This window comes from Daucus carota, chromosome 5, assembly GCF_001625215.2.
Source record: "Daucus carota subsp. sativus chromosome 5, DH1 v3.0, whole genome shotgun sequence".
Classification (NCBI taxonomy): Eukaryota; Viridiplantae; Streptophyta; class Magnoliopsida; order Apiales; family Apiaceae; genus Daucus; species Daucus carota.
In genome coordinates, this window is record NC_030385.2 from 31,276,946 (window position 1) to 31,349,034 (window position 72,089).

The following is a 72,089-nucleotide window of genomic DNA, read 5'->3' on the forward strand; positions in this document are numbered from 1 at the left end:
TGAACTTTTGAATTGTTCTCTCAAGATCATCTTTTTCTTTGCTCAAAATATTAATTTTGTTGTTAAGAATCCTTTCTTGATCCATAACTTGAGCTAAGATCTTGGAGTGTTCATCTTTAAGCCTTTGAGTTTCCAACTCGAATAATTCATCTTTTTCACTTAAGGTATGAACCAATTCATCATTATCCTTTTGAACAACCGAATTTGACTTACCTTGAGCCAATGACTCATTTTGAATTTTTAAGTTTAGTAAGTCAACATGAAGCATACGAGTATTTTCATTTAATTGTAACTTCTCGTTTTCTAATTCTTCGGTGTTCAAAACTAAGGATATATTTTCGATTTCTAGCTTTGTAACAACATCCTTATACTTGTTGTTTTCATTTTTCAAGAAATCGTTTTGTTCACATAAAGATGAGACTTCCTCCTCGTGTTTAAGATTTAATTCACTAATCCGAGAGAGGGTATGTTGATTTACACTATTGTTTCTTTCATTCATTTCAACCAACAAATCAATCAAATCACTTTTACTCATATCTAGCAAGTTTAACGAAGATTCATTAAAAAGATGCATATTATGTAAAAGCTTAGTACGAGAGCTTACCTTATCATTTGAAGTGGAGATGTCCGATGACGAAGAATCATCCTCGAGAGCCATTAAGCACAAGTTAACCACTTCTTCCGTAGCTTCCGAAGCTTCTTCATCTTCACTTAAATCCCAACCATTTTCGGCCACGAGAATTCGTCCCTTAGAGAGCTTAGGACATTCCCGTTTGAAGTGACCGGGTTGCTTACACTCAAAACACACATTAGGTGTTTCCTCCGGATTTTGTTCTTTTGGCTTAGGAGGAGTGTAAGTACCATTGTTATTGGCATTATTATAACCATTGGGACTTTGATTGATTTTGCCCTTGTTATAGCCCGTGGTAGGATAATTACTCTTATTGTTAGGAGTATAGTTTTGAGAGTAATTTGGCCTTCCATTAGAGTTAAAAACTCTTTGTTGATTATTTGATTTAAGGAAGCCTTTTCCATACCGTTGAGCTTTACTTTGAAGTACACGACGGAGTTGTCTCGTTAATAGAGCTATCTCACTTTCGTCGAGATTTTGGAGTTCTTCGTTCAACTCTTCGTCGTTTTCATCTTCATCGATTAAGATGGACTTCAAAGCCATATTTTTCTTTTTGTCTTCCACTTTAGGAATGACCTTATCCGGAACATTATCTTCTTCGTAAGCACGAAGGTTCCCGAATAAGTTATCGATGTGGTAATCATTGAGATTGTGCATCTCTTTGATCGTAGTAACTTTAACTTTCCAACTCGGAGGCAAAGATTTAAGAACCCGACGATTCTTTTCATTTTGAGTATAGTTCTTTCCGAGTTGAGTTAATTCATCGATTATACGCGTAAATCTTGTTTCCATATCGATGATATTTTCTCCATCTTGGAGTTTAAAGTTCTCGTATTCTTGGATCAAAGTATCCATTCGAGAATCTTTTATGTCGGTAGTTCCTTCATAGGTAACTACTAACTTGTTCCACATTTCTTGTGCGGACTTGCAATTGTTTACTCGTTTATACTCTTTTTCTGCAAGTGCACTTGTGAGAACCATTTCCGCTTTAGCGGCGATATTCATTCTATCTTCTTCATCGTGAGTATATTCACTTACTTTCTTTTCGATGATAATATCGTCGACAATTTTAGTCGGAAGTATTGTACCATCTTCTATGGCCATCCAAACTTTGACACCTTGACTTCTAGCATAAATGCGAAATCTAGTTTTCCATGTGGCAAAGTTTGTGCCATCAAACAAAGGAGGTCTAGAATTTGAGAGACCTTCACTACAACCGATAGCATTAATAAAGGCCATATCGGATCTACTTTACAGAGTGCTTTTATAACCGTAGCACTTAAAAAAGTAACTGCTCTGATACCAACTGTTAGGTCCCGATAGATGGTTTAATTAAGCTAGAAGGGGGGGTTGAATAGCTTAATCACCAATTAAAAATATTTATGTCGTTTTTAAAAAGTTTTTCACCCCTTCTTTAGAACTCGTATCGAGAGTATTGGCAGTTACGTGCGGAAGTGTAAGAAAAGAAAAGGAAAATATCACACGAGCGATTTTATCCTGGTTCGCGGTGGCTAACTCAACCCTTGGAGTCCACTCACCCCTAGTCCAGTCCCCGAGCTCCTCCCCGGACTCGAGATTTTCTCTACTATAAAGAACTCCTTTACAGTAGGCGGAGAAGCCTTTACAAATATATATCTTGGAGCGTAACTCTTTGTTACCTCCTCACTATAAATGTAAATAACAAGACTTGTCTCGGAACGTAACTATCCTTGTTACTTCCTCAAAGTCGTGGCACCTCCAGTGGTCTTTGTACTTCTAAACCTTTCGCCGGTCTTGGATCTTAGGTATTAGGTCTTGGGTCTTTCCTCTTCTTCACGGTGCGATGACTATCAACTCCCCGTCAATACGTCAAAGACTTGGGTCTTAGAACGAAGATCACCTCACTTCACTTCACCTCACTGCAAAAGTTAGAACACAATATCCACAAACAAATATATCCTTGTTTTATAAAAGTTTTGGTTCCGCAAGTTTTAGTCCAATTTTAACCACGTTGAAATTAGTCGATTATAAAGTTTAAGTATGGTGGTTAAGTCGTTGGTTCAATTTTAACAAATTATATCGCGCGGAGAAATATAAGTTGTTGATTTTAATAAGATCGAGTGATGAGTGAGTTTTGAAAAGACGGAGTCGAAGTCGAGCAAGATATATCACACACACTCTCACGAACGTAATCGAACCAAGTAGCTTGTTCGGATAACACCCCGCGATAGCGAAAAGGCCCAAACGGGGTTTACCACCGAAACAAGTAAAATCACTCACGTCACACACGTTCGGAAAATAAACACGTAATACCACGTATCTTATCTTAATGATATCCCCACCGAGCACAGGGCTGAAAAATGGGTTTCTCACTAAAACAAGAAGGGTATGGGAGTGATGGGAATGGGAGCACAAATATGAGTTAGTGAGCAAATAAAGTTAGTGCACAATATTCCCGATAATAACGAGTGGCCAACTCGAGTATTTTGAAATCAAGAGAGCTTAAGATGAAGAGAAATTTGTTTAAAAAGCCCTTTGAAATGGTCGATTAAGACTCGGATAATTGAAGCTAAAAGAAACCACTTACACGATTATTCCACGAAAGTTCGCCGGAGAAATTCGTCGGAGGTTCGATACGACTTTAAGCACACGAACGAATTTGGGCAGCCCTTCGGGAGGTTGAAAAGAGTGGTTTATGAAAATGCTAAGATGAGCGGAGCTTGGTTGGGTGGAACGAAGCTTCGGGGTTTAAAACCTTGTATATATCGGAATATATGAAGAATCGAAGGTTTTAAAGATGAAGTAGAAGAAGTAGGCACTTGAATAAACTTTGGGAGAGTGTTTGTTCTTCAAAATCTCAGCATATGTTTGGCTATTAGCTTAGGAAAAATGAATGGGTGGAGGGGTGTATTTATAGGAGAGTATGGGTGGGGTAGATGTAAGAAAAGTAGAAGTAAAATGCAAAAGGTAATTTTGCAAACCTTGGCCACCACTCAACTTTGTCCCCTTGTCCCCCACACTCAAAAAGGTGTTTTTGACCAGCATCTTGGACTAAAAATCCAGGGCATTTAATGCACTAGAAGACAGACACGCTTTACGAGATACCAATAAAAACCGTTACATTAAAAACGCGATATTTCGAACGTGCGAAATAAATTACGGAAAAATATGATAAATCTTAGAATATTAGAAAATGGCATTCTGGAAATTTTGGTAATTTTTGGTCAACCCTAGCTTGGTCAAACGTTCAGTCATTGATCGGGTCGGCAGACAGAAAACGCTCCGAAACGAAAGTTCTCGGAAAATTACGAAAATTTAACCATGCACTAAGAATAATATTTAATTGGCTAATCTCAAGTTTCAAGTCATTTAGGCAAGTGGAAGTATTTTATTTGGATTTAAAACGATAAATCATGTTTTCGGGTTTCAAATAAAATACGATAATTCTTTCGAAATTATCAGAGAGGGTTTATGGCCAAACTTAAAACTTGAATAAATACTTAAAATATATTCCCATAAAGATAAAATACTTTCGAGGGACGGGAATAATCTTAAGGTATTTAAGCCGATTTTCTAAGATAAAAGCCGTTTTATGAAAAACCGAAACACTTCGTCTTTTGGAAAACCGAGAAGGATACTTGACGAAGGTTTTGATACCAAAATACTTAGAAAAATATTGTTCATGATAAATCATGAATTTGATACGTTGAAAGAGCTTTCTAAGTATTGCGAATATTTTTCTCCGAAAAATAATGAATTTGAGAGACCGGGAGAAAATATTCCAGAAGAGGTATAAAACTGATATTAATATTTTTAAAGACAAATATTAATATGGAGAAAATAAATCCTTCCTTGGAAAAAATAAATCTTGAGGAATGAAGGATTTAGTAATTTTTGAAAGATTTAAACTAATTTATTCCGAGAGATAATAAATGTTTAAATATGGAATAAATTAATTTAAATATAAATTTTGTAAATAATGTAACATGAGTACTCTAAAGAATACCAAATCTTGATAGTCCTTTTTCAAGCTTCATGTATTTTAATGTTGCAGTAGCAAGAAAGAGGTAATCGTAATCTCACGAAACGCCTCAGCGCCACTATTGCGTAATTAGAAAAATTTCCTTTTAAAATAAATGAATTTTGATGTGAAGGGAAATTTAGAAATTACTTGCCAAAAATAACTTTCCACTTTTAATTAATCAAATAAATTGATGACCTATTTGGGAGGATTACTAGGTGAATTTAATTTTAATGTTTGTCACAAATACCGAAACAAATATATAAATAATTATATATCGAAGATATCCTTTCAGAACCCTCTATCAATACATTGCTCATAAGCACCATAAAGTTCATCTTGAACTGATCATCAACAGCATTGTTTGAGATAATGACTTTGCAAAGTTAAATAGGGGTGACTTGATAATATTGTTTTGTTCGTCCAAAGTCTTCCGCCCAACTTTTTCTCAGATAGATATTTTCATCAATACCAACATCTACTGTCCCAAGAGGAAGCCTCAAAATATCATGTACATCTTCCTCCGCTATCTCAATTTTTTTTTGATTAATCCTTAAAACCGAAGGATTTGGTTCAAAAGATGATAACAGATATTCAGAAAGCTTCACGGGGTACTCGTTAAGTTCAAAACTTATTATAGAATCAAAGCCGGTTGAAGAAATCCATGATTTTTGATCGTCAGAAAGCGACGACAACACACGAACAAGCATACTAGGTTTGATTCTAACAATTGTCTTGTCGTGGCTGAGGAAAAAAACATCAAGAACAAAAAAATTGTTGGTGTTCTACGTCATATTCTTAGAAAAAATAACAACTACATACTTAGTTGATTCTGAAAAGAGTTTAAGAAGCACAACTAACCTTGAGATATGAACTTCAGGATGAATTGACATCGACGTGTTCTGCAACTGTTCGCTATCGTTCCGATTCCTAAACCAGACAGAGAAATCAAGAGTTAGGGTTCTAGAGAGTGTTCCATTAAAAATTCCTGAAAAAATTGTGAATCGATGAGATCAAAAAACAAGAACCAAACCATAGTTCGCCCATTCTAGCTTCAATTGACACTGTTGTTACAAAAACCTCTGAAAAGCTTTTCGATGCTTCTGTTCTTGATTCTGAGTTATATAATTATCATATAATAAGACCTACATAGCTTCCAAATTTATAAAATCCATGATTGAAGCTCTAAATCAATAGCATATTAACGTTGCCTTATAATGGACGTATACAGATCGTATGTTTCCATATTGGATTAGCGTATAAGTTTTTTTTTTCCCAGCGTGCCCCTGTATTGGTTGCTAGAGTACTGATGGAATCAACGGATGTAGATGCGTCTCTCTCATCTCTTGATAAGCTGCGTCTCCACGGAACTTGACCCTATATATATATATATATATATATATATATATATATATATATATATATATATATATATATATATATATATATATATATATATATATATATATATATATATGCCATTGCTCAAAACAAAACACTGTTAAAAAAAGAACAACACAGAACATTTTAGAATCAAATATAGAATCTCATCTAAAACTTGAATTAAATTCAAATTTTAAGCTGAATAACATTTTATTATGAATGATTATAGTATCCACCATGTTTAATAATAAATATTTATTAAAAAATGACATGATTCTATGTAAAATAATCGTGCAAAAAATATATTTATATGATTCTATTTTGGATTCTATTCGGGATTCTGTTCTGGATTCCATAATATTTCATATCAATAATTTGGATGAGTTTGGATGTTAGCTATGTAGTTATAACCTTAACAAATAATTATTTGTGAAAAATGAAGTGTTATGACAGTGTTCTGTGTTGTTTTTTTTTTTAAAGTGTTCTGTGTGGAGTGCAACCCAAACTCATCCAAACTCATCCAAATTATTGATATGAAATATTATAGAATCCAGAATAGAATCCAGAATAGAATCATATAAATATAGAATCATGTTATTTTTAATAAATATTTATTATTAAACATGGTGGATACTGTTATCATTTATAATAAAACGTTAGTCAGCTTAAAATTTGAATTTAATTCAAGTTTTAGTTGAGATTCTATATTTGATTCTAAAATGTTCTGTATTGTTCTTTTTTTTTAACAGTGTTCTGTTTTGAGCAATGGCCTATATATATATGTATATATGTATATATATATATATATATATAATAAATGATTAAAATTAGATAAAAGATTAGTAAAATAGTGAGATTAATTTATATTTTATAATAAATTTGAGACAGTGAAGAAAAATAATAAATTTAAGCATGTTATATTATTATTGATATGATAGAGAAAGTTGAAGACAGTAGTGAGTATAATAGTGTATTATATTACTAAAAAATATTATTTTTAAATTATGTAAAAACAAGAGAGACATCATAAAAATGAATGTGACAGACGTACTACACAGACCCACCTAAGGATGGGATAGACGAGGAGCAGTACATCAACATTATTGCATTCTCCTTCATTTTAAGTAACTCAAGTTTTTTTTTATCAATTGAATAATGTAGGACTCCCCCGTTTTTCAATACTTTTCTTGATTATCTCTGTCTCATGATATTTTTGTCGTTTATCTTTATCACACAATATACATTTTTAATTGTTAATATTTTTAATTTTATATTAAATATTAAAAACTTCATCGTGGTAAAATATTCATGAATACGAATCGAACAAGATCACTCACCACTATATTAGTCTAATTGAACATAAATCATTAATTTGTCTCATGTTATGAACAGTTTCCGTATATCAAACAATAAAAGTAATAAGAGACAGAGAGTATTAAATGCTCGAGTAAGTTTTCAGAATAAAATAAATCAAATATTTAATTAAATAAAAATAAAAAGATAAACTCACACCCGGCAAGGTCAGCCGGACACTCCATGTATGATCCATCGATCTTTACACGGTCTTAAAGACCTAGACCATTGACTATACAGTGCCATGCAGTCTTGCACAAGCACAACCAAACGCGAATTGCACTTTTTTCATTGAACGGCTGAGATCATCCTTTCCTTTCGTCTAATTTCGATTAGGATGGAATCTCATGGTCCCCCGTGCTACATATATACGTACTCCTATGTCCCATTCAATGCTACGTGTATATTTCCTCGGTACGAATGAATTGTATATAGTTTTTTTTTTGGGACGTCCCACCAATTGTATACATTTCAAAAATAGTAAATTTTTATAATATAAAACATCATTACACCAACTATATTCTTCTACTATCTCAATTCTATAATAATATAAACACTATTACACACACTATTTTCTTTTACTATCTCAAATCTATTAATAAATATAAATGAGTCCCACCACTATACCCACTTTTCATCTAACTTTACTCATTTCTTACAGAATTTCTTGGTCTCCGTGTCCCAACCATTTGTATACAAATGGCTGGGACGGAGGGAGTACTCATTTAATTCTATACGGTTTTTAAACTGCTCGACATATATTTCAATGCTCTTATAAAATATAATTACGTAACTTATTTTTAAGATTTTTCATTTTAGAATAAAAATATAACATCCGAACTTTTATTCAGAAAAAAAATTTTAAAAATAAATTATACAACTCTATTTTACAGAAGTATTAAAGCCCTTTCCGCGTACCTGTCCACAATGTATACTTTCCGGGGAGGGAGGAAGTGTGTAGATATTTTTGAAAGACTCGCGCAATATCGGGTGCCCTCCCTATATATATGATTTATTTATGTATCCGAAGCCTCACTCCCCACTTTTCTCCCACAAGAGATTATAGAGGAAGAAGCATATTCTCCTTGCACCTATCATCTCTGTTGCAGGTGTTAGCCTACCTCTCTCCTTTTCTCTCTTCTCACACACACAAACACATAGTTGAGAAATGGAAAGCTTGGAAGAATATAAGCTCTACTGGGAAACCAATCACTATCTTCAAACTCAAGAACTCGACAGGTACACCCGCTTCATTTATCTATACAAGCCTAACTTCCACTATTTTTGTTTGACTTGTCTATAAATCGATGTGCAGTTTGGTACTGGATGAGACATTATCAGCGTACTACGATTCTAGTTCACCAGATGGACCTCACTCCTCCGGGGCTCCTAAAAACATAGTATCCGAGAGAAACAGAAGGAAGAAATTGAACGACAGGCTCTATGCTCTCCGCGCTGTTGTTCCTAACATTACTAAGGTATACACACAATTCATTTTAGCATCTCATAACCCTGACATCGTAAAAGTCCCTCTTAGCAGTAATATCTTATCAGAAGACCAATTAACTGTTCAGTTATGTAACCCTAATTGTTCTTTTAAGTTAATTAATTGTAATTACTTGGTGTCACTACGCCATATTGCAACGCCCTTGTAACAAGCAATAGCTAGGCAGATTTTGACATAATGAGACACTCCTCACGACGTACCCGAAATTAATTGTAACATGTGGTTGTGTATTTTTCACTATTAGATGGACAAGGCATCCATTATAAAGGATGCGATCAGCTATATTCAAGAATTGCAAGAACAAGAGACAAGAATTCAAAGTGAAATAACACAGCTAGAGTCCATGGCTTGCAATAGAAGCAACTCCTTCGATGAATTCAATCAAGCAGGAGCCGATACGACGACGTCTGTTGTATCAAAGAAGAAGAAGAAGAAGAGAAGTGCTCGGCAGCAGGAGCTCTTCTCCAATGATTGTGGAGGTTCCAGATCATCACCATCACCTGTCCAGGTCATTGAGGTGGGTATAAGGTCATTTTCTTTCACTCATTTCCTTTCTTTATATTATCATCACTTCTTCACAAATTATTATATAACTAGTGGCCTTGTGAATGTTTACAATTGTCAAAGATGGTTCGATTAGATATTATATAATCTATTGATTAACAAATTATTTGATCCATGTCTTTGCAGCTAAGGGTGTCTTGTGTGGGAGAAAAGACGGTTGCAGTGAGCATTACATGCAGTAAAGAAAGGGACACCATCGTGAAGCTATGCGAAGCTTTTGAGTCATTGAATCTTAAAGTCATCACAGCCAACATAACCTCATTCTCGGGGACCCTCTTGAAGACATTACTTATTGAGGTACGTATACACACACGTACGATCAAACTAGAACTAGCACCGCAAGTTCAATAATATTATTCCATACGGATATATTGCTATTTTAGTATAAAAAAAATATTTTTGATGTTTAAGTTTAATCAATTTTCAAATATTTCTCATTTTTAAATATAAAATTAACTGATTTTTGAAAAACCCCACACTTTCAATTAATTTTTATCGATTTCTCTCTAATTCTATACTTTAACAATTATAATTCAATTTATCATTTGTTCTAAATAAGGAACACTCTGCACAATTACTTAATTTAATTTAAGACATGATATAAAATGCATATTATTTAAAGTATAAATTTTAGTTTTTATTCTAATATCTACATATATATATCATAATATAGCACACGATTGCATATGAATAAGACCTATAAAATAATATCGCGAATGAATTCAAATTTTGTCCCCACTAATATTTCAGATTCAGATGTATATTTTTCCTAAAATCTCGCTCTTTTTTTTTTTTTACCATTTTTTGTCGGTAAATTTATTCATGAATCTATTAATATGTATACATTTGGAAGCAGATTTTTGTGAAATGTTTCGATATATTATATTGTTTTCTGCTCTTGACACACACACACACAGATATATATATATATATATATATATATATATATATATATATATATATATATATATATATATATATATAATTATGTTTCTTCTTTATATTAAAATTTATGTCTTTAAAATAATATTTAAAATTTTAAATTACTCATTTATTAGGGATCAGTATCTGGGGTCTCGGTAATGTTAACAGGCCAATAGGGTAATTTGATGCTTGTTTATAAAGTTGATAAGGTATAGTCTAAATGAGTGGTCCATTTTGTGGGGTAAGGGATTATTTTTGTAAAAATAAGAAAGCAACTTTGATAAAGCTAAAATAGTAATAAATCTAAATGATATCAATGTATCATGATTCATGAGTGCGTGGTCATGTATTAAGTACTATTACTGGGTGACAGTCTGGAGCGAGATCTAGGGCCATGTGAATGAGCTTTTTAAACGTCCACAATTTTTGTGATTGATAACAACAAAGAAATAGACATGATATTTTTTAGGCGCCTGCCGCCTGCAAACAAATTTACCTGTAACTCGTCAAATAGTGTTAAATAAAGGTCGTCTGAATGTGCTTCTTGTTTTTTATGTACAAACAAATTCCCATTCCAGTTTTTTTTTTCCGACTGTCCCGAAGCTGAGTTCACGTGTTTAAGTATAATTTTGTATGTTTGCAGGCAGATGAGGAGGAGATAGACACGCTGAAGACAAAGATTGAGAGTGCTATTGCAGCTTTTAATTTCCCGACAGTTCAATAAGCTGCTAAATTAACAATGAGACCGGAAAGAATAATTATGTCCTACTGAATTAAGCTTATCCCTTTCTATTAGAATAAATATATATTTATTTTCACTTCATTTATAATCATTTGCCTATTTCAGAGAGTCCTGTGTATGAATATTCCCCATACATATAGATTTTGTATTGTCTGGTCCATGTGTTTTGTCCTAAATATATATAATCATCAATCATCAATCATCAATATATATATGAGTCTCACTCTATGGAGACCCATGTTATATGGAGTAACTTGGAGATTTATAATCTGACCGTTAATATGAAAGTTATTAATCTAACGGCTGTTATTTAATCAAAAAAAAAAAATTACAAATAAAAATATAAAACAGTTAAAAATATGGGAGTTGCGCACAATACACACATACATAGACTGCTGGAGACAGAGAGAGCGAGCAAGCAACCAGAAGGAAGAGGTGAAAGAGGGAGGTTATCGCAAGCATAGATTTTCAGATTTGAACTTCTTTACGTGGATTATCGCGAGCATCGAGTAGCACATCTCGGAAAACGGTACTAATTATCACCATTTCTTTGATTTCAACTTTTGTTTTCCATGAAAAATTGCAGAAGATATAAACGTATGTATGTTTTTTGTAGATTAGGTATGATTCTATATGGATTTGTCTTTGTAAGATTGAATAAATTTCATAGATTTGATTTTATATATGAATTAGCTAATTAATTTGATTTTTATGTGTATTGTTTGGAAAATTAGGATTCTGACAATTTTTTGTTAAATTGTGGTTCTAGAGTAGAAGCATTGATGTAGTGTTGTGAAATTAGTTCTTGTATGAATTTTTTTATCGTTTTTGTTTTTGTTTTGAAATTAATGTTCTATAATAGAATCAAAATTTGTGAAGTTGTACTTCTACAATGGAAGCATATGTATTTCCTGTCTTTATTAACTAGTAATGTTGAAATTAAGGGAGTTGTGCTTCTCTAGTAGTAACACTATTTTTATTTTTCGTTTTTGTCTGTATATTGTAATTCTACTATAGAAGCATATTTTTTGTGTTAGAAACATAGATTTAAGTGTGTAGATTCCGATTCTGCAGTAGATTTATGTGTGTTAGAAACATAGATTTATGTGTGTAAAATTATGGTTCTAGAATAAAATCACATTTGTATTGTTTCTTTCATATGAAAATAATGTTCTGTAATAGAACCAAATTGTATAAAATTTGTGACTCTAGAATAGAAGCATATATGTTTTAGTTAATTAAAGAAGATTCTAGGAAGAGAGTGCTTGTGTGGCTGAGATTCTGGGGAGAGAGTGCTTGTGTGTTTGTGTTTTTAATTTTATAGCATGAATAAAATAAATTATACCGATAAATATATGAATAGGATGGTACCTTTTGATTCCCAATTTGTGCATGAGTGATCAGTAGCCAGCTTGATTTCTTGTCAACCTTATCAGACTGTCCAGATTTTTTAACAGCACCATCACTGCAATAAACGTGGAGGGCGCGGCCTTCAGAAACAGGCGACACACTTGAGCTCCAAACAAACATGTGTAGTTCCTTATCACCATTGCTCCTTTTATTCTGGGACATTATTTGTTGTTGTACTTGAGGCTGCGAATGTGCCTGTGGCATCGCATGAGATTTCAAAATTTTGTTACTACCAGTTGAGCTCATTTCTGGATTTGGAGCCGGGTAAGTAGGCGCTTGCTGTGCAAGATGAAATCCTAACCTCTAAGCAGTTGCCAGTAGAGAACAATTCTCCTCAACATTCGATGGTCTCGGAGTTGGACCTCTGGAAGATTGCACCGAATACACTTCAGCTGCACCAATATTCGAAAGCCTACCACCTGGACAAAACTGCCAAAATCATTGCCCCGTAAAGAGGAAAAACCGCGGTTAAGACCGTGTAAAGATCATGCCCAAAAATCATGGTTAATTAGAAGCTATATAGCCACCAAAGAATTTATATACGATACTATGTAAGTTGATCTAGTCAATCCCGCTGCTACAAGTACTGTTATTACGGCTGCGTGTCTGAGATTCTGGGGAGAGAGTGCTTGTGTGTTTGTGTTTTTAATTTTATACAAGAGGGAGAACAAAGATTCTGTAATAGAACCAAAATTTATGGAGCAGTGGATAAATTATGATTCTGTTGTTTCATAAGTCACTTGTAGAATTGTGGTTTTTATAGTACAAGGTGTTTTAAAACTAAGATTCTATAACAGAACCAAAAATTATGGAGCTTACAAAATCTTTGTAACCTGCTACTAAATAGAAATCTATCAGGAAGTTTAGAACCTGAGCTTGGTCAGCTTTCTCATCTTCATATATTTCAATTATTTAATCGAATAGAATTGTTATAAAGCTCCTTTACATCAATGAAATATTATCTTACATTGTACATGTTCTTGCAGCGGAAGATCTTGAAGCAGGCGCCCGCAAGAAGAGGGTTCAAACAGAGCCGACCTTGCCACTTTAGTTTCTACTTGAACAAGCAAGGATGGAGGTATAGATTATTAATATCTATTAAACAGGAAAGGATGGAGGTGTTTATCTAGCTAGAGATCAACGTACAGACCAAATGACCATGGCTATCATGTCAGGTTCAGTCTTGTATAAAGGCTCACAATCTTACATGTATGGCATTAATGTACAAGATATTTTCCTTCTAACAAGTCGCTAAAATATGACGTTAATGATCTGAAACACCAGCCTAGGAGAAAGAATCAGGTCATGCTGCTGATGCTTTTAAGATCCTCCATCTTAACTAATTACCAAGTTATAATTTATTTCAGTCTTGTCCATGATTTTACTTCAATGCAAGTATATCATAGAATTTAGAAAGTAAGAAAGCAGCTATAGGTGTCATGAAGATTAGACAACTTATCTGTCGACCATCATATCATTATATTAAACACCAAACCTAAGGAACTTCATCATTTGTTTTTAAATTTATATTATGTTAATTTGGTCATTAAACTTATGCAGTTTGCTGAGGTGACATACAAGGTGATTCTCAAAGAGGTAACATATACAGAAGAGAGGAATATTTAACATGGAATAACTGGTTCAGTAAATCTGGGAGAAGTCCTGGCACTCATGGGACCATCAGGAAGTGGAAATACTTCACTTCTGAGCTTGCTAGGGGGCAGGGTGAAAGACCCTACACCAGGTGGTTCAATCACTTACAATGATCAACCATATTCAAAAAACCTGAAAAGCGGGTATGCTAATAGATTTCAGTCTGTCATAAGTTGATTTCTGGATCATAATACTAGAACGTGTTTCAGAAGGAAGGGAATGAATGGGGGAATTATTATATCATGATAAAGTATAAGGAGAACTTGGTTTCTTTTATTTAACAATAGTATCATTAATTCTAGAAATAAGGAAAAAAAAGTAATCTGTATAAGAAACTCAATAGTATATAATAAAGACTTCTTTGACAGGCATATATGCTTTAAAACATATGGGATGTCAGCTACTCTTTTCAGCCGAAACACAATATTTATCAACATTACAAGATGATAACATGTATAGAATCGGGAACTGAAAGTCTTATATCATGAGATTACCAACACACTTCTGCACTAAAGTGCCTCTAACAACTATGCGATCACAGCACCCCTGACTAATAAAATCAATGGAGTCTATATTAAGTATGTTGTTTAATAAAATCAGTGGAGTCTATATTTAATTAATTAAGTATGAAGTTCAACTCACAATGGTACTCTTTTCTTCACACGTTGCATCAGTATGCAATAGCCTAATGGTGAAGCTGCTGAAATGAAGGGGGATTATAAGGGAAAGGATATCTTACTCCAAACTACAGTAGCTATGGATTCAGTAATAGCAAGTGATGCTCTCTGTGTACTGGTTTTGTACACACCTGACAGCTCATAGGAGAAGGAAGAACCAAATTTCCTTGTAAATTTAAGAACCAAATTTAATATTCAGTTCGTCTGTAAAAGCAAATTTTCTTGTAAATATAAGGACCAAAATTTCTTGCAAATTTCATTTAGAATTTTCTTGCAAATTTAGCATATTTTTGATACATGAATTAGCATTTTAGCATCATCAAGAGATATGTAGTATATCAGCTCCTGATAGTATATATATCAACTCCTGATGAGCAAATCAGGAGCTCATTAACAGTTCCTTCCAAATTCCTTATAAAATTTCCTTGCAAATTAAAAAAACTTCTACTATAAAATCGACTAGTTTGGTTCTAAACAAGAATCATTTCTTGAAGTTATAATGTATATCAACTGTAAATTATGATTATGTGGCGTAACATTATATTCAGACAAGAATTAAAAATATTGAAAAAAAAATATTAAGTTTTATTACATATTCAACACTAAAATTAAAAACTAAATACTAATATTGTTCTATAAAAGTATTAAAAATAATAAATTTTGATAAATATTCTACACTAAAATTATCAAACTAAACACTAATATGATTCTACAATAGAACTAATATGGTTTTATACTAGTTTGTATCTACACTAGAATTGATTAAAAAAATAACCCTTAAAATTAACCGTCACGTAATAAAGGAACAAAGCAAAATTATTTTCTCATCCAGCAATCAGGCAGACTTAAAGCAATGTCTTGATTCTACAAATAACAAATTAGCATAATAATCATATTTTAATGATATATTAGAATTATAATTTAAATATTAATCAAGGCAATGTCTTAATTCTGTAACAGAAGCATAAATAGTTATCAACCAGGCGTCCTGATTTCAATTAGATCTCTGTTACAAAAGATTCTACTGTAGAACCAAATCTACAATGTAGAATTAAGCAAAAATTAAAATTAAAATTTTAATAAATTCAATGTCTTGATTCTACAACAGAACCAAAATTCAAGGAATAATTTCAAACTGCATTTTTACAAAACAAGATTCCACTATACAACCAAAGCAATGATACAACTAAAAACTAAAAATTAAAACAAGCTGATATGATTCAAAATACAAGACCATCAAAAACTCCTCAACCATGACTTTCTCCTCTTTATTCTCTTGTTGGATCTCAATCAATGGCTGCCCTGACAGCTTCTGAATCACATACTGATTAAACAAAGAATCCTGAATCTGATCAAAAAACTGAATTTGATCAAAAAATGTGCTCATATGAAATGACGAAGCAAGGACCTTAAGAAGAAGCGTATTGACAAGCCACACAAAAGATCATCACACTTGACTCATCCAAATCTCAAAACAAATGCTCAAAATCTCCTAGAGGGAAGGGTAAAAATGTTGTAGAAAATCAATTGCCAGAATGTAAACTTAAGAACAATAAAGTAAAGAACTAAAAGGCCTGCCATCAGTGTGATATGGTGGTTGGAAGAATTGAAGATGACAGATTGTTTCCACGAAGAGCCCTGGAGTTTAAGAACAAAGAGTTTGAGTGATAGACACTACCTAACAATAAAATGCAAGTATAATAATATGGCAAGCAAAAATGGTGAACATACCCAGGAGACCCCGTGCAAACACATCCTGCCATTGGTGCCAATAGTCATCCACTCGAGATACACCAACAAGGGCAGCAACAATGAGAGGAAGAAAGACAATACAAAGTTTTGCCACATGTCCCCTGCGATCAAATGCTCTTATCTTTCCGGCCAAGTACGCAGATAGAAACCCTAAACCTGCAAAGGACCCTGCAATAGCATCATGCTAATTTGTCATATTTATATTTTAATAAAAACCCACACTAAAATCAGTCTACTAGTACCTAAACAAGTATACAGAAACACAAGCATGACAATACACTGTGCTTTAGTGGCCGCAGATATTAGGACATATATATAAGGCCTTTTGGCAGATTAATGTAGTACTTGCTAATTACAATTTAAACTAGAGAAACTTTTAAACATAAGAGAGTGCCTAATACACTAAACTTGAAAACTTGAGCGATGTGTTTGTGCCATATGTCTTTATTCTTGACAAAATTATACTACAAATTTTCTATTAGGCTATTAGGCTTCTAATTTTCTATCTCTTTGTACCGCCAATGTCCAGATAATTAGAAGCTAATGTTTTGAATCCATTAATCGAAAGATAAGATATATGAATGTGCTTGTCCATGCGTCCTGGACACAAAAATGCAGGATCAAGCTTGTCCTTTTGTTGGTCGTAAAAATTTTGACCCTCTCGTCTCCACAGCTTGACTATAACCCATCTATGAAGTTCAATAGTCCTGATAGTGTGAACTGAGACCACCACAAGTACGAGCACATTCAATATTATAGACAAGTTTTATAGTAGGAGCAAAATTGTTGAATTTTACGAATAATATTTACCTGCAAACCTTAAATATTACTGTTTTCATCTGGCACTCCACCCTTGTACGCCATTTGACATCCACGACAAGTTTGTAAATGTCTTTCATGTTTAGTTCCTATATATGACAATTGACAATCACTAAAAACAGTAATATTTAAGGTTTCAATGACGAAATTTACTCTGGGTTGTAAGGTGAGGGAACTAGAAAAACACTTCCCAAGTAAGCCAGGTAGAAACTAAGAATCTCAATTGCAGAGGTAGTACCAGCTGTTAATATTATTTGCGATCGGTCAAATGACACTGATCTATCCATGACCTGGGACATGAATCCTGCCACAACCTGCAATACTAGCAAAATTAGCATATTAACTGAAATAGTAATTTAACATGTTCCTATATTAGAAACTCAATAGTGCTTTAACTCTTAAAGGAACTATTTACATCTATTCACCCGATGTAAAATTAATGGTAAGTCCAGATTACAACAAGTAGGCTACAGGTTATGAAGTGAGATTGGTAAAAATCACCACATATTAATAAAACAGTAAGGAGATGTATATTGAAATATATGTGTAAAACAGTGATGCAAGTGCCAAAGCACAGGGATCGTGCATATAAAATCACTTGGTCACTCCTCAATTAATAATATCAAACTAAATGCTTTTTTTTAAAAGCCCCCATCATCCTCTACAGAGAATAGAGTAAATAAAGAGTTCTAAAGAAATTCAAAGTGTTTCTATCTGGCAACTCTACACTACAATCAATATCTTCAATTAGAAGGATGGATCGATTTGCAGTCCCAGCAACAATTTCCTGAGCCTGGTGTCATGCTTCACATTCATTAGCTGCAAGTTGTATATATCAAACTTTAGATAAGCAGCCATGGAAGCTATCAAACTTGATTTCCTCATCCTTGCAGTCCCGTATAATAAATAACCTCTTTTTCGGGCCCTTCCTACTTTCTTAAATTACCAAATCATGATCAAGGGCAATGTCTTGATTCTACAACAGAAGCATAAATAGTTACCAACCATACATACTGGTTCTAATTAAAACTTTGTTACAAAAGATTCTACTATAGAACCAAACCTATTATTCAGAAGAATCAGAACTATGCAAAATTTAAAATTTTAATAAATTCAGTGTTTTGATTCTCCAACAGAACCATAGTTCAAAAAATTTCAAACTGCATTATTTATAAAAAAAGATTCCACAGTAGAAACAAAGCAACATTACTGCTAAAAACTAAAAATTAAAACAAACTGATTTGTTTCAAGAACAAGACCAGTAAAAAATGATACAAATTAAAATAAAACATATGTGATGAATTCAACATTTAACAATTCAAAATCGACTGAGATAGATAAAGAACTATATAGCTATAGACTTAAAAGTAAATCAAATTAATTTGATTCTACAACAGAGCAGGCAAAGTTAATACGAATTGAAACTAATACATATCATACGAATAATAAAACTTAAAATTTAACATATAACAAATCAAAATCAACAGAAAGATAGAGAGATTGTAAGTGTAACAAAATCAAAATCAAGAGAGAGGGAGATAATGAACCTGATGAATTGGTTAATCAACACTATCACAGATCTGAGCTTGATTTGTGGATAAATGAGCTTGATTAGTTAAAGACGCCATGTCGTAGTGGTTTAGAGCAAGGAGAGATCAAAGCAATGGCTTCCAGAGAGTTAACACTCGAGGAATAGACGAGAGAGAGCCGCTGGCGAGAGAGAAGAGGGAGAGGAGAGAGAAAGACGTAACAGATGCATACTTAGTAATAATATTTTAATTTTTATTATTTGTTATTGGTAACCGTCAGATGTATTCGTGATCTAATGGTCCAGATTAATGGATGGGGTTCTCCACGAGACTCCATATAAGATGGTTCTCCATAGAACAAAAGCCTATATATATATAAAGGAGGATGCAGGCGTCTCTAGAATTGATCGATTCAGTTTTTTTATTTTTCTCAAATTTCGGATAGATAATATAATCATAATTCAAAAAATTAAGTTTAATACAATTCTAATGAGAATACAATTCTTTTCTTATTTGATTCTGAAGGTAATACTCTAGAATCTAGAAAAAAGATTCTAAAAGTAAAAATTCTTTTTTTAATTTAGAAATCATAAAGATAATACAATTCTTATTTTTATTTATACATTATTTTAGAAATTATTAAAGAAGTACAATTCTTATTTTCAAAAGTTATAAAATTTATAGTTTAATTTTATTAAATTTAAACAGAATCCAAAGTTTCTCGTTACCACGTGATCCCTTTTTTTTGTTATGAACCGACGGAATACAGAGTGAATGAGAATGCATGTGAATGGCCATTGGATTAAAAACGATATTACTGGGACAGCAAGATCACCTAAGACTACCATATTTCATCTCCCGTCTCGAACCTAAGGCAGGACTACCATGAAAAGATGGTCGGGCTTTAAAGTCCAAATATTCCGAAAAACTTCTACTCAGACGGACGGATGATACCGATGTTGAAAGAAGCTGCTAAAATTGATTCCTTAATTTTATCGTAATGTAAATGATTCGAGGATAAGCGGGAGGTTACGCGGAGTCTTCAGAAGCTTTCTGTTTAATTTTTTCTAATTTTTTGAGAGAAAATAAGTAAAGTAGCTGAAAAATAGTAATTGTAAAAGAGATATAATTATAGGAGTTAAAGAAATAGGAATTTTAACAAAAGTATAATAGCTAAAATCTTTAAAATTCTAAGTGGTTAAGAAATAGGAATCTTTAAAGAAAAAAGAGATAATTCTAGACAATTAAGAAATATGAATCTTAAAAAAAATATAATAGCCAAAATCTATGAAATTGGATTTATTTATGAAATTGTAATTATAATTTTATCATAATGTAAAAAATTCTTTATTAGTAATGTGTTTGAGGGTAGTAGCCCAAATTAATTTTTATCAAAATAATAATAAATTTTCTATTTTTATCTAAATAATAATAAATTTTTTATTAGTATTATGTTTGACAGGAAAGCGGCTAAAATAATTTTTCATCTAAATTATAATGTATTTTTTTTGTTAAAACGGGACTACAGATTATAATAATTTTTATCCAATTATAATTTTTAACTTTATCGTAATTATAATAATTTTTTATTAGTATTGTGTTTGACGTAGGGTGACTCAAACTAATATCTATATTATAATTTTTTGTTATTAGTATTGTGTTTGACAAGAGAGCAGCTCAAACTAATTTTTATCTATATTCTTATATTTAATTTTATCATAATTATAATAATTATTGATTAATATTATCTTTGATGGGAGGGCGGTTCAAACAATTTTTTTTATTAGTATTATGTTTGACATGAGGGCCACTTAAACAAAATTTTATATTAATTTTTATATTTATATTAATGATATGTTTAACGGTAACATGACTAAAACTAATTTTTATACAATTATAATATTAATTCGTATCAAAATTTATAAAAAATTTATAACGCCGCCCGAAGCACGGTTTTATTAACTAGTTAAATAAAATAATTTACAATATATCGAGGGTTTAAATGGGGTGTCCGGTCCTATTTTCACGCTTGTGGCAAGGTTGCGTGGATGGTTCCTACCGCCTCTCTAAGTGTTAGTCCGTGTTCAAATATTTGCATAGCTGCTTGGAGAGTTCTCGGTTTTTTGTCCAAATTCGTCCAATATCAGGCCGTGGCGTGACTAATCGACCCCTGCTGCTAAATACTCCCTCCGTCCTTTACAGTTTCCTTTTTCGGATGTCCCATCCAATTCTTTACATTCCAAAACTTACCAAAAATAGTCAATGGGTCCCATTACTTCCCAACTTTTCCTCCCTTTTCACACTACTTTTACTCCCTTTTCACACTACTTTTACTCCACTATCTCTAGTCATTAAAAATTGATGGGTCCCACCACTTCATCCACTTTTCTTCCTCTTTTCCACTACTTTATACATATTTCTTAACCTCCGTGCCCAAACCAAACGTAAAGAATTGGCTGGGACGGAGGGAGTAGTTTATAGTTTATAGTTCTCTAAGTGAAGTTATGATTTTACCGTCTTTCCTGTTGCTCGAAAAATCTGGTACGAAATTTGTTTTTAAACACTGCCTAGAGTCGATGGAGCGGGATGAGAGTTTGTTGAACCATGCTAGTAAGGTTGTAAAATGATCCGGTGATATCAGTATCTCTCTCCTCAAGTATCGGATCATATTATTTTTAGATTATTCAGATTTGGATATTTTATTTAGTTTAATTAAATCAGCAAGAATAAGTCGTAGCTAAATAGTTTATCAACAGATGACCATACAGATAGTTAGAAGTCGAGATGATGTGGACACTAATCGCTTGTTTTTAAGAAATCACTACATTGATTTAGCTATATATTCATTGCTGTATTTTTATTTTTTATGAAAAAATTATACAATGGAGTTACAACTTACAACATGACAAACAAGGTGCCTTTTTGGGGGCGGTGACTTCCGGCTTCTTTCAATAAGAAACTGGCTTTTATTTTTGTTGACACGTTTGTGTAAAAATCAGAATTAATTATAAGTAAAGAAATGAAGTAGAAGTTAGATTTAACTTAAGACTTATATGTAATTAAATTAGTGATTGAGAAAAAAGTAGAAATCATGAAACAAAAGCTAGTATTCTCAGATTCTTATAAGTATTTCTTTACTTTTTACACAAACGCTACAAATAAGTGTTTCTAACTTATAAACTTAGAAGTCGGGTTTTTAATTCCGGCCAAACACTCCGATAACTTTTGCTTCACGACCTTCTGTTTCTTTCCAGATAGTTTTATCACTTATAAATTTTAATTACTTTTCACTTCTAATCCATTTTTTTACTTTAAGTAAGATCCATTTTTTTAGTATACTATTTATTTATGAGTAAACTTGAGAATTGTGGCCAAATTTTACACCGATTTTCAAAAAATTGGTCATAGTTTCAAATTTTATAAAAGGTGACCAATTTTTGGCACCGCTTTTTAAAAGTGTGGCTCCCATTAAATCACTTAATGGGAGCCACATTTTTAGAAAGGGAGCCAAAGTTTGACCACCTTTATGAGAATTTAGAACTCATTTTTATTTTCTGGCCGTTACTTTTAAAAAGCGGAGCCAAAATTTGACCATCGTTTTGAGAAATTGAAATTTTGAGCAATGTCTTGAAAATCAGTGTAAATTTAAGTCACAACTTTAAAGTTTGCTATTTATTTTTATACTTGTGTCACCGTATAAACATGCACCTGTCTTTCTATTTTTGCAAAAAGTATCCACTAACTGTGGTTCCCTTTCACTGTTACAAGAGTCACTCGTGCAGAATGGAGAGGACTCGGAGCCTATTTGACTGAGATTATAATTTATGACTTAACATGATATATGACTTAATGTGATTTATGTGATAAATTGAGAGTTTGTAATATTTATTTAGATAGTTTTGATTTATTAATTATTTATGAGTTATTAAATATATAATAATAAAAATAAAAGAGATTTATAAATAATTTATGTCTTATGAGTAATTTTGATCAAAAAAATTAATTCACTGGAAAAAGAACCTAAAACTAACTTCTGACTTTAAGTTAGTTTCTGACTTATTTCTGACTTCAAGTTCGCTTTTAACTTATTACACAAATAGATATTTTTTTAGTTTAAAGTTGGAAACAACAGGTTTTAAGCCGGACAAACATGTTGATTCATGTCTACGTCCCCGGACAAGAGTGCGCACGCGCCTTATAGGTATTTTGAATTTGTTTGCTTGGGGCAAAATTAGAGTTTTGGAATAATTTAGAGGTTTGACCACTAGAATCTGATAATATTAGTGTTTGGTAGTTAGAGGATTGAAATAGAGTTTTGGATCCAAAAGGCTAATTTTGAAAAAACTACCTTGAGGAGATTTTTGGATTAGAGGTTTTGGTTTGTGTCCAAAAAAACTAATCAATCAGCTATTTATCAAACAATTTTACGAGAAACACCTAATTCAATTCGCTAGTCAAAACATATATTTTAATCCGTTAGTCAAAATATCTAATTCGATCGGCTAACAGCTAATTCTCAAATAGACCATAATCTTAATTGCTCGTGAAAGGTTAGAAAGGTATTATTCATAATTCTGATGTACTTGTGTATATTTGCGGAGATGGTCACCAAAAGAATGGCAACAAACTTGTCGTCCATTTTTGAAGTTAAAAAGTAAAAATTTAAACACGAGTACTTTTATATAAGATGGCAATCAGAAGGTAGAAGTGATTTAATGACGGGAAAGAACAAACAATTTTTAAGATTTATGTTAAAAGTTTTAATTACGGTCTATAATATGCTTTAGGACGAAATAGGTTAAATTGTAGGAAATCAAAAGTTGCCGACGGACCAACAAGAGTGAACAATGCTAGGCTGCTAATGGGTTAAAAACCCGAATAACTCAGACCAACCTTGTCTTTGTTTGGGCCGAATAAACTGAATTAATTATATCTGAAATATAATGAGTTATTTTCTGACTGGACCGAATAAATTGGGCTGAAAGAGTTTAAGTGATTTCAACCCAACTCAACAGTATCTTAGAGCATCTCCACGGTAATCCCTATATTGGTTACCTAAAATATAATAAAATAATAATTACCTAAAATATAAGCAAGTAAAAAGTTATTTTACTCCAATGGTATTTGTTTAGACCAAATTTTGTGAGTTAACTACCAAGCAACTTAATGATATATATATATAATAAGATGAATTGCGATAAGTAAATTAGACAAGGAATTGGTGACGCGGAAAACCCTTGTGAGGTAAAAACCGCGGGAGGGCTTTGCCCTGCCAGAAAAAGTAATCCACTAGAATAATGAGATTGTTACAGTAAGAATACTACGAAGTGTATGAGTCTAAGTGCCTGAGACTTCCTCCCCTAGCCAACTCCTATTTATACACAAACTCCTCAATTTGAAAGGCACTAGTTGCCGTTACATTCCCTGATTTCACTCCACGTGCTCCTCACTACTTCCTTCTGTTGTAACCACTTCTGAAACTTATCCCTTTTTCCTCGTGCGCTGATGACCCGTTCTTCTGCTCACGTGCCTCGAGCATCCAGTCTCTCCGTAGTCCTTGTCATGTTTCCCTTATCACGTCATGCTCGTCATCTTGCACACGTCAAGTCATGTGTGAGATTTGATGTCATAACATTAGCCCCATGATTTAGTTGAATATTATAATATTTAATTAAATCATCATCGACTGTGCAGTCAAATCTCGTTCCTTGCGTAATCCGCGCGCCTTTCCATATCTCCATGCTTGACCCACTGCCACACGTTACTAGCTCTTTTTATATCAATCCTTCCGTCTTCTCATTTCACTTCCCTCCATAACCTTACCCTTCCTCTTCTTGGCTTCTGCATCATGACAAAGAAAAACCCTCAAGCCCCCAAGCTCGTCATTACTGAAAACCCAAATGAAAACTCTCAATGGAGCCCAACCGGCCTACTGGACCCTCGTGAAAACGTTGAGAGCATCATGACGGAGGAGAGACTCGAAGAGATCAAGACCTTCCTCAAGCGTCCCATCGAAGCTGTGGTTCCGACTTCTTTCGAGCGTGCAGACTGGCACCGTGAAAACTGGGTTGCCCTGTATTTCTATCCTGTTGACATTCGCATGCCCTTTCCATTCTCTGATCTTGTAAAAGATGTGTTATGTGAAATGCGTATCTCTCCTGGCCAACTAATGCCATATGCTTGGAGAGCTCTAGCATGTCTTGAATCGATCGAGGCCAAGCACAAACTTGGGATTAATGCTGATGTCGTGAAATCTTGTTATACTCTAAAAAAGTTTTTTGGATGTCGATTCAGCTTCTGTAACAAAAACAAAGAAGACCCTTTGATTTACAACATCGACTCTGTTCATGACAGGAAATGGAAGTCTGAGTATTGGTTTACTGAGAAATCTTCACTTGGTGAGGAATGCTCGTATTTTCAGGATCGTTGGAGCTCTGTAGGTAAATAATCCTTCTCTTCTAAACATACTTTTCATTATCCTATGCTGTTTTGCTTTACCATCCTCTGCTCTGTCCATTACATTTATCTCTCAGTTTGCGTTGATATCTCTTCTGTGTATGACATCTGTTATAGAGGTGAAATTTGATGTTGATGAAGATGACCATACTGTTAGTGAGGTTGTGAGGAAGCTTCGTGCTTTGCCTGTGGGGGAGAGATTGTGGCCTAATTGTCTTGGTCGCCCCATTCGGAACTCAAGCGTTGTTGATGTCAAGGATTTCATCAGCAAGCTGAATAAGTCTCTTCCAGTGCTTGATGGTGTTTCTTCTAAGAAAGGACCGGTGAAAACTGTTGCTCACAGGACTCGTAGTAGGGTCGCCGCTGCTGCTGTGACCAGGGCTTCCTGTACCATCTCATCTGATTCATTGGAGAGCCCCAAGGACGAGAAGGGGGTTGAGGCTAGCTCCAGTCGTCTCTTTGTAAAAGGTATGCGATTTTTACTCCGTTTGTCGATCTTCTTGCTACTGGCCATATGTAGTTCTATATTGTTCATGGTTACTCTCGAGCGCTGTCACCAACTTGCAGAGTTTAAGACGCCCGTTCTCCGTCCTCCTGAGGTATCCAGCAAGGAGCTTTTTGCCAAGAGAGCTCGCGAAGAAGTGCCTGTTGAAACAGAGTCTTCCAAGACTCCCATGTTGAACAGCCCTGAAGGCAAGAGACCTAAGTCTGCCCCGTCGAGATCTGAACCAAATCCTCCTTTGATCTTTTATGGTTATAACGCTCATGCAAAGCCTACAGAGTTTGCTCATCTCTTGGATGACCTCCTGTTGCCTCAGTATATAGATGCCTCAAATGGGAAAAGCCCCGAGACTCTCCTCAACGAAGCCTCAGGTTATGCTTTCCATGTAAGCTTCTTTAATTAGCATGTGAAGTCTTCTTGTCGTCTTGATTCTCTGTAGCTGCATTTCTTAATGTTGTTTGATCTTTATGTAGGGCCTTCAGAGCTCCTTGATGGCCAACGAGGCCCTGAAGGAAGAGTTAAAAAGATTGAAAATGATAGCTAACATGCATCGTGGCTGCGCTCAGAAACTGCGTTCTGCTCAGGAACTGGCAATGTCTCACCTCAGGACTAGTAACGAGGTGCAGCAGGAGCTCGATGAGTTCGTAGAGAAAGTCAAGAAGATGGAGGTAACCATGCACGATGAGGCCCAGAAACTCATCACCCAACAGACCATGCGCACCAGGGTTGAGGTGATGATGGAGCACTTTCGCGGGGAGCATGCTTCTTGGGATATGGGTGAGACAGTTCGCATTTACAATGAGGCTTATCCTGGCGATGCATTTCCTTTATTTGTTTCAGAAGATGCGGTTCCTGACGTTCAGATCCCTAATGAAGTTGAGGCTGGTGGAACCAATGCTGTGGGGACGGAAGTTGTCATGAATGATACCGTCGACGCTGGTCATGATGGTTCTCTTGTGGGTGTGGATGAAGTTGCCCTCGGGGAGACCCACGAGAATAGTTAAAAATTATAATCTCAGTTGGTTTGTTCCAGGACTTCGTCGTTATTTTCATTGTTTTTGTTCAAGTATGTTCTGCAGACTTTGTTATTTTGGATGTTGCTCATGAGAGCTGTCATTTTAATCAATCTTTTCGTTATTAGTTTAATCACATGTTTGATGACAAAGTTAATTGTTATTGTCGTATTGCCCAATGAATTTTGGGTTGACACATGTTATTGCAATGTCACTTAGAGTCTGTTGTTATTATATTTTTTTTTGTCGCATGCATATATGTGGTCATGTAGTTGGTTTGCAAACCATTTCGTCGTGTGTTTGCTTACGTTGATGTCAAGACTTGCACGTGATTGTATTTTGTCATGTTTGATTACATAATTTACGAGTCTAATCTATAAAAACAAATGTGCGGATAAACAAGTAATCGCGATCATTCACATTTCAGCATGTCAACTAGTTCATTTCTACATCACATAATCATATAGAGCATAGTAAGATGACGGCAGAAAAATTGCGCATTTATTTCATCATATGGCCAGGATATCAATCAACTAAGAGCAGGATACTAAATAACATTCAAGATGCTAATGTTCAACTTAAAACAAGAACTACCACGATCATGTCCTAGCGACTTATTTGCATAAAGTAACAGATGAATGAAATAGGCAGCCTACACATGATAGATCTTCAGATGTAGAGCATTCCAGCTTCGTGGAATTTGTTTTCCATCAATGGTGGCTAACTGGTAGGCTCCTCGTCCTACCACTGCGTCAATGAGGTAAGGACCTTCCCAGGTGTAGTCAAACTTTCCTGCAGCTGGGTCAGTGGTGTTCTGGAAAACTTTTCGCAAGACCATGTCACCCACCTGGAATGTTCTAATATGAACATGTCTGTTGTAGCTCCGAGCTACCCCTTGTTGGTATGATGCCAGACGAATCCTGGCCATATCCCTCGTCTCGTCCACTGTGTCTAGATCATGGCAAAGCTCTCCCTGATTGGTTTCCTCCGTCGTGAGTCCATATCTAGCTGTAGGATTTACTACTTCCACTGGCAGCACAGCTTCACTTCCGTAGACTAGGCTGAAAGGAGTCTGCCCTGTTGCTGTCTTTGGTGTTGTCCGATCCGACCATAAGACCCATGGAAGTTCTTCGGCCCATCTTCCCTTGTGCGCTGATAATCTTCTTTTCAGGTTGTTGATTATTATCTTGTTGCTTGACTCAGCTTGCCCATTTGCTTGTGGGTACCTAGGCGTTGATTTCACCAAGTTTATGTTGTACTTTCTGCAAAAATCTTCAGTCTTACTGCTTATGAACTGTGATCCATTGTCACACACGATCTCAGAAGGGATGCCAAATTTGCATAAGATGTTTCGCTTGATGAAGGAGATCACCTCCTTGGACGTCACGTGTCGAAAGGCTTCTGCTTCTATCCATTTTGAAAAATAGTCTGTCATTGCTAGCATGTATACTTTCTGACCTGGTGCTTGGGGCATCTTGCCTACTATGTCCATTCCCCACCTCATAAATGGCCAAGACGGTATCGAAGTGTGCAGAGGTTCTGAGGGTAGGTGTATGACAGGTGCATGGCGTTGACACGCGTCGCATTTTTTTACAAACTCATTTGCGTCTTGTTTCACGGTTGGCCAATAATAGCCCATTCTAAGGACTTTTAGGGAGAGATTTCTTCCACCGGTATGATTACCACATTCTCCTTCATGCACTTCTTGTAGAGTTGATGCAGCTTCGAGCTTGGTCAGGCAGCGTTGTAGGAGGCCAGAGGCAGATTTTTTGAATAGAACATCGTCAATCACGACAAATCGTGAAGCTTTCATGCGAAGGACCCTAGCCTTGTTGCGGTCATCTGGTTGGTTACCATGCTGTAGATAGGACTTGAAGGTTTGGATCCATTCATCTTCGTCTGTGCCATGGTCGGTTGAGTTCACATTCATGACTGGCGTCAAGTCCTGCATTCTCAAGTTGGCAGGCTTCATAACATGGATAATTGGAACAGTGATGACTCCCGTTTGTTTGAAGACAACTCCTAGGCCAGCCAAGGCGTCGGCTTGCATGTTGTTTTCCCTTGGCACCTGTCGAATGTTGAAGGTGTCAAATGATTGTAGTAAAGTTTTCACAATGTCAAGGTATGCGTACATTTTAGAATCTTTTGCTTCGTAAGTGCCATTAACATGATTGACAATTAGTAGAGAGTCACAATTTATATCTATATGTTTCACCTTCATGTCTCGCGCCGCTGTCAGCCCTATGATCAAGGCTTCGTATTCAGCCTCGTTGTTCGTGGCCTTGAAGTCACAGCAGACTGCGTAGGCCATGATGTCCCCTTGTGGCGATTTCAGGACAAGGCCCAATCCTGTCCCGTTAACGTTTGAAGCTCCGTCTGTGTACAAGGTCCATGGTTGGATTTCCACTGTTGATGTCAGCTGCTTGATTTCTTGCTCTGCCTGTGTGATCAAGTCTGGACTGAAATCAGCCACAAAGTCGGCTAGTGACTGTGATTTGATGGCCGTTCGAGCTTCATACACTATGTCATACGTGCTTAGTTTGATAGACCACTTTGCCATCCTTCCAGTGAGTTCTGGCTTGCTCAGCACGTTCCTTAATGGGAAGTTCGTCATCACGTGGATCCTGTGCGTCTCGAAGTAATGTCTCAACTTTACCGACGTCATTGATAGGGCCAATACCAATTTTTCCAATGATGTGTATCTACTTTCCGCATCAACTAGGCTTTTGCTTACATAGTAGATCGGTGATTGTACTCCACTCATTTGTTTGACCAGGACGCTGCTGACGGCGTGTTTCGTGACAGACAGATAGAGGTATAGGTCTTCACCAGGTGTCGATTTTGCTAATAGTGGTGGGGTTGTCAAGTATTTCTTTAGTGCCATGAGTGCTGCTTCATGGCTTTCTGTCCACACAAAGCCCTGGTTCTTCTTCAAGACGTTGTAGAACAATCTGCATCTGTCGGACGATCTGGAGATGAACCTATTCAAGGCCGCCACCCTTCCTGTCAGCTTTTGTACGTCTCTCATGTTGGTGGGGCTGGTCAGCTCGAAGATTGCCTTAATTTGTTCAGGACTCGCTTCTATTCCCCTTCTTGTTACCATATGTCCCAAAAACTTCCCTGAAGAGACCGCGAAGTTGCACTTTGAGGGGTTGAGTTTCATGTTATATGTCCGTAGTACGTCGAACACCTCAGTTAGGTGTTTCACATGATCCTCTGCACTAAGCGATTTCACCACCATGTCGTCAATGTACACCTCCATTGTGTTGCCGATTTGGTCCTTGAACATTTTGTTTACGAGCCTTTGAAAAGTTGCGCTTGCATTTCTCAAGCCAAACGGCATTGCCAGATAACAATAAATTCCTCTTTCCGTCACAAAGGCTGTTTTTTCGGCGTCGGATGGGTCCATCTGAATTTGATTGAAACCACTGGAGGCATCTAGGAATGTCAGCAGTTCATGTCCGGCTGTCGAGTCCACCATGGTGTCAATATGTGGTAGCGGAAATGGATCCTTTGGACATGCCTTATTCAAGTCGGTGTAGTCCACACATACTCTCCACTTGCCATTCTTCTTCTGAACTATAACAACATTGGCCAGCCACTCTGGGTAGTCCACTTCTTTTATCATTCCTGCTTTCAACAAACGAGTTACTTCTTCATTGATAATTTTATTTCTTTCTGCTGCAAATTTCCTTCGTCTTTGTTGGACAGGCTTGTAATCAGGATCAACATTCAACTTGTGTGTGATCACGTCCGCACTGATCCCAGTAATGTCCTCATATTCCCAAGCGAATGCGTCTAGCCGTGTTGTCAAGAAGTCTACCAGGTTTGATTCCAGGTCGGGGGATAAGTCTTCTCCAATCAATACTTTCTTGTCCCCAGTGTCTAAGTTTACTTCGGCCAATTTTTCGGGTCCTGATATCGCTGCAGGTGGTGCTGTCTGCTCCTCATGTTGCACCGTGTGTTTCATGCATGCCTTATAACAGTCCCTCGAAGTTGCCTGATCCCCACGTATCTCTTGCACTCCCCATGGTGTTGGAAATTTTATAACTTGATGGTATGTCGAGGGCACAGCCTTCAGGTCATGTATCCATGGTCGTCCCATGATGATGTTGTACGTGGTGTCACAATCGACGATGAGGAATTTGGTTAGGATGTTGACGCCTTGGGCGTATGTTGGCAGCGTGATCTCACCTTCTGTCCTTTTTCTCTCGCCACTGAAGCCTACCAAAGTCGTCGACCTTTTGATCATGTCACTTTCTGCAAGTCCCATCTCCTGCAATGTGGTCGTTGTCATAATGTTCGCAGCACTACCATTGTCAACCATTACTCGTTTGATGAGACAGTTTCCCACAGGGAGGGATATCACTAAGCTGTCATGTTGGGGTTCTTGCACCCGGGCCATGTAAGTCCAATCGAAAACTAGTGCCGTCGTGTCCTTCACTTGCTCTTCTACTGTAAAGGTCTGTTTGCCCTTGCACCTCGCCACTCGTTTTGCTTGAGAATACGTTGCTCCACATACTTCAGATCCCCCTGCTATGAAGTTGATAACTTTCTGATATGGTGGGGGTGGAGGTAATTTTGGTGATGCTTTCTCGCTTCTTTCATAAGTTGACTTCTTGTTGGGCATGAACTCTGTTAGATGTCCTTTCTTAACAAGGTACTGGATTTCTCTCCTCAATGCCACACAATCCGAAGCTCTGTGACCATAATCGCCGTGAAAATCACACCATAGTTTAGATTCCGGGTTCGCCTTTGGTTTGTTGCTTTTGACAGGCCACTTTACTACGTCGCCCAATCTAGTGAATTCTCTCATCATTGCAGATGGTGCTATTGTAAAGCCATAACTGTCGTATGTGGGTGGGAGATTTGGATCTTTCCTCCAGTCAGCGTACTCCTGTGTGGAATTTACACGTGCATCCTCCCTCGAGTCCCGAGCATCTCTAATGTAGGGCCTGTAATCCCTTGTCCTTGTTGTCAAAATTTTCCTGTTTGGTTTATAGTACTTGTCATCACGCTCCCTCCTGTCTTCTTCCAATCGGACTTGTGCCATGGCCTTTGCTTGGACGTCATCCAGCGTTTTGCATGGATACTTTGTAAGCTCGTCGTAGAGTGGTGAGTCTTTCTCCAGGCCCCTTCTGAATGCTTCTATGGCCGTAGGCACGTCACAATTTGTGATCGTGACTTTTTCACGATTGAATCTAGTCAGGTAGTCTCTTAGAGGCTCTCTGAATCCCTGCACGATCTTGTATAAGTCGCTCGTGGTCTTTTCGAACACACGGCTACTGGCAAACTGGAGATTGAAGGCGTCCACTAAATCAGCAAACGTTTTGATGCTCCCGTTGGGAAGGCCCACGTACCACTGTAGTGCTGGTCCAGCTAGCGTTGATCCGAATCCCTTACACATGCAAGGCTCCCGCAATTCCCTTGTAATTGGCACCGTGAACATTCTCTGCTTATACTGCGCCACATGCTCTTGTGGGTCAGTTGTCCCGTCGTAGGCCTTCATGGGTGGTACGGCAAAACGTTTTGGTGTCTCCACCAAGGCGATGTTGTCACAGAAAGGCGAGTCCGCATAGCTCAACGGTGTCGCCTTCTCTAGGGGTTTGGGTACCCCAGGAATGCGTTGCACCATCTCCTTTAGGTCATGTAGTTCTTTCCTCATCGTCTCTGTCGCGTCATTGCGTGATTTCGAGGATCTGTGTCCCTTCTTCTTTTTCTTGTTGCCTTTGTCACGCTTCTCCCCTTTATCTGTTTCTTTGCCACCATCGTTGTTTTGGACCTCCGTGTGTACTTCGGGATTTTCTCCGTCAGGATTCTCCACCTCAATTTCCTCATCATACTCTTCTTCCTCCCCGTCGTCCATGTTCAGTCGTCTTGCTACGCTGTTCAGTGTTCCTTTGGATGTAGGGTTTGACTTCGATTTCACCGACGTGAGCTCTCGCTGTAGGGCTTGATTCTGTGATTGTAAGGCCTCTCTGTCAGATCTCCAGGCTTTTCTTTGAGCGTCCATGTCAGCCTGCATCTTCCTGATGGTTTCTGCCATTTGTCGGATCGTAGGGTTGTCACCCTGACTTGTAGAGTCGCCTTGCTGTTGATCTCCTGTCGTCATGAATCCTTACGTCGGATGCTTGGCAGATTTCCCACAGACGGCGCCAATTGTTTAGACCAAATTTTGTGAGTTAACTACCAAGCAACTTAATGATATATATATAATAAGATGAATTGCGATAAGTAAATTAGACAAGGAATTGGTGACGCGGAAAACCCTTGTGAGGTAAAAACCGCGGGAGGGCTTTGCCCTGCCAGAAAAAGTAATCCACTAGAATAATGAGATTGTTACAGTAAGAATACTACGAAGTGTATGAGTCTAAGTGCCTGAGACTTCCTCCCCTAGCCAACTCCTATTTATACACAAACTCCTCAATTTGAAAGGCACTAGTTGCCGTTACATTCCCTGATTTCACTCCACGTGCTCCTCACTACTTCCTTCTGTTGTAACCACTTCTGAAACTTATCCCTTTTTCCTCGTGCGCTGATGACCCGTTCTTCTGCTCACGTGCCTCGAGCATCCAGTCTCTCCGTAGTCCTTGTCATGTTTCCCTTATCACGTCATGCTCGTCATCTTGCACACGTCAAGTCATGTGTGAGATTTGATGTCATAACAGTATTACCTATACATGTTACCTATAATTAAAAAAGTAGTATTTATTCAATATTTAAGATAATATATGTGAGAAGAGGTAGAGTTGGAGTAAATATATGTTATATTATAGCTATAGGTAATATTTGATGTGGCATTATAGGGGTTGGCTTTTTGCTCCCTCAAATAAGGGGATGAGTTTCACTCCCCTAAAATTTTTAGGGGATAGGGAGTTGCGTTGGAGGACTGATTTTTGATATTAATCCCTAAATCTTGTCCACCTAGACCAAATATGAGTAAGGAGAGCTTACATTGAGGTTGCTCTTACATTCTCAATCTAATAATCCACTTGGTGCATGTTTGTCAAAACTTGTTCTTTTTTCGTAATAAGCCGGCTTCTATTTTTCTTGATCCGTTTGTGTAAAAAATTAGAAGAATTTAAAAAAAGTTGAAATTGTTAGTTTTTGTTTCAGGATTTATACTTTTTCCCAAACAGTTTAATTATAAGTCTTATGTTGTGTTTGATTGGGGTGAATGAATATGGAAAGATTGGAATGAAATTTGCACTATGTTATAGGTAAATGTTTAAAAGTTTTATTCTTTCCTCCATTCTATTCCTTTTACCCCGTGCTAGAAATCATATCCCCAATTTGAGAAAGAATGTTCCATTCCCTCCCATACTCATTTTCTTCTCGAATCTTATCATAATAATTCTTCACTCACTCAAATTTTTGTCAAAGCTTTCCTCCTACCTCTACTATTTTCATTTATGTTTAATCATTCCATTCCATTCAATTCCGTTCCATTCTCCCCGACCAAACAAAGCATTAATTTTTTTACTTAAGTAAAAAGCTTTTTTTTTTACCCAAACCAAACCTTAGCCCACTAGATTATTCCTTAACGCTTGCCCTAATTTTGTAGAAAATATAGGCAAAATGAAGGATAAAGTTGATGCATCAAATAAGAGGACCATGAGTCATGACCATCAATATTATTGACGAGCAATTGTCCAATTTCTTAGGGATCATTTGGGTGAACTTAAAATAAGTGTTTTTTACTTAAAACAAAAAAGTGGAGTAGAAGTTAGAAGCTAGTTAAGACTTATAAGTGGTTAAACTTATAACTGATTAAAGTGTTTGGCAAAGAAGTAGAATTCCTGAGACAAAAGCATTCTTAGCTTTTTATAAATGCTTCTTGAATTATTACACAAACGGTACGAACAAGTGCTTCTAACTTATAACCGAGAAGCTGGGCTTTTAAGGGGTAAACAAACACCCACTTAATGTTTTTGTTTGATGTGGGAAGAAACAACTACGGACTCTCTGAATCATCAATCAATATATATAGATAAAGGAGGATGCGGGCGTCTCTACAATCGCTCGATTCAGTCTTCTGATTTTTTTTGAATTTCGGAGAGAAAATATAGTTATAATTCAAAAAATCATGCCTAAGAATTCTAAAGCTAATCCAATTCTTTTTTTTTATTGGATTCTAAAGATGATACCATTCTCAAAATTCAAAAAAGTATACCTAAGAATTCTAAAGCTAATCCAATTCCTTTTTTTATTGGATTCTAAAGATACCATTCTCTTCTTATTTAGGAATTTTAAAAGGAGTGAAATTATATTTATTCAAACTAACCATCATGAATAAAATATAATTTATATTTAAGATTTGTAAGACAAAATAATACGTATTTTTCGATTTAGACTTATAATTTTTTAAAATTTCGAATAGAAAAGACGAAATCATGCCTAAGAATTCTAAAGTTAATCCAATTACTTTTTTTATTGGATTCTAAAGATGATACCATTCTCTTCTTATTTAGGAATTTTAAGAAGAATGAAATTATATTTATTCAAACTAACCATCACGGATAAAACATAATTTATATTTAAAATTTGTAAGACAAAGTAATACTTATTTTTCGATTTAGTCTTATAATTTTTTAAAAATTCGAATAGAAAACACGTTTTCGAAGACATTTTCAAATTTTGTCAGACACTTTTCGTTGTCCTTCAAAGCCAAACACTACAAGTAAAATGCGGGTCGTGGAAGAAGAAATCTTTGAACAAGAATGATTCAAGCAAGCAGAACTCCCGAGGGTCTTAATTAATTTCGAATTCATAAGACTGACGGGGATGTTCAACTATATTTTAAAATAATGTACTTTTATTATTTAACATTATTATAAAAACATATTATCTAAATGTCTATATTTTAAAATGATATATCTTTTTATCGATTTGTGGCAAAGAGTTTATTAGATTTATACAAGGGAGAATACGATGGTGTTAACGTGACGTGTCTAGATTTGTTGGATTTAATTTAAATTTTATTATATTAAAATTAGTCAAATTATATATTTAAAAAAAATTAAAATTTATAAAGAAGAATACGAGGTTGTTGACGTGGCGTGACTCGATTGTTGGTTTAAGTCTTATAATTTTTTTTTAACTGAATTCGAATAAAAAATAAAATTATAATCTAAAAATCAGGTTCAAATATTGTAAAGCTAAAAAGATTGTAAAAATAATATTTTTTTTTCCTTATTTATGAAACATAAGACTTTGCCTCAATCCGTCTCAAAAAACGGTATCTTATGTGGGTCGATATAACAACTCTGCCTCAATCCGTCTCAAAAAATCCGATGTACTAAATGATAGATGTATATTTTTATTATAAAATTATATTCGTGTGCACTGAACCTTCATAACTTGAAAAATGTCTACCAAATTATTTAATATTTTATTATATTTTAAAATTATTAAAAAAATATATCTTAACATTTCTAGAGTTAACTAATAAAAAGTTATATCTAAGTATGAATATTAATCAAAGATGATGCAAGCTTTGTCTATCATAAGTCGTTTGATTTTTTGACACGTAATTTTAGTTCACTTGAATTAAAATCTATTATTATTATTATTATTTTAAAATTAATAAATAGAATCCTACCCCTCTTATTGCGCCTCTAGAATTCCTTAAGAAATAGGAATTTTAACAAAAATATAATAGCTAAAATTTGTGAAATTCTAAGTAGTTTACAAATAGAAATCTTAAAAGAAAAGAGAGTATTATAATGTTTTGTTATTAGTATTATGCTTGACAAAAGAGCGGCTCAGACTAATTTTTATCAATATTATTATATTTGATTTTATAATAATTATTGATTAATATTATCTTTGATGGGAGGGCGGGTCAAACAATTTTCTTTTAGTATTGTGTTTGACAAGGGGGTCACTTAAACAAATTTTTATATTAATTATAATATTTTTTTATTAATGATATGTTTTACAGGAACATGGCTCAAAATAACTTTTATGCAATTATAATATTAATTCGTATCAAAATTTCTAAAAACGATTCTTGATTAGTATTGTGTTTGAGGGGAGGACGGCCCAAATTAATATTTATCTAAATAATAATAAAATTTTTAATTAGTATTATGTTTGACGGAAAAGCGGCTAAAATAATTTTTTTATCTAACTTAACTTTTATGCAATTACAATATTGATTCGTATCGCAATTTCTAAAAAAGATTCTTAATTAGTATTGTGTTTGAGGGGAGAGCGGCCCAAATTAATATTTATCAATTTTTATCCAATTATAATCTTTAATTTTATCATAATTAGAATAATTTTTATTAGTATTGTGTTTGAGAGTAAGACGACTCAAACTAATATCTAAATTATAATGTTTTGTTATTAGTATTGTGTTTGACAAAAGAGCGGCTCAAACTAATTTTGATCTAAATATAATATCTAATTTTATCATATAAATAATAATTATGGATATGGATTAATATTGTCTTTGACCGGGGGTGGTTCGAACTAATTTTATTATTACTATTGTGTTTGACACGATGACCCTAAATTATAATATCTAATTTTATCATAAAAATAATAATTATGAATTAATATTGTCTTTGACGGGAGGGGGTTCGAATTAATTTTATTATTAGTATTGCGTTTGACAGGATGACCACTTAAACAAATTTTTATATCAATTATAATATTTTTTATTTGTGATATATTTAACGGGAAGATGACTCAAAATAATTTTTATGCTATTATAATACTGATTCATATCAAAATTTACGCCGCCGCGAAGCGCGGTTTTTTCAACTAGTATACTTATATAAAGTAGAAGCGAGGGGCGTGTATGTGGCGCCTCTCACATCGCTCCGTTCTATATTTCTAATTTTCTGGAATTTTTGGATGAAAAATATCAAAAATTAGAACTACTTTTTTTAGTTTTGAATATATTAGAAGCAAGTTTCAGAATCTGATTTTGTTTCAGATTATTTATAGAATATAGTAGCTTGAAAATTTGAATCTGATTTTGTTTCAGATTATTTAATTATGAGAAAGTTTAGCACACAAGTCTGTCTGCACCTATAAATACTCCTATAGATTGTAGGATTTTGGATCATCTAAACACAACATCCTCTCTCTCAATACCACAACCCTACCTCTATCTGGTGATAGTTCTCTTGCTCGATTTCTAACTCGGTGGTGCCGTTCTTTTGCAACGATAAGTGAAGGCTACTTTACAGTATTAAAAAAAATAAAGGTTGCTGCAAGCAAAGGTAGTTATAGACCGCTATGTGGGAGTTGACAAATCCAAACACGGGAAAAAAATATAGTCTTGACATGATATTGATGAATGATATCAATAAATTAACTATTAGTGATGTATGTTTGTTGGTTATTCTTTTATAATATTTGTTTTGCTCATCGGACATGTTTGTTGTTGTTAATTTTTATATAATTTACTTTGTATACGAGAAAAAATTATTCATGCATTATCTATTTGCTCCGTTCAAGGCTGTTTATACAGTATTAAAAAATAAAAGTTGTGACAAGCAAGGTTAGTTATAGACCACTATCGCACGGATTTAAGTTAGATATTTTTGCGCACAATCAATCCAAAAAAATTGGAGGAAGGTGACGATGTAAGAACATGATTACCTTAAAAAAACGCAAATAAAATTAAGATTCATCGTACTTTAAATTGTTAATTACGTGTATAAAGTTATTTTCATTTTTTCACCATGAATTATATTCTAGTTTTGCCATTTTATATATTATTATTGGTATTACATCAAGATTTTGAAAATATAAAATTTATTTTATTCTACAAATATTAAATTAAATCATTAATATAATTTTTTATAGACCGCCGCAACGCGCGGATTTTCAACTAGTTGTAATCTATTTTCTAATATGTTTATTAAGACCTCCGTGAAGTTCACATTATGAATGTTTATTGATGAATATAATATTTTGGATAACTACTTAATTACATATTTTTACACTTTCGTAAATTAGCGGATATAATATTGTTCAATATTAAAAAAATATTATTTTTGAAATGTATGAAAATGAAAAGGACATCTGAAAATAAACGTTATGTAAAATAAATGAGAGTGAGGAAGGCGTATGTGACTATGTGTTACTTTAAAAAAGAAATAGTATTAGCAAAAATGACTCCTATTAATTTCTGTCCTACAGCAGTAGCATAGATTGGACGTACAGTCGTCTGGATTCTATTAGCAAAAACATGTGGTCTCTAAATATGGAAAAGATATGTCTAAGTAAAGGAACTGACAGATCTGAGACGAAAGCCCAGCCCATGCTTCGCACTCAATTGTGGTAATTGCTGTATGTATATATATAGACTTGCTGAATCAAAGTAAATTCTGGTCCATGACGTACAGAGTACAGGGAAAATTAGTACTAATGTATAGTAAATGCTACAGTACGCAATATAAACGAGATTTATAAGACAGGCTGGGAACGAAAGCAGAGTATAGGTATTTTTAATGTGCCCGTCATTCCGTCATTATTATTACTGTCGTATACTCCTTCCTTGCCTTCTATTCATTTTTGGGAAATACCTGGTGCATATAATTGTATACAAAATTATGTATATAATGATATGTGGAGGGTTTTAATTGGAATGGGATCCTTGTATTCACATCAACCACTCTAATTAAAACCCTCCCCTCAATTGCCACATTCCTCTTCTTTTTTATACTCCCTCCACCTCAATTGCCACATTACTCTTCATTTTTATACTGACACGTGTTTTAAAATTTTTATAATATATAATTTTATAATTTATTTAAAAATATTCAATTTTAAGAAGAAAAAAAATTAAATATTAAATTTTTATTAATATTTTTAATATAATAATTTCTGAAACTATATTACACGGAAGTGTTTGAAATATATGCTGAGACTTCTGACTCAAGAGAAGGGGAACAGTGTGAGAATGTAATTTGTTTCCCTAAATAATGAAAGCTGATTCATTAGATGTGGAAGTAAAAGCAGCAGTACGTATACCTACCGCTGCCGGTCATTCGTATTTTATTTTATATTTTTATGATACCAAGAGATTGTTCGTAAATATATGTATTTCATTTCAAATAATAAAATTTGAGTAGTTATTTAAAATTATCAGATTTATATTAATATTTAAATGTTTGAATTTCAAATAAACTTCAAATTCTCAAACAACTTATTCATCAAATTCAGAATTTCAAATGAAATTCAGATTTCCAAACAAAGAGTAAATATAATTTAGATTATATTCAAAAACGTTTATATTATCTTTGACACTTTGTGTTCTACACTCTTATAAATATTTGAGAGAACCTAGAAGTTACATTTAGTACTATTGACAAATCTAACATCTAGTATTATTTAATTTCTAATTCAGTTTGTTTTAATTGTAAAGTACTTCAACGGAACATGCATGTGCTCTTCCCCTGGTTCAATCCAGAGGAGACTCGCACGTCAAAATTAAAAATCTGATTTTCCTCAAGCAGTTATAAAAAAGAGCAGGGACGAAGCTACGTAGGGGCCAGAAGGGGCCATGGCCCCCATAGGATTTCCATAGTATTGTAATTTTTATTATATAATTTTGAAAAAATTTGTATTTTTTCTTTATATTTATAGAAATATAAAAATTTGGCCCCCCTCAAAAAATATTTGTTCGCTTCTAAGAAATATTTAACATTGTAAAATAAAATTTTAATTCTTAGATTTTTCTAATTTATTGTATTAGACCAAATTTAAAAATAAAAATAAACAAAAATATGCATATATATACAATTATACTATTTAAAAAAAAGATCGTAAAATGTGATATGTGATAAATATAAATGTCAATATGGTTCTTTTTTAAAAATACTAATCTTTGGTGGAGATCTTATCCAAGAGACTTATACCTCACTTCACTTCTTCATTTTCTGTTAGTCCTTGCATTATCAATTTATTATTTAATATTAATATTGATCTACTCATCTTCAATTTAAATTTCATCATCCGTAATATTTTTACTTATTTAAATTATAAAACATAATATTTAGTTTTTGAGATATTGTCAAAATACAATTTCATTTAATGTGTGTTACATGTTAATTAAAGATTACTGTATAACTTAGAGTTATTATGATGAGTTTTCTGACCATTTTATACTTAAATATATTTAAAGAGAAATAGCTAAATATTTTTATTGACACAATTATAAATTTGATTTCCTGATTTAAAAGAATGCAAAGCTTTACTATAATTTTTTTACTAGTATTTTTGTATTTATTCTATAATGAATATTTTACGGCGCTGATGAAAAATTTTACTGTATCGAAGAAATTTTTTTTGGCTTTTGGCCCCCCTTACAGATGTTTGCTGGCTTCGTCCCTGAAAAAGAGACATTTGATAAGTTTAAAACACCTAAAATGTCTTTCTGTTTTCAAATACTTGACTTTTGTGCACACATTTTTAAATTGCATTGACTGTATAGTTAGAGTTAATATTTTAAAATTTTCATTTTGTGAGTTAAAATATAAATTTAATATTTTTATTCAAAAAATAAAAATTTTAAAATAATAATTCAAAATATGCAGTCAAAGTTATTAGAATTGTGTGTCAAAAAGTCAAGTATCAAATATTTGAAAACAGAGGGAATAATATTTCAAACTCCTTCGACCAAATTTTTATTACAGAACATGTGGTTTTTTTTTTTTTTTAAACAAGAACATGTGGGTATTTAAAACACGGAATGAAATAACGGTTTTCATTGAATTTTACATATATAAATCATTACTAATTTAGATACTAAAAACTAAACAAAATATCTAATACTCATTTGAATGATGATTGGTAGCTGTTTAAATGATGAAATATTAGCATGTTTTTGGCATTGTTCAATAATAATAGAATAAGAGTGATGTATTTACATGTTTAGAGAGAGAAGGAAGAAAAGAAACTATATTCATAAAATGTTCAAGTGAGTCAACTTTACACCGCACAGCACATGAGTTTATATACAACTCTCAGATGACAGCTAAGCATAACAGAAAACAGTTACACAAAACTAACTCCACACATATTCTACTAAATAGCTGTTTACTTGAGAATACAAAGCAAGTGCAATATTAGACTTGTACTGTTGCTTTACTGGGTCCACAATGGCTACAGATGCCATTATTCCATTATCTGTAATACGCGCCCCACAAGTTGGAGATACACAAGGATTGTGTAATCCCAACTTGGAGCAAATAAACCAGTGAGAACGACCACCAAGAGCTTTAGTAAAAATGTCTGCCAGCAGGAATTTAGTAGAGATCTTGACAGGAAAAATCACTCCATTCTGCACTTTTTCTCTGACAAAATGGTAGTCCAATTCGATATGTTTAGTACGAGCATGCTGAACAGGATTCATAGCTATCTCAAGAGCAGCCTGATTATCACAAAAAACAATGATGGGCTTAGAACAGTCAACAAGTAAATCTGCAAAAAGATACTTGAGCCACATTATCTCAGTAGTAATAGAAGCTAGAGCTCTATATTCTGCTTCTGCAGAGCTCATAGAAGTAACAGTCTGTTTCTTAGCTTGCCAAGATATCAAGGCTGGTCCCAGCTGTAAACAAAATCCTGTGACAGACCTACCAGTAAAAGTGCAACCACCCCAGTCACTATCACAAAAACCCTGTAGAGTAAGATTGTTTGTGACTGGAAAGAAAAGTCCCATGCCAATTGTACATTTGAGGTATCTAAGGACTCTCAAAACAGCTGTAAGATGATGCTCTCTAGGCTTGTCCATAAATTGGCTTAAAAGGTGAACAGAATAGCTGATGTCTGGTCTGGTGAATGTCAAATACAAAAGTTTACCAAATAAGCTTCTGTAGAAAGACTGATTACTAATAACAGATCCAGATTTCTCAGAATCATACAACTTGATGTTCTGGTCAAGAGGAATAGATAGAGGTTTAGCATCAATCATATTGGCAGATGTAAGCATATCTGGAATAAATTTCTTCTGACTAAGAAATATTCCAGAATCACTTCTAGCAACCTCCAATCCCAAATAGTATTTAGCTTCACCTAAATCTTTAATGCTAAAGGCCTTGTCAAGAGAAATCTTAAGATCCTTAATCATAGCAACAATGTCACCTGTAAGTAGAATATCATCTACATACACAACAGCAATTGTGAACAATGAACCTTGCTTAAAGGTGAATAAGGAATAATCTGCCAAGGACTGAGTAAAACCATAATCCAGCAAAAAAGTGCAGAGCTTAAAGTTCCATTGTCTAGAGGCTTGCCTGAGTCCATACAAAGACTTGACTAATCTGCACACTAAACCAGAAGAACCAGGAGGTAAAACATATCCTAAAGGGATATCCATATAAACTTCTTCATCAAGGTCTCCATGTAAAAAGGCATTATTAATGTCCAGCTGAGAAACACTCCACTGTTTAGAAGCAGCAAGAGCAAACACTGCTTTAACAGTGACACCTTTGGCTACAGGGGAAAATGTGTCATGGAAGTCTACACCAAGCTCTTGAGTGTAACCCTTAGCCACTAAACGTGCCTTATAACGTTCAATTTCACCATTTGCCAAATATTTGATCCTATACACCCACCTACAGCCTACAGTTTTCTTACCAGCAGGCAAAGGAACTAAATCCCATGTGTGATTTGCCTCTAAAGCCTGAAGTTCTTTATTCATGGCTGCAACTCAATTTGGATCCAAAACAGCCTGAGCAAAAGATTTGGGCTCTTGATGATGAACAATTTTGGCAAGAAAGGCAGCATGTTCAGGGGTGAATGCATTAGGAGACAGGTAATTATCCATAGAGTGTTTAACCCCTATCACAGAGCTGACATGAGAAGGCTTGGAATTGCCAACTGAATAGTCATTCCACCAATATGGAGTTTGTCTATTTCTAGTGGATCTCCTAGTATCAAGTTGTTCAGGTTCTGTAGAAACAGAATCAGGTTCCAGATTTGTCAAAGTATCATAATCTGGTGGAGGACTTCCTGGAGAAACATCAGGGGAACCACCAGAACTGGTTTGTGGAGAAACAACAAGGGAGGAATCTGAATTAATTGGTGGCTGATGAGGATTATCAGAAGAAGCAGGATGTGATGGTGTATATGATGACTCAGGGACCACATTTGTGGGAATAAAATGATCATTAAAATTTGCCCAATGAGATGCAAAATAAGGATCATTTGACTGAGCTGTATGTGTATTATTGAGAAATGGGAACACAATTTCATGAAAGACAACATGTCTAGAAATAAACTGTTGTTTAGTGTTTAAATTGAACAGTTTGTACCCTTTGTGACCATGTGGATAACCAATGAAAATACACCTAATAGCTCTAGATTGAAACTTGTCTGATTCATGTACAGAAGCATAACAAAGGCACCCAAAAACCTTAAGGCTGCTGTAGTCTGGAAGTTCATTAAACAAACACTCAAAAGGGGTTTTGAATTTGAGAACAGGAGTAGGTAGTCTGTTAATGATATATGTTGCTGTTAAAATACACTCTCCCCAAAACTTAATAGGAAGGCCTGATTGAAATCTTAAGGATCTAGCAATGGCTAGTAATTGCCTGTGTTTTCTTTCTACCCTCCCATTCGGAGCTGGAGTATTAACACAAGATGACTGATGAGTTATGCCATTTTCAAGCATGAAAGTCATAAAGGCATTATTGAAAAACTCACTCCCATGATCAGTTCTAAAAGCTTTTACAGAAGTCTTAAAACGTGTAGACACATAAGCACAGAAGAATTTGATTTGAGAGAAAACATGAAGTTTGCTAGGCAATAGAAAAGTCCAAATTGCTCTAGAAAAATCATCTACAACTGTCAAAAAATATTTACAGCCAGTATAGGTCTCATGAGCATAAGGTCCCCACACATCTATATGGACTAAATCAAAAGAAGCACTAGCATGAGATGTGCTCAAAGTAAAAGGCAGTTTACTTTGTTTTGCAATAGGACAGATAGGACAGTGTTTATTGTAATCATCAATAACAAAGGATGAAATATCAGGAATCTTATGTAAAACAAGAGAAGACACATGCGCTAATCTCATATGCCAAAGTGCATTAGACTGTTGTTTAGAAATAGAATTGCTAGCAACAGACAAAGAGGTAGAGTTGTACTTGTAAGAAGAAGTATCCAAGTGATATAAACCAAACTGCAGACTACCACAGGCTAAAGCTGTTTGCAGATTCTGGTCCTGAAAAACACACTTATCATGAGTAAACAAAACAGATCCTCTAGTGTCCATGGACCATTTTGGAACAGAAAACAGGTTATACTGGAAACATGGCACAAACAACACATTCTGGATGTAAAAGGTAGCAGTGAAGTAGACTGATCCAAAAGTAGTAACCATGACAGAAGCACCATTAGGTAAAGCCACAGTTATAGGAGTAGATAACTGAGTAATATTAGTGAGCATAACAAGAGTGCAACACATATGATCAGTTGCCCTTGTGTCAACTAACCATGTGTGCGAATTGGTGTTTGCAAGTACAGAGTTAGAAGCAGTAATGGCCATACCTGCATATGATCCTCAAGACTTTTGATATTAGAGTTCTGAGGCATTCCTGAAAACATGCTAACCATCTTGTTGGGCTGATTTAACTGTAGCTGCATTTGAGCCATCTGATCATTCTGTGAAAACTTAGCAAAAGAAGCATCAGAACTAACATTGTTAGCTTTAGGCAGAGATCTAAAACCAGATGAACCTGCAGGAGATGTCAACTTGTCTTTCCTCTTTCAATTAGAGGGATATCCAATGAGCTTATAGCAATTTTCTTTAGTATGACCATTAAAATTGCAGTAAGCACATTTGAGAGATGTCTTTTGTTGAGGTTAGGTGCCAGATGGCTTGTTTCACACAAAACGTTTGCTAGACACCAAAGCAGATGAACCTTCAACATTAGCCACAGTAGAATTGGCAAGAGGAGAACTAACAGTGTTATAACTGTGTCTGGATCTTTCATCTTGCTTAACAAAAGCAAAAGCCTGAGATAAAGTTGGCAGAGGGTTCATCATGAGAATTTGACCTTTAACTGTAGCATTAGACCCATGTAATCTCATTAAAAATTGTAACAGCTTTTTCTTCTGATCTCGCTCAAGTTGAAATTTGTGTGAACCACACACACAGGTGAAAATTGGTTCTAAAATAGCATATTCATCCCAGAGTCCCTTTAACTTGTGAAAATACACTTCAACAGAATTAGAGCCCTGTTCTAGACCATGAATGTCTTTAAGAACTTGATAAACTCTATGTCCATTGGTACCAAAAAATCTCTCAAGAAGTTCATTCCAAATTTCTTGAGCAGTGGTAACATAGCTCAAACCATCACTAATATCATCAGTAACAGTGTTTAAGATCCAAGTAATGATCATATCATTAACTCGTTCCCATTGAGGTAACAAAGGTGAATTTTATGCAGGCTTCTCAAAGCTATATCCAGATACAATCACAAATTTGTTTCTAGCATTTAAGGCAATTTGCATTGATCGACTCCACGGACCATAGTTATCAGGTCCAATCAACTTCTTAGCAATCAAAATTAATCCAGGATGATCATTATTATGGAGAAACAGAGGATGTGAATTATTAGAGACTAAGTTAGGGTTGAATTGCGTATCATCTTGAGCAGATTCATGATTATGAGGATTAGAATTACTAGGAGTAGAAGTATTGTGCAAGCCTTGCACAACATTAGCAAAACCAAGAGGCAACATGACTGAATTCACAGAAAATATGAACTGTACGGACAATTAGGGTTTAGAAATGAAAACAGCTTACTCGGAAACAATTATCGCAGAGATCACAGAGAAAACACTATCACTCGAGAGAGAAACAAGAGATAAATCTTCGATAGAACACCGATGAGAATCCATGGAGAAATCAGTCATGTATGGCTCTGATACCATAATAGAATAAGAGTGATGTATTTACATGTTTAGAGAGAGAAGGAAGAAAAGAAACTATATTCATAAAATGCTCAAGTGAGTCAACTTTACACAGCACATGAGTTTATATACAACTCTCAGATGACAGCTAAACACAGCTAAGCATAACAGAAAACAGTTACACAAAACTAACTCCACACACATTCTACTAAATTGCTGTTTACTTGAGAATACAAAGCAAATGCAATATTAGACTTGTACTGTTGCTTTACTGGGTCCACAATGGCTACAGATGCCATTGTTCCATTATCTGTAATAAATAAGTTCTCTCTTCAAAATTATAATCTTATAAATGAAAAATCTTCAGCAATTTTATCAAACATTGAGGGAGTTTGTACAAACCGCTTAAGATAAGCTTGTTAAAGACTATTCATATTAAGCGTGATAACAGAAGCATATGAAAGCAAGTGAAATGAATGTACTATATTATATTTTCGCTTCAAAACTTTCACTCCAAAAGTAAGTTGAAAGTGAAAGTTAATTTATCTTCACTTACATTCATTTGTTTTCTTCCTAAAAAAACTCAGGAACAGGATTTTTAATCACCCTGGTCTAATTATCCAATTCTCGCTAGTTTGTTTGATTTTTAATATTATGTAAGCAAATGAAAAAATAGCAAAATTATTTAAATTCTAAATTTCATTTTTCAATATTTAATTAATTAGAATTTAATAAATATAAGAAACTATCTTATATATCTAATTCACCCATTAAACCATACTCCCTCCGTCCCTCTAAGTTGTTTACGTTGAGTGTTTGCATGCATTTTAAGGCTTCCGTAAAGTATAGTTTCATTATCTTTTTTCAAAATTTTCTTTTTTTAATAAAAGTTTATATATCAAATTTTTATTTAAAAAAAGAAATTAAAAATATATTATGAAAATATAATGTGTCAAAAAGTAACGTAAAAAAATACGGGATACCAAGACACGTACTCCACCTCGGTGGACCCTCACACTTGGTCTCTACTCTCTCGCTAGTCGCTGCACTCTTCTTGTTTTTATTCTTGTTTCTTGTTATCCTGAACTTCTTAGTTTCCCGCTCTAGTATCATTATAAACCCCTCAATATTATTTTTCCTGGACTAACTACTCCCTCCGTCCCCCTCAATTGTTTACATTGGAGGGGGACACGGAGATCAAGACAATGTGTAAAAAATGAGGAAAGTTAGATGAAAAGTGCGTAAAGTGGTGGGACCTAACAATATTTAATAATAGATTTGAGATAGTGGAAGAAAGTAGTGAGTGTAATAGTAGTTTTTATTGTTAAATATGAGATAGTAAGAGAAGATAATGGGTGTAATGATGGGAAAAACTTACTATTTATAGTAACGTAAAGAAATGAGAGGGACATCCCAAAATAGTAACTGTAAAGAAATGAGAGAGACAAAAGGAGTATTACTGTAAGACAAGACAGTGACTATTAAATTACTCTTCATGTACATAAATAGCATGTACTATTTTGCCTGAGCCCTCTCCTGCACATGCAACATACTCCGTATATATCAACGTTACTCATAGGCCAACCAGATATCCGTCAACGCCTTTTCCCGTATCCAACAGGGGAACCTTCGGTCTCAATTTAGACCGAGATACTCCCTCTGTTGTAAAAAGAGTGAACTGGTTTGATTTTTACAGAGATTAAGAAAAAGCTGGTAAAAAAAGTTACTCCTTCTATCCCTTTCATTTCTTTACAATTACTATTTTGAAATGTCCCTCTCATTTTTTTACGTTACTATAAATAGTAAGTTTTTCTCATCATTACACCCACTATATTCCCCTACTATCTCATATTTAACAATAAAAACTACTATTACACTTACTACTTTCCTCCACTATCTCAAATCTATTACTCCCTCCATCCCAATTTAGATGAGCTTTTTGCTCATTTCACACATATTAAGGAGTATTAGATAGTTGTTTTTTATTCCATCTTTATCAATATTTATTGTGTGACTTCTTTTGTATATTAGCTAGTGGTACATTGAAAATGATACTCCCTCCATTCCATTTTAAGTGTCATTTTTTGACTTGACACAACTATTAAGATGTGTAATTAATAGGTTATATTATCATAAATATAAGTTTTATTTTCTAATTTTGTCCATCAAACTACCATGAATAAATTTAATGAGAGTTTCAAAGTAAGGGTATTGTGATAAAAGGAATATACATTTGTATTGAAAACATAAGTAATTGTCTTGAAAATATAAATGTGACACTTAATTTGGAATTCAAACCCGGTCAAAAAACGACACTTAAAAAGGAATGGAGGGAGTAAATAAGAAAGGGTAACAAGGGAAGATTGTTGATAAATATGCATAGAAAAGTGAGAGACTCAACTATTTTGAGATAATTTTTTTTTTAAAAGGGTCATCTAATTTGAGATGGGGGGAGTATTAAATATTGATAGGTCTCACCACTTTACCCACTTTTCATCTAACTTTACTCATTTTTTTCATATATTGTCTTGGTCTCCGTGTCCCCCTCCAATATAAACAATTGAGGGGGAGGAAGGGAGTAAATTTAGTTGAAAAGTGAGAAAAGTGGTGAGACCCATCAAAATTTAATAATAGATTTGAGATAGAGGATGAAAGTAGTGGGTGTAACAGTGTTTATATTATTATATAATGAAGATAGTGGAAGAAAGTAGTGGGTGTAAGAGCATCTCCAAGAGCCTCTTTGTTGGCTCCTAAATATAATATAAAAAATGTGGCTCTTAGCAATTTAGGACAAAGTTAAGAGTGTAAACTCCAACAATACTCTCTACATCTCTTCTCTATTTCATATTTTATTCATATATTGGGCTCCACTACAACAAAAGAGAGTGAAAAATAGAGGTGAATTGGGTTTAAAAGATTTTTTTATTGTAAAAAAATAAGTTAGGAGCCATGTGTTGGCTCTTAACTTTGAGGAGAGAGGAGAGAGAAACAAGAGGCTCTTAAGATTTAAGAGCCACTTAAGAGTCTCTTGGAGCAACATTTTTCCTCTCCCTTCTCAAATCTCAAGTTAGGAGCCTAAATAAAGAGCCTCTTGGAGATGCTCTAATAGTGTAAAGTAGTGTTCAAAAATAGTAAAAGTAGTGGGTGTAATAGTGTAAAGTAGTGTTCAAAAATAGTAAATATGATGGGTTCATTCTTTTTGGAACGTCCCAAAAAAAATAAGATCATGTAAAATGGGACAGAAGGAGTATACATCACGGGGATCTGGAAATTTGCGTCCGGGTGGCAAGAGAATTTGCACTAATAAGTTTAATTTCCCACGTGCTGTATAGGATTCTTTTTACACTCCCTCCATCTTTATTTATGTTACATGTATCCTGAAAACTCTTATACGATATAGTTCCATAATATTTTTTTTATTTTATTTGTGAATCAAAATTTAAGATCAAAGTTTTATTTAGGAAAAATTTAAAAACATATTATGAGACTGTAGTATCAGAATGCCTATCAAAATACAACATAAAGAACATGTCGGGACGGATAGAATATATAGAGCACCGTTTATATGTAAACCTTCACACTTCAAAGCTTTCTTCTTTTCTCCAGGAGAGAAAGCATATTATCCTCGCCCCTCAGTAAGGCATATACCCCCACCCCTCAATGGAAAGCTTGGATGAATATAAGCTGTACTGGGAAACTAACAGATATTTACATGCTGAAGAACTCGACAGGTAAATCAGCTTGTTTTGTATATAGATCGCTCACTTACACCATTTCTTTGACTCTTTTTTTACGATCGGTAATGATACCTATATATCTATAAACAAATGCTAGCAGTTTGGTACTGGATGAGACATTATCAGCATACTATGATTCTAGTTCACCAGATGGACCTCACTCTTCGGTGGCTCCCAAAAACATAGTTTCCGAGAGAAACAGAAGGAAGAAGTTGAACGATAGGCTCTATGCTCTCCGTGCTGTTGTTCCTAACATAACTAAGGTATAAACACAATCTTTTTCATTCCTAATTAAATAAAATAAATAAAAATATATATAACCCTACCTAGAAAGCTTTTTACCCATCTGATCTGTGCACATCTAGCTATAAACTTCCCAGATCCTGATTTTGAAGTGCCACATACGGGTTAATTTCATGTTAAATTAATTTCGTAAATTAATTATATATGTTAATGCATTCTTACTTCGTAACTTATTGATGAAGATTAAATCTTATAACCTGCTGATTGTATTTAGGTCAATATAAATAATGTACAGTGTGTTTGTTTACTTGGTGAAATATTAGATGGATAAGGCATCGATTATAAAAGATGCAATCAGCTACATTCAAGAATTGCAAGAACAGGAGAAAATACTTGGAGATGAAATAACACAGCTAGAGTCCATGGCTTCCAAGAAAAACAAGTCCTTGTGCGAACTAGATCAGGCTGCAGCTGAAATGACGATGCTATCCACTGTATCAAAGAAGAAGAGAACTGATAAGCAGCAGCTCTTGTCCAATAACTCAGGAGGTTCTAGTCTATTACCATCACCTGTGCAAGTCATTGAGGTTATATTTCACTCATTTCCTCATTAAAAACTACTAAACTAGTGTCTTGTAACCTTGATGTTATGATTATATCCCTCCGGAGAAGAAAAGAGGTTAATTAAGCAAATTAGAACAATAATGTGTTTCTAGGGAAAGAAAATTGAAAAGAACACGATAACAGTAATGAATTTATTAAATAGATAGTATTACATGAATGCGTGGTTATAATAATTTTAAATCGGTCTTTCTAATGAAGGGCACACAATAAACATTAAATTCTATAAAAATAGCCTATTTTCATTTGTGGAGTTGATGGGAATGCAGGGGGGCCATTATCATTTATTGTTCATCCACCAATCAAAATGAGCTATTTTTATTGAAGTTAAGAATTATTGTGTGCCCTTGGGCACATCATAGAAAATCCCATTTTAAATAGATAGTATAAATGAAAAGTTCATAATTTTAGACATCCAAAAGAAAAACTTGTAATTGTTTTAAGCATGCATATTTTGCGCAAGTGGTTTTTCTGCATATAACTAATCTTACAAAAAATCACCAGAACTCATGACTTTAAACTTCTGCCATTAAATAATGGCAATATATAGTGGGTGTTTGGCACGGGCTTATAAGCCCGGCTTCTGAATTATAAGTTATAAACACTTATTTGTACCGTTTGTGTAAAAAATCAAAAAGTACTTAAAAAAAGCTACGATTAGTAGCTTTTGTCTCACAGCTTCTACTTATTTCCCAAACACTTTTATCACTTATAAGTCTTAACTTGTTTCTAACTTCTACTTCATTTTTTTACTTTAAGCAATAAGCACTTATTTTAAGCTCACCCAAACGGCACCATAGTTAGCTAGCTTATCAACCAATTAAGAAATTAGTTAATGTAATAAATATGGTTTTGTTGCAGCTGAGGGTTTCCCATGTAGGAGGAAAAACAGCTGTGGTGAGCATTACATGCAGGAAACAAAGGGACACCATAGTTAAGTTATGCGAAACTTTTGAATCATTGAAACTTAAAGTCATTACTGCCAACATCACTGCTTTCTCAGAAACCTTGCTGAAGACCGTCTTTGTGGAGGTAAAAGCGTTAAATACATTTAATGATGTATATATAGCATGATGGAATATTGTATATATTTTGTTCGACAAGTCCGGGTAGCGTTTGCTTTGGGGCCAACGGTGTCTGCTATTTAATAGCCAGGAATATAGAGGAGAGCAAAGTTCTTTATTCAGACCTATAGACCGATAGATACCCTACCCTTATGACCAGTCGGATTTATTCAAATTCAATTTTTTTAGATCGGATCCAGATTTAGATACTCCCTCCGTTTCAAATTAGATGTCCACTTTCAAAAAATCACACAGTTTAAAAAAAGTGATTATTCACAAATTAATTGCATTAAATGGGTATAATATGTGGTATGAGATTAATCTAGGAAATATAAATAAGAGATATGTGGAGGACAATTGACTTTGGAAATATGATTTTGCATTGAAAGTTGAAGTGAACAAGTAATTTGAAACAAAAAATTTTCTTCAAAGTGGACATGTAAATTGAAACGGAGGGAGTATTATTTTTAAACCAAATGAGTTTGGATCTGGATCTCAGGTATTCCAGATCGAGACCCGACTCGAAGCCACCTGATAAAAAATAATATATATATGTGTGTGTGTGTTTAGGTATGTATATTTTACTTAATTTGTATATGCTCAATACATAATTTACATTCATTTCGTCAGTATTTTATTTTTCTTAATTATTGTGCTTATGATAAATAAAATAAAATATAAATATAAATGATAAGTTAAATGATTGTATACATTTAAATTAATATGTTTTACATGTTTATTATCTAAATGAAACACATGAATCCCTTCTTTATATTCCTAATTTTTTTTTAAAAACTCAATCACCACATTTTTTATAAATAGATAATTTTTAATTTTTATTTATTTTTATTTTTTAAGTATTCAAATTAAACCCGAACCTAAACCCGAAAAAACCCAACGAATCGAATTTGGATCTTCATTTTAGATATCCGGACCCGGACCAAACCAAATATGATGGACTAGATCTGGATCCCAAAAACCCGACCCGATCCAACTCGTTGACATCCCTAACTTTAAATAAAGTAATCTCGTGCATACTCCATCCGTCCCATATAAATCTTATATGATCTTTCTTCTTTTTTGAATGCCTAAAAAAAATTGAACCTCCATTTATATCATACATTTAAAATTACTAGAATCACACATGCATATAATACACTTACTTTAGTACTCACTATTTATTTTCGTGGTTATCATTAAATCAAAACTTTAATTTCTTAAAATCCGTGCTAGTTAAACGAGGTTATATAATTTGAGACAGAGGAGTATTTAATTTGATTGGATTTCTATAGGAAACATATTTTATTGGATATATTTACATGTAACTATTTTCATATTTCATATTATCTATAATTTGAGACGAGGGAGTATTTTATATATAAATTATAAGGTATTGAGTTTCTGTTTATAGAATAGTGATCTCCATGTACCTATTTTCATATTTTATATTATCTAAAATAACACTGCATCTAATTATGCATAATAATTTGGCCAAATTTCATTTTATCCACCATTTACAACATATACATAAATAATTATTAATAACCTATTTATCATACATATGCTTTAACATATTTTTATCCGTCATACTTTTAGTTAAGGATTTTATGAGTTGGAAATGTCCTATTTTTCTTTTTATTCTTCCAATTTTCTTTATTCTTCTCGCTCAGAATTTAATTATTTTTTTCTTTTATCAATCCACAAGCCGAATGCTCGCATTTGTTAATTTGCTCTTTTTTGTCCCAAATTTCCATATACTTGGTCTTTAATTTCGCCAACTAAATCACTTAGATTGCGTTTAACTCTTCCATAATTCCATTACATCTAAATGAACGCAATCTTATTTTAAAACTTTCGAATGCTAGCAATACTTACCGCGTGGGAGTACGACACTCTATAGATGCCTAAAATATATTTGTAACCCGGTGTATGTCTCTGCAGGCAGAGAAGAAGGAGATAAATGGGCTCAAGACAACGATCGAAAGTGCGATTGCTGCTCTTAAATTTCCAGACTCTTCTATAAGCCTCTAAATTAACAATGATCGCGGAAAGAATAGATTATCATGTCCTAATTAAGATTATGTCCTTCTTCATTTACTAGAGTTGATAATGTTTCTTTTAATTTTCTACTTCTTGTAAGTTCTGATCAATAGAAACTAAGGCCTTTACGTAACCTATCATAATTATTTTTACTCATGAGTTATATTCTGTTTGATTCAAAAATGTTTAAATTAAACTAAATAATTAACGCACGATGGATGCGTAGAACAAGCGTTAATTCCAGAAGGACTTTTACACAGAAAGGTCTTGATAACTTAAGTCCACAAGGAAAAAAATAAAGAGAAAATTCTTATGATTTTTTAAGAGGTTGTTTCTTTCTCTTTTGGTTCATTCTGTTCAAATTATTTGTTAGTTTTATCGAGAAAATTTTAATAGTTAAGTTGTTAAGATTGTATTCAACCTCACTTCTGCAATCTTGTGTTATGTATTATTAAAAAAGAAAATAATTGATATCAAAATTACGTTTTTAATATACAAAAAGATTTGAGTTTTAAAAGATACTCAGCACTATTTTCGCTGAAAAGTGAAGATACATCTTCATATCTTGTCACTTGATGCTGATTATATAAAATGCGGTTATATAAAATGCATAAAAGGTCCTTATGTACCAATAAAACTTGTTGTTAGTATAGAAGTTGACGAGAGTATTTTTATAAATAGATAGAATAATTCTCAAGGTGTCATTGACGAAAGTGTTTATGTTGTTGGATAAGGAGTTGAATCTTGTTATCTCTACCTGCTCTGTTCTTTTTCATAAAATTTCAAAATTGTCCAAATCTTTTTCGATGTTGTATAGTTAATCATTATATCGAACATATCTTAATTAAAATTATTGAACGAATTATTTATAATTTTTTTTATCCTTATGCACCTTTTTCTCATCCTTTTTTATAAATTCGGGAAATGGCTTGACAATAAATCTATCAACTACAATTGATTTTCAAAATTTATCTATGTAAGAGCAACTCCAAGGGGTTGCATCTGTTAGGTAAATCAGCCTAGCTGGCAGCAAAAAGTAGAAAATATAGATATCTTTCTCATTTTACACAGCTCCAACGGTACTCACTTGTTAGCTATATTTTTAGCTATCCAATTTTGAGACGCTATATCTGTTGAACGAGAAGGCGTCTTCTATAATTGCCACGTCAGATTCTCTCCCTCCCTGCGTCTATTCTACAGCCCTATCACCTATGTATATATGTATTCATTATATTTAATAATTATATTATATATATTATTTTTAGTTTTATTGATGATAAATTATTACTTGAAAATATAGGCATTAAAATCTTATAGTAGTAAAAAAACATATTTTTAAATGATAAAATGTTTTAATTAATTAAAATAATATATATATATATAATTATTTAATAAAATTCTAAAAAATATTCATAAAAAATTTAGCCACAATAAATAATTATGATTTAAAATACAATCTTTAGAATTTAAAATAATAAAATAAATTTTTCTAAATATAGCTAACCGTTATAGCTAATACCATCGGAGAACAAAGCTTGCAGGTTCAGCAAATTTTTACCTAATCATCTATATCTATGTTTTTAGCTAATACTTATAGCTATCTCCCTTGGAGATGCTCTAATACTGTAATATTTATGGGTATGTGCAGAAATTTATCAATGCACTTGACATATAAAGAAGAATCAACTGATAAGGATACAAATAAAATTAATTTTATTCTCCATTAAAAATCTCACACAAATAGAAACTGGTCGAATGGGATAACTGGTGAACTTCAATTATGGGCATGAACTAGCACACAACATCACAGTACTTTGATGTTTTTTTGCTGATGAAGAAGCCATCTAAAAGCTATCATAGTAATCAAATTTCAATCAAGCACTTGTTAAATGGTTAAAAGACCAATCTTTTTCAGGAACCTGATAATCAAGACTCAACCTTTCAATCATTTTTACTCTTCTTCATCTCAACAATCCAAATCCTTTTTAAACCTCTCAAAATGTGTTACATTACTACAATCTTTTGCCCACAAAAATTATCTCCAAAAGGGCCAACAGCTTCACGCTTACATGCTCATAACTGGCCTCATTTTCTCTCCATCTTTAACTACAAGCTTGATCAACATGTACTCTAAATGTAATAAGACGGCCTATGCATTGTCTGTTTTCAACACTTCTGTGCATGGCCACAACGTGTATAATTACAATGCTATTATAGCTGGATTGATAGATAATAAGATGGCCACACAGGCTTTTCAATATTTTCTTGAAATGAGGGTGATTGATTATATTGTGCCTGATAATTTTACTTTCCCGTGTGCAATTAAGGCTTGTTGTGATGTTATAGAGTTGAAAAAGATTCATGGGTTGTTGGTTAAATTTGGGTTGGAGCTGGATTTATATGTTGGGAGTGCTCTGGTGCATTGTTACTTGAAGTTTGGGTTTGTTGAAAGTGCAGAAGAGGTGTTTGAGGAGATGTCTGTTAGAGATGTTGTGCTTTGGAATGCGATGATTATTGGGTTTTCGCAGATTGGCCAGTTTGATAAGGTTTTCGAGGTTTTTGGAAGGATGAAGAATCAAGGGGTTGTTCCGAGTAGATTTACCATAACGGGGATATTACCGGTTGTTGGTATGAAGGAGGGGATTGATAATGGGAGGGCATTGCATGGGTTTGTAGTGAAAATGGGTTATGATTCTGCTGTTGCAGTTTCGAATGCTTTTATTGATTTATATGGGAAATGCAAGTGTGTTGATGATGCTGTAAGGATTTTTGAGACGATGCATGAGAAGGATATTTTCTCATGGAATTCGGTTATATGCGTTCATGAACAGAGGGGTGACTATTATGGAACCTTGAGGTTTTTGAAAAGGATGGTTTTTGCTGGGATGCAGCCTGATTTGGTCACTGTTACTACTGCGCTTCCAGCCTGTGCTCACTTGGCTGCTCTGAGGATTGGTAGCGCGATTCATGGTTTTATTGTCACTAATGGACTGGTGAAACATAAAGATAGCAAAGCTCTTGATAATTTGCACATTGACAATGCTATTATGTATATGTATGCAAAGTGTGGAAGTTTGAGTGTAGCTCGGTTGATTTTTGACAAGATGGGCAATAAAGATACAGCATCATGGAACATTATGATTATGGGTTATGGAATGCAGGGGTTTGGAACCAAGGCGTTGGATACTTTTTCTCGCATGTGTGAAGCTCAAATGAAGCCTAATGACGCGACATTTGTTGGGATTTTGTCAGCGTGTAGCCATGGAGGCCTTTTAAGCCAGGGGCGGATGTTTCTTGATCATATGCAACCGATATATGGTGTAGTTCCAACTATAGAACACTACAGTTGTGTGATTGACATGCTTGGTCGTGCTGGGCAGCTTGAGGAGGCATATAAATTACTAATAACGATGCCAGTTAAGGGCAACCCAGTGGTATGGAGAGCCTTTTTAGCAGCATGCAGACTTCATGGAAATGCAGATTTGGCTGGTATTGCTGCCAATATAATATATAAGTTTGAACCTTTTCATTGTGGAAGTTATGTGCTAATATCAAATGTTTATGGAGCTGAGGGACGGTATGAAGACGTATCAGAAATAAGACATACAATGAGAGAACATAACTTGAAGAAGACACCAGGTTGTAGTTGGATCGAACTTAGTAATGGTGTGCATGTTTTTGTAACTGGTGATAGAACACATGCAGAAGATTACCACATCTATGCTGCACTAAAGCACTTGACTTCTAGTCTGAGGGATTACAAAGATGTCCCAGGTATGTTACATTGTATATTTAAAAAATAATTACTTCATACCACATTGATTCTACTGCTTTGGAGCAATAGCTAGAAGCATAATTCTTTTGCAGTATAATTGAGAAAGAAAGAGAATCGAGAACCATCTTTAAAAGTTTTACTCAAAGAATCTCGTCTATAGTTTATTTAGTTTAGCATCAACACTTGGCTCCCCGTCCCCCGTATTGAGATTAGTTCTCCATATGCAGCCGGCTCGTATGAAACAGTATCTTGGACTTTTTTGGCATTTGTCATATTTTTTCTTCGCTTTATTCTATTTTTTGAAATTTTCTTGAATTAATTCCAATTTCTAGAGTTTATTTGGCCCATAAAAATATTTTCATATTGTCTCAAATTTTTTTTTGAATCTTTAGAATTTATCCTAATTGTTTCGGAAATATCTAGGAATTAATTGGATTTTTTAAAAGAGATTAAGAATAAATATGAAATTATTAAATTTCTCTGACCATAATCAACTCGACTTAAAAGTTCATGTAAACCAGGACGGGGGCCAACTGGTCGGCCGAATAAACTTCCATGTCAAACTAGGACCGAGGCCAACTGGTCGACCGAATGATACCGACTTAGTCATCAACACCAACCGGGTCGAACCAAGTGTCAGGTCACCTAGTCAACCTAAATTCATCATTATTTTTTATTTTTTCAAGGTCGAAATATATTTGAGATTGATAGTTCGATTTAGGAGATCGATGATTATTATTATTATTATTATTATTATTATTATTATTATTATTATTATTATTATTATTATTATTATTATTATTATTATTATTATTGTTATTATTTCTTCTAAGATCGACTTATAAATAGAAATATTTAATATTGGGTCAATTCAACATTGAGATATGTTATCGACTTGAGATCATCTTTTGAGTACAAAAATTTCAAAGTCTCTCTAGGAAATTCTAAAATTCTCATTGTTCTTGAAATAGCTGTATCATCTCAGGGGTTTTGGATTTCATCGGTGGAAAGTCCCAAACTTTTTTATTTGTTTTATCTAATTTATTTGTTTCAATAATCTTCTTCTTTGAGGAAGTATTTCTCTCCATTAATTTGTTTTTCTAGATCTATATCATCGGAGCTTCCGGTTTATTTTTGCTATTCAATTCAGGAGGAGCTTATTGGATAAAAGAGTTAATCGTCTATCCTGTGGTTTCAATTGTCATATCTAACTTTTTTATTTTCATTTGTTTTTAGTTTTGCTTTTATTTTGATTTTCGGCTTGTATTTCAGGCTGTTTTCTTTTCTTGGTGAGAGCTTCTTCTTTTTTTTCGCTTCTTAATTGTAAGAGGGGGTCTTTGGTGACAAAATTTTGTATGAAAGTCGATAGCTCAAACGATAGTGACATGTTAAAGAGGGTACTACTAATACTAATTCAAGGAGAATGCATGAAGCATGTACTTGTATTTGTATATACATTATTTTCAAAATATCATTTAACTGACTCCTTATGAGAACATGCGTTTTATCCGACTCGATCATCAATATAGATGTTATATGGTTTTTTATTATTAGATTAATATCTTTATTTAAAAAAAAATACAAAAATTTCAAAGAGACCGGATTATAGTTGAGTATTTTGTTCGCCTAGTTTCAAGCTTTTCATTTGACCAGGGTGAGATTCTAATTTCTGCTAAGGGCCTTATCTAGGCCTTGGCATTGTGGGCCTTTTTGGACCTCTTTTGAGCATTGATATTTTTGCATGCTTCACAAATTTATTTAAAATTATGGAAGCTTCCGAATATAGGGCCTATTCGACTTTTGTTGTAGTCCATTTAATCCTATGAGGTTCTCTAGAAATTTAGAGAATTTTACTGAATTTTTTTTGAATAAATATCTCTTATATTTATTAATTTTTATTTATTTTTGAATTATTTCTCGGAGGTTATAAAGAATTCTTTTTTTTGACAAAAGGTTATAAAGAATTCTAATTCTTCTTCTTCTTGGTTGTAGGCTTTGAGCCTTAACAAAACGGGCCTCAATTTATGGTTTTTGTACGGGTACCAACCGGTTCCTTGGCCTTTCAACATGCCATGTGACTCATTTGCAAATGATTGTGTATTAAATATACATATAATAATATATTAATTTTCCTTGAAAATAATATTTTAATAAATGTTACTATCTAATAAAAAAATGTTGGAACAGAATACCAAAATAAGTATTCAAAACATCGAGTAATATAAAAATAAAAAGTATTGCACAATTATTAAACATATAAAATAAATATTTATTAAGTCATATGAAATAGATTGATACGTGCAGATAATTTTTGAGAAATAACAAAAAGGCTATTTGGCTTAACCTAAAAGAAGTAACTTATTACTTAAAACAAAGAAGAGGATATAGGTGATAAGAAAACTTGACTTATAAGTTATTAAAAGTGTTTGAATAATATTACTTATAAGTCAATTAGGTGTTTGGTAATTTAAATTCATAAATTAAATAAAATTCAAATTATTAATATATGAGAAACTTTATTAATAAATAAAACTTATTATATATTAAAATTTTAAAAATTTCATAATAAAATGTAAATCACTAAAAAGTCTTAAAAAACTCGTATTCTCGCTTCCAGCTTCCGACTTAAAATAGCAAAAAGAAGCACTTATGCTTCTCTTGTCAAATGTAAAAAATACCATGATCAACTTAAAATGTCAAAAAAAATCAAAAACATTTAAATAGGGTCAGCCAAACAGTCCAAAATAAAAAGAAAGAGAATGAGCAGGTGAAATGAGAAAGAAAGGAAACTCGGAGAGGATCAGAGGAAATTTGCTGAGGGTCAGAATATATAGAACAGTCGTTTAAAATTTTGAGATTTAATGAAAATTTAACAAATAAATATATTAATATCATTTAATGAGAAATGATATTGACACATAAACTTATATTCCTTTACCTTTTTTTTTTATAAGTTCCTTCACCTTTTCTTAGTTCTAGTTATAAAAAGATTTTGATGTACTGACACAAACATATATGGTAAGAAAATTTAATGAAGGAAATAAAAGTAGTGATCTATTAATGATTTTTTTTCCCCCACGTGTTCGCAGCAGTATAAATGTTAGCAGCAGTAGTGCAGTAAAGATTGGACGTACAGTAGTCATAATATTACTCCCTCCCGTCTCATCCTTTTCTTTATGAATGAGTTGAACATAAAAACTAAGAAATGTGTGAAAGGTAACAGAAAAGGAGAGAAAAAGTGTGTAAAGATGGGATTAATTAATTTTTAAATCTATAAAGCAGATATACTGAAGGAAGCTAATATATGTTGTTAATTTTTATTTATTTTTAATAAATTTTGAAAAAATAAAAAATTGAACAGGACATTTGAAAAGAAAAAATGTTAAAAAATGGTCGAGACAAGTTTCAGCAAAAAAATTTATTCTAAAAGCCAGTGATTAATCACAATTAATTATCGATTAATCCCCAATCAATTTAATTAATCTCCAATTAATTCTTGTTCCGTAATTTTAACAATTAAATTTGATTCTATTTTTTATAACACTAGCAAAAACGCGTGCTCTAGTTATGAAAAACAGAAGTTAATTCATGGGCACTGACAGAGTCTTAGAATCGAGATGAAATGAAAGCCCCGCACCGTACTCAAGTAAAACCATGTTGTCAGGGTAATAGCACAGTTTATGGAACTTGACACGAATTAACCCGATTTTAATTTGAAATTTTAAGGTCCATCTGAAAAGAACACAAACACAAATTTTCTATAAATCAGAATTTTAATCAACAATTTAAAAACTCGAAAATGACCTGTTAATGAACTGAATAGTAATCCGAAAGAACACTCTAATTATATAAAAAATTATCCATCAAAAGGTTTTGGAGTTATTAATGCTCGATCGATGTAAAAAAAAAATCTGCGTTGATACGTAACTAATTTTAATTGGGTGTCCCATTATTATTAGTCTAAAATGAATACTAATACGCTGCCAATGATATTTGGGGAAAAAAAAATGAGAACACATTTTGAGATACTAGCATTTTTTATTCCTTAACTCTTAAGTATTACTTCGGGCACTATGAGCATGAATGAGAAGGTTATACCAGAACATCTGCTCAACAGATTATTTGTGATGTGGGAACCATAATTTGCAGATGTGTTATGTTGTTTAAGGAATTAATTGGTTGTCGTCAGCACCATAAGAGAAGCAGTACTGCCAGGACAGTAATTTACATAAATGGTGTGTATATGGCCTGGCGTGTGTCCTCTCCTGCACATTCAACATATTTTCATTAATTAGTCATAATCGAGGCCAACCAGATCTCTGTCGAAATCTTTACGCAATACTGAAGACCTAAAATAATACTCTTAACTACATAATACCAGATCCACTTTAGGCTTGCGCCTTGCATCATACGGTCGAGATCTTCCTACTTTTTGGCCTACATAAATTGGCACGTGCTATAATAATTACAGTATGGTATAGATATGAAACCCTAATCCCCCTCACCCTTCACAGCCTCTCTCTTGTCACCCTCAACCAGAGAGAAAATATATATGTATTTTCCTTGCACCTCAAGAACCATATCACATATTCAGGACATATCATAGAAGTTTACTGTATATTATTAGTTGAGAAATGGAAAGCTTGGATGAATATAAGCTCTACTGGGAAACTAATAACTATTTACATACTAAAGAACAGAACAGGTACATCAGCTTCATTTGTATTATAGATTGCATGCTAATCACTTTCACCATTTCTTTGAGTCATTCTTACCTATCTATAAACTAATACTGCAGTTTTGCACTGGATGAGACATTATCAGCACATCATAATTCTAGTTCACAGGATGGAGCTCAGTCTCCGGGGGCTCCCAAAAACATAGTTTCTGAGAGAAACCGAAGGAAGAAATTAAACGACAGGCTCTATGCTCTCCGTGCTGTTGTTCCTAACATAACTAAGGTATATATACACACAATTTTTTCAGTTCCACAATCCTCATATTTATATATATAGCAACCAATCTTTCTGTTATTTTAATCTCTACTAGAATTAACTGATGGCATGGCCTCTCCACATAAATCAATTCATCTGTGTACGTTGATGCATTCTTATTTTATAATTTAATGATGAAAGACCAAATGTCCAATCTTATAACCTGATTGTACTGTTTTTATTTTTATTTTGAAATCAACCTGATTGTACTATTTTTATTTTTATTTTGAAATCAACCTGATTGTACTATTTAGGTCAATATAATAATGTTACACTGTGGTTGTTTACTTGCTGAAATATTAGATGGATAAGGCTTCAATTATAAAAGATGCAATCAGCTACATTCAAGAATTGCAAGAGCAGGAGAAAATACTTGGAGGTGAAATAACACAGCTAGAGTACTCCTTGGCTACCAAGAACAAAAAGAGCTTGGATGAATTAAATCAGGCAGCAGCTGATATGGCGATGCCGTCCACTGTATCAAAGAAGAAGAGAACTGATAAGCAGCAGCTTTTCGATGAATCTGGAAGTTCTAGGGTATTAGCATCACTGGTCCCAGTCACTGAGGTTATATTTCACTCATTTCCTCGTGTCAGTGGGATGTATACTTTCATTGTTGCACGCATTTCAAGACTCCAATAAAGTATTGTTACATAATGGTTTTTTAAATTATTTTTTTTTGAATAAAAGTTTAAACATCAAATTTTTATACAGAAAAAAAAATTAAAAATTATTGTATAACTATATTTTAAAAGAGCATTAAAAAGCGTGCTAAAAAATAGCGTATACAATTCATTGGAACAGAGGAAGTACTATCTTAAATTTATGTGTATTGAAGAATTAGATAAAAAGTTCAAAACTAGGGACTTCTAACATTACTGATACGTGGCTTTGAAAGATTGCGCTGCTCGCCAGGATTCCCTCCTTCTCCCGAAGGTGTGCATGGGAGTGTATATATACAATCGTATGAATAGAGAAATTACTATAATATTAGTATATAACACTGGATTTGGATTAGTCTTTTTATTTAGATTTTGACAAATATTTATAGTCTTAAAGTATGATATAATTTCGTATACAATATTTATAATATTTTTTTTGAAAATGGATATTTATAATATTTTAATATCTGATAGACAAGGTGTAATTCACTAGGCAAATGGGTTTTAGTATTTTTAAAAAAATTATAAATTTTAATTTCAATTGAAGTATATAGGTGGTGTTTGGCAGGCAAATATAAGCCAACTTGTGGGCTTATAAGTTATAAGCACTTATTTGTATTGTTGGTGTAAAAACTAGAGAAGCACTTAAAAAAAGTTAGGATTACTAGCTTTTGTTTCAGGACTTCTGCTTATTTGGCAAACAGTTTAATCACTTATAAGTCTTAATTTGCTTCTGACTTCTACTTCACTTTTTTATTTTAAGCAAAAAGCACTTATTTTAAGCTCACCCAAACGGCCCCATAATATTGTAACTTATATAAATTCAATTGAAAAAGAGGTTAACACCAAACAACGTTGCAAATAACTAATTTAAAAAACAAACAAACAACAGAAGTCATAACTTCCGACTTTTGCTATTAATGAATGGTAATAGCTAGGTTATAACCATTTAAATTAAAAATTATAAGTAAAGAAATTTGTTTTGGTGCAGCTCAATGTTTCTTATGTGGGAAGAAGGACAGTTCTGGTGAGCATCAAATGCACTAACCAAAGGAACACCATGGTTAAGCTATGTAAAGCTTTTGAATCGTTAAAACTCAAAAGCATTACGGCCAACATTACTTCTTCCTCGGGGATCCTCGTGAAGACCGTCTTTATCGAGGTAAAAGTGTAAAATACATCTAGCAAAGATGATTATACGTGTGTCTTGCTAAATAAAAATCATTAAAATACAAATTAAAGAGAAATTGAAAGAAATTATCAACTATCACTACAAGAAAAACGGGCATTTCCGACCTCCAAAATCGGTCGGAAATAAGCAAAATCGGTCGGTTTTGAGGTCATTTCCGACCACCGACCGACCGACCACGTCGGTCCCTTTAAACCGAGTCGGAAATGACATATCGGTCCGAAATGAGTTATATAACCGACCGATTCTGTCGGTCGGAAATGTGTTGCCATGTCCTTATACACGTGGATTGTATCAGATAAATCTGGCCCACCGTTGACGTGTCATACATGTTGATTGTCTCAAAACCGACCACTGACGGTCGGAAATGTGTTGGTCGGTAAAGAAGTTCAGGGCTCAGCTGTGGGGCCCAGTTATAAAAACGACCACACAGTGGTCGGAAATGAGTCGGTCGGAAATGCCCGCTTTTTTTCCGACCACTTTGGTCGGTCGGAAATTTTGGTCGGAAATGCCCGCTTTTCTAGTAGTGTATATGAGGTCAGTCATCCGGACATCACTCATCCGGGACCCATCACCGGCTCCCACAATCTCTCTCTGGCTGACTAGAGCCACACTAAGGCTTCCAACAAACTCAACGAGGCTCTAGACGGGTCAAATAGCCGCCAATAGGCTCACCCTGATCCCATTAGCTCCACTCAATCTATCTCGAGCTCATTAATTAGAATCTCACTAAGAGTTTCACCAAGTCTTGGACAAGCTGTGACAGGTCCAAGAGAGCCACCCAGACCTTATCAAGCCACATCTTGGGGTCTATCCCCGTGGCCAGCATAATCATTCTCATTACATTGGCTTCTATTGATTCTATTTAACTGTTTTCTATCAGAGGGGAACCTCACACACACACCTAACTATTCTATTAACGAAATCTGTGATGACCGGAATTAGGACGATGGTCGGAACCAATGATAGTGATGATCAGAGGTGAGTGCGGTGATGGAAGTTTGTATGTATTTGTTACATTAAAAACCGTTGATCACTAAATTATATTATTGCCATCATCATTAGTTTGTATGTTTGTACTATGAGAAGTTTGTAGTCGAGGTAACACTTAAATTATATATATATATATATAATAAATGTTTTATTATAATATTTTTTTATATATAATTCAAATATTTTAGTTTGGCTTAACTTTACATATGTTACTTAATCAACATAAATCACGTAGTTAATTATCATTGTGTGGGCGGGTGATATCGAGATTTTAAAGTTAATCATGCCTAAGAATTCTAAAGTTAATCCAATTACTTTTTTTATTGGATTCTAAAGATGATACCATTCTCTTCTTATTTAGGAATTTTAAGAAGAATGAAATTATATTTATTCAAACTAACCATCACGGATAAAACATAATTTATATTTAAAATTTGTAAGACAAAGTAATACTTATTTTTCGATTTAGTCTTATAATTTTTTAAAAATTCGAATAGAAAACACGTTTTCGAAGACATTTTCAAATTTTATCAGACACTTTTCGTTGTCCTTCAAAGCCAAACACTACAAGTAAAATGCGGGTCGTGGAAGAAGAAATCTTTGAACAAGAATGATTCAAGCAAGCAGAACTCCCGAGGGTCTTAATTAATTTCGAATTCATAAGACTGACGGGGATGTTCAACTATATTTTAAAATAATGTACTTTTATTATTTAACATTATTATAAAAACATATTATCTAAATGTCTATATTTTAAAATGATATATCTTTTTATCGATTTGTGGCAAAGAGTTTATTAGATTTATACAAGGGAGAATACGATGGTGTTAACTTGACGTGTCTAGATTTGTTGGATTTAATTTAAATTTTATTATATTAAAATTAGTCAAATTATATATTTAAAAAAAATTAAAATTTATAAAGAAGAATACGAGGTTGTTGACGTGGCGTGACTCGATTGTTGGTTTAAGTCTTATAATTTTTTTTTAACTGAATTCGAATAAAAAATAAAATTATAATCTAAAAATCAGGTTCAAATATTGTAAAGCTAAAAAGATTGTAAAAATAATATTTTTTTTTCCTTATTTATGAAACATAAGACTTCGCCTCAATCCGTCTCAAAAAACGGTATCTTATGTGGGTCGATATAACAACTCTGCCTCAATCCGTCTCAAAAAATCCGATGTACTAAATGATAGATGTATATTTTTATTATAAAATTATATTCGTGTGCACTGAACCTTCATAACTTGAAAAATGTCTACCAAATTATTTAATATTTTATTATATTTTAAAATTATTAAAAAAATATATTTTAACATTTCTAGAGTTAACTAATAAAAAGTTATATCTAAGTATGAATATTAATCAAAGATGATGCAAGCTTTGTCTATCATAAGTCGTTTGATTTTTTGACACGTAATTTTAGTTCATTTGAATTAAAATCTATTATTATTATTATAATTTTAAAATTAATAAATAGAATCCTACCCCTCTTATTGCGCCTCTAGAATTCCTTAAGAAATAGGAATTTTAACAAAAATATAATAGCTAAAATTTGTGAAATTCTAAGTAGTTTACAAATAGAAATCTTAAAAGAAAAGAGAGTATTATAATATTTTGTTATTAGTATTATGCTTGACAAAAGAGCGGCTCAGACTAATTTTTATCAATATTATTATATTTGATTTTATAATAATTATTGATTAATATTATCTTTGATGGGAGGGCGGGTCAAACAATTTTCTTTTAGTATTGTGTTTGACAAGGGGGTCACTTAAACAAATTTTTATATTAATTATAATATTTTTTTATTAATGATATGTTTTACAGGAACATGGCTCAAAATAACTTTTATGCAATTATAATATTAATTCGTATCAAAATTTCTAAAAACGATTCTTGATTAGTATTGTGTTTGAGGGGAGGGCGGCCCAAATTAATATTTATCTAAATAATAATAAAATTTTTAATTAGTATTATGTTTGACGGAAAAGCGGCTAAAATAAGGCTTCAATTATAAAAGATGCAATCAGCTACATTCAAGAATTGCAAGAGCAGGAGAAAATACTTGGAGGTGAAATAACACAGCTAGAGTACTCCTTGGCTACCAAGAACAAAAAGAGCTTGGATGAATTAAATCAGGCAGCAGCTGATATGACGATGCCGTCCACTGTATCAAAGAAGAAGAGAACTGATCAGCAGCAGCTTTTCGATGAATCTGGAAGTTCTAGGGTATTAGCATCACCGGTCCCAGTCACTCATGAGGTTATATTTCACTCATTTCCTCGCATTGTTTTAAATTTATGTATTGAAGAATTAGATAAAAAGTTCAAAATTAGGGACTTCTAACATTACTGATATGTGGCTTTGAAAGATTGCGCTGCTCGCCAGGATTCCCTCCTTCTCCCAAAGGTGTGCATGGGAGTGTATATATACCATCGTATGAATAGAGAAATTACTATAATATTAGTATATAACACTGGATTTGGATTAGTCTTTTTATTTAGATTTTGACAAATATTTATATATAGTCTTAATATATGATATAATTTCGTATACAATATTTATAATATTTGTTTTTGAAAATGGATATTTATAATATTTTAATATTTGATAGACAAGGTGTAATTCACTAGGCAAATGGGTTATAGTATTTTTAAAAAAATTATAAATTTTAATTTCAATTGAAGTATATAATATTGTAACTTATATAAATTCAATTGAAAAAGAGGTTAACACCAAACAACGTTGCAAATAACTAATTTTAAAAAAAAAAACAAAAAACAGAAGTCATAACTTCCGACTTTTGCTATTAATGAATGGTAATAGCTAGGTTATAACCATTTAAAAAATTAAAAGTAAAGAAATTTGTTTTGGTGCAGCTCAATGTTTCTTATGTGGGAAGAAGGACAGTTCTGGTGAGCATCAAATGCACTAACCAAAGGAACACCATGGTTAAGCTATGTAAAGCTTTTGAATCGTTGAAACTTAAAAGCATTACGGCTAACATTACTTCTTTCTCGGGGATCCTCGTGAAGACCGTCTTTATTGAGGTAAAAGTGTAAAATACATCTAGCAAAGATGTTTATACGATTAAAGAGAAATTGAAAGAAATTATCAACTATTTAAGGTCAGTCATCCGGACATCACTCATCCGGGACCCATCACGGGCTCCCACAATCTCTCTCTGACTGACTAGAGCCACACTAAGGCTTCCAACAAGCTCAACCAGGCTCTAGACAGGTCAAATAGCCACCAATAGGCTCACCCTGATCCCATTAGCTCCACTAAATCTATCTCGGGCTCATTAGAATCTCACTAAGAGTTTCACCAAGTCTTGGACAAGCTGTGACAGGTCCAAGAGAGCCACCCAGACCTTATCAAGCCACATCTTGGGGCCTATCCCCGTGGCCAGCATAATCATTCCCATTACACTGGCTTCTATGTGATTCTATTTAACTGTTTTCTATTGGAGGGGAACCTCACACACACACCTAACTATTCTATTAACGAAATCTGTGATGACCGGAATTAGGACGATGGCCGGAACCAATGACAGTGATGATCAGAGGTGATTGTGGCAGTGTGGTGATGGAAGTTTGTGTGTATTTGTTAAATTAAAAACTGTTGATCACTAAATATTATTGTCATCATCATTAGTTTGTATGTTTGTACTATAAAAAATTTGTAGTCGAGGTAACACTTAAATTAAACATATATATATATATATATAGGGCATTGCTCAAAACAGAACACCCTTTAAAAAAGAACAAAGAAGAACACTTTAGAATCGAACATAGAATCTCATCTAAAACTTGAATTAAACTCTAACTTTAAGCTAATTAACCATTTATTATGAACAATAATATTATCTAGCATGTTTAACAACAATTATGGATTAAAAGTAACATGATTCTATGTGATATTAATCATGTAAAGAATATATACATGATTCTATTCTGGATTCTGCTTTGGATCCTGTTCTGGATTCTATAATATTTCATATTAATAATTTGGATAGATTTGGATGTTAGATTTCATATATTAAGTTTAGTTAGTGCTTAACTATGTAATTATAATCATAACAAATCATTTTTTATGAAAGAAAAAGTGTTATGATAGTATTCTATGTTGTTCTTTTTTAAAAGTGTTCTGTGTGGAGTGCAACCCATATATATATATATATATAGTCCTACTGCAATAGAAACCAAATTAGCCTAAAAACTAAAAACTAGTTTCTGGACAGTTTTTTATCATTATTTTTAATTACAGAAATCACTAATTTGTACATAACATATCACTAATTTATATGTAGCATATCTCGCGGATATAAATATATATACACACATATATGCAACATATATGACCATCATCTTCACCCAAATCGTAATAATGGACCTCTTACCACCATTACTAGACGTTTCCATGACTTGCCACCATTGTCTATCATCACCAATAGTCACATACACTTTCCATGATAACTTACTAAACTAATGTCTACTTACCATCATCATATATAACTTCTCTTGCGGCTTCCTACCATCAAGAACCTTCCTACGGATGAAATTGATCATCTAAAAACGATTATCAATAGTTTAGATAAGTAGATTTTCTCAATTTTGATAATAAAAATCGTTGTTTACATACTGTATAAAAACAGTGATTAGTGTAGTATAAATTAGTCATACCCGTGGTTATAAATAGTGGTAGGGAAATTGGTTTCTAGTTTTTATTTTAAAAGTGGTTTCTATTTGATCATGAGCTTAATTATATATATATATAGAGTCCTACTCCAATAGAAACCAAATTAGTCTAAAAACTAAAAACCAGTTTCTGGACAGTTTTTTATCACTATTTTTAACTATAGAAATCACTAATTTGTATATAACATATCACTAATTTATATATAGCATATCTCGCGAATATAAATATATATACACACATGTATGCAACGTATATGACCATCATCTTCACCCAAATCGTAATAATGGACCTCTTACCATCATTACCAAACGTTTCCATGACTTGCCACCATTATCTATCATCACCAATAGTCACATACACTTTCCATCATAACTTACAAAACTAACGACTACTTACCATCATCATACAACTTCTCTTGCGGCTTCCTACCACCAAGAACCTTCCTACGGATAAAATTAATCATCTATAATCGATTATCAATAATTTCGATAAGTAGATTTTCTCAATTTTGATAATAAAAATCGCTGTTTACATACTGTATAAAAACAGTGATTAGTGCAGTATAAATTAGTGATACTCGTAGTTATAAATAGTGGTAGAGAAACTGGTTTCTAGTTTTTATTTTAAGAGTGGTTTCTATTTGATCATGAGCCTGTATATATATATATATATATATATATATATATATATATATATATATATATATATATATATATATATATATATATATATATATATATATATATATATATATATATAGGGATAGGATCAAATAAAAATTTTTTTAAGTTACAAACTTACAAACTTTTTTTTATTCTCCCATCGTGTTAATCCTTAGTTATATAAAGTATCCATGTTGAAAATTCTTCAAAAAACATCACAATTTTTAAAAATAACGCATAAATAAATCGCGTTTTCAACACATTTATAACTGGGGTTCAACATCGGGTGTTGAACACTAATTATCATTGTGTTGAATATATCTAAAAAGATGTTTAAACTATACCTCTGGGGTTTGGCTAGGGTCTACAAACATAAATATTAGTTATAAAACATGTTTACCTTAGTTCTTACATTTCAAAATTGGTTTACGTACTTCTCCACCACTATTTTAATCGATATTCAACAAAATATGTTAAAAAAATGTTGAACTCAAGTTATATATGTGTTGAACAAAAAAAGTTTGTAAGTTAAGTTTGTATCAGAACCCTCCCATATATATATATATATATATATATATATATATATATATATATATATATATA

The 72,089-nt window shown here is 33.5% G+C and overlaps 3 protein-coding genes and 1 long non-coding RNA gene across 9 annotated transcripts in view; 3 read left to right on the plus strand and 1 right to left on the minus strand.

The window, feature by feature from the left end:
- The first annotated feature begins 8,379 nt into the window (after positions 1-8,379).
- LOC108220577 (transcription factor bHLH35) lies at positions 8,380-54,659 on the plus strand. 2 transcript variants are annotated; one of them, XM_017394381.2, is made up of 5 exons: positions 8,380-8,606; positions 8,683-8,845; positions 9,119-9,391; positions 9,565-9,735; positions 11,006-11,262. In XM_017394381.2, the coding sequence occupies exons 1-5, from the start codon at positions 8,536-8,538 to the stop codon at positions 11,084-11,086; spliced, it is 759 nt and encodes a 252-aa protein (XP_017249870.1). In that variant the 5' UTR covers positions 8,380-8,535; the 3' UTR covers positions 11,087-11,262. The 2 variants fall into 2 exon arrangements, with proteins under 2 accessions (XP_017249870.1, XP_063950535.1); XM_064094465.1 differs by lacking the exons at positions 8,380-8,606; positions 8,683-8,845; positions 9,119-9,391; positions 9,565-9,735; positions 11,006-11,262 and adding exons at positions 50,394-50,530; positions 50,637-50,799; positions 51,103-51,366; positions 52,262-52,432; positions 54,406-54,659.
- On the minus strand, positions 15,896-19,186 carry LOC108222457 (uncharacterized). 5 transcript variants are annotated; one of them, XR_001806972.2, is made up of 5 exons: positions 18,963-19,182; positions 17,407-18,391; positions 16,576-16,764; positions 16,253-16,482; positions 15,896-16,168 (listed from the first exon to the last, which is right to left on the minus strand). It is a non-coding gene; the product is annotated as an uncharacterized LOC108222457 (long non-coding RNA). The 5 variants fall into 5 exon arrangements; XR_001806970.2 differs by having other exon boundaries at positions 15,896-16,482; positions 16,576-17,316; positions 18,963-19,186; XR_001806969.2 differs by having other exon boundaries at positions 15,896-16,482; positions 18,963-19,183.
- Positions 54,660-56,203: 1,544 nt separating the features above from the next.
- Positions 56,204-60,349, plus strand: LOC108221058 (pentatricopeptide repeat-containing protein At3g14730). The gene is made up of 2 exons (XM_017394959.2): positions 56,204-58,278; positions 60,272-60,349. The coding sequence occupies exons 1-2, from the start codon at positions 56,394-56,396 to the stop codon at positions 60,283-60,285; spliced, it is 1,899 nt and encodes a 632-aa protein (XP_017250448.1). The 5' UTR covers positions 56,204-56,393; the 3' UTR covers positions 60,286-60,349.
- A 2,564-nt stretch (positions 60,350-62,913) lies between these two features.
- LOC108221573 (transcription factor bHLH35) overlaps positions 62,914-72,089 on the plus strand; it is an 11,110-nt gene continuing 1,934 nt past the window's right edge. Inside the window, exons 1-7 of the mRNA XM_064093995.1 lie at positions 62,914-62,984; positions 63,078-63,240; positions 63,577-63,840; positions 64,927-65,097; positions 66,008-66,105; positions 68,154-68,385; positions 69,003-69,173. Coding sequence (XP_063950065.1) covers positions 62,914-62,984; positions 63,078-63,240; positions 63,577-63,840; positions 64,927-65,097; positions 66,008-66,105; positions 68,154-68,385; positions 69,003-69,173 — 1,170 coding nt within the window. The remainder of the gene's footprint in view (positions 62,985-63,077; positions 63,241-63,576; positions 63,841-64,926; positions 65,098-66,007; positions 66,106-68,153; positions 68,386-69,002; positions 69,174-72,089) is intronic.

What these genes read in the sequence shown, in the direction of transcription:
- LOC108220577 (XM_017394381.2), top strand. Translation starts at nt 8,536, where the DNA reads ATGGAAAGCTTGGAAGAATATAAGCTCTACTGGGAAACCAATCACTAT. An exon ending in TTGTTCCTAACATTACTAAG is followed by an intron (nt 8,846 to 9,118) that starts GTATACACACAA and finishes TTTCACTATTAG; the next exon opens with ATGGACAAGGCATCCATTAT. An exon ending in CACCTGTCCAGGTCATTGAG is followed by an intron (nt 9,392 to 9,564) that starts GTGGGTATAAGG and finishes ATGTCTTTGCAG; the next exon opens with CTAAGGGTGTCTTGTGTGGG.
- LOC108221058 (XM_017394959.2), top strand. Translation starts at nt 56,394, where the DNA reads ATGGTTAAAAGACCAATCTTTTTCAGGAACCTGATAATCAAGACTCAA.